The 72089-nt window shown below is 46.7% G+C and overlaps 2 non-coding genes across 2 annotated transcripts; one reads left to right on the forward strand and one right to left on the reverse strand.

Moving 5' to 3' along the window:
- Positions 1–17292: 17292 nt before the first annotated feature.
- On the reverse strand, positions 17293–17366 carry Trnat-ugu (transfer RNA threonine (anticodon UGU)). Its single transcript has one exon. It is a non-coding gene; the product is annotated as a tRNA-Thr (tRNA).
- A 34682-nt stretch (positions 17367–52048) lies between these two features.
- Trnas-cga (transfer RNA serine (anticodon CGA)) lies at positions 52049–52123 on the forward strand. The gene has a single exon. It is a non-coding gene; the product is annotated as a tRNA-Ser (tRNA).
- The last annotated feature ends 19966 nt before the right edge of the window (positions 52124–72089 follow it).

A 72089-nucleotide genomic window follows, 5' to 3' on the forward strand; every position in this document is an offset into this window, starting at 1 on the left:
GTTTCGGAGAGGCAGAGTGATGTTAATCCTGGAACCCGCCAGGTTAGCCGAGAGCGCTAACGCGCTGCTTCCTGGACTCAGGTAGGCCCGCCGGCCACGGATCGAATCTGCTCGACGGATTAACGACGAGAGCCGGTGTGCCGGCCGGCCTGGATGTGGTTTTTAGGCGGTTTTCCACATCCCACTAGGTAAATACCGGGCTGGTCCCCACGTTCCGCCTCAGTTACACGACTCGCAGACATTTGAAACACGTTCGCACTATTTCATGATTTGCACTAGATGCAGACAGCTGGGGTACACTGATTCTGTCCCGGGGGGTACAGGGTGGCGGCAGGAAGGGCATCCGGCCATCCCTTCAAATTAACCAAGCCAAATGTGATTGTAATTGCGGGATAGAGGCGCAAGCGAAAGAAAGTGATGTTAATCCTGGGTCATGGTGTGGGGATGCATTGAATATATGTAGGGGCTGGTAGTGACTGAGGGAACTCTGAAGTCACAACAGTATGACATGGACATAATGCATCCTCATGTGTTCCCACTCATGAGACAGTATCATGATGCCATTTTCCAGCAGGAAGTGGTCGTCCACATGTGGAACGTTTGTCTTTGTACTGTATGAACTGTCTGCGTGATGCCGAGATACTCCCGTCTGTCTCTCATAAAACATGTGGGGGACCAGTTGGACGATTAACTCTGTCGCGATGCAAGTATCCTGAAGATTATGAACCCATTACAACAGTTCTGGGTCAGCTTATTTCAGTGGAGATTACAACAACTTTATGACAAGCTTCCTGATATTCAGAGCAGAGGCGATGCAACGTCATAGGAATAAACAGGCTCAAGTTCTTTGTAAATTTCACTCGATTATGTAATCACTGGAATAACGTGACATACACTGGAGTGAAAAATATCACGCGATACCTCGTAATATCGTGTCAGACCTCATTTCGACCGGCGTTTTACACCAATGCTATGGACACAACTAGTTGTTGGAAGTCCTCTGCAGAAATATTGAGCCATACTGTCTATACAGCTGTCCAAAATTGTGAAAGGTTGCCGCTGGAAGATTTTGTGCACGAACTGTTCAAATGGTTCAAATGGCTCTGAGCACTATGGGACTTAACTACTGAGGTCATCACTCCCCTAGAACTTAGAACTACTTAAACCTAACTAACCTAAGGACATCACACACATCCATGCTCGTGGCAGGACTCGAACCTGCGACCATAGTGGACGCACGGTTCCAGACTGTAGCGCCTAGAACCGCTCGGCCATAGCGGCCGACGCACGAACTGTCCTTTCTATCATGTCCCATAGATGTTCGATGAGATTCATGTCGGGCGATCTGGTTGGTAAAATCATTCGCTGGAACTGTACACGATGTTCTTCAGACCAGTCATGAACAACTGTGCTCCGGTGCCATGGCACACTGTCATCAATACGAGGTACATTCAAGTTCTAAGGCCTCCGATTTTTTTTCTCCGGACTGGAAAGAGATAGAAACATGCGAATTGTTTTAAAATGAGGCCGCGTTCATTGTCAATACGTTCCAGAGATGGCAGCACCGTACGGCAGATGGAATTTTACCGCCAGCGGCGAGAATGACAACTGTTTTAAATACTTAAAATGGCGACGTTTTCTTTACTTGAACAGCGTGCAATCATTCGTTTTCTGAATTTGCGTGCAGTGAAACCGATTGAAATTCATCGACAGTTGAAGGAGACATGTGGTGATGGAGTTATGGACGTGTCGAAAGTGCGTTTGTGGGTGCGACAGTTTAATGAAGGCAGAACATCGTGTAACAACAAACCGAAACAACCTCGGGCTCGCACAAGCCGGTCTGACGAAATGATCGAGAAAGTGGAGAGAATTGTTTTTGGGGGTCGCCGAATGACTGTTGAACAGATCGCCTCCAGAGTTGACATTTCTGCACGTGCCCGTCGACCTGGGACCGGACCGCAGCGACGCACGGATGCACGCCAAGACCGTAGGATCCTACGCAGTGCCGTAGGGGACCGCACCGCCACTTCCCAGCAAATTAGGGACACTGTTGCTCCTGGGGTATCGGCGAGGACCATTCGCAACCGTCTCCATGAGGCTGGGCTACGGTCCCGCACACCGTTAGGCCGTCTTCCGCTCACGCCCCAACATCGTGCAGCCCGCCTCCAGTGGTGTCGCGACAGGCGTGAATGGAGGGACGAATGGAGATGTGTCGTCTTCAGCGATGAGAGTCGCTTCTGCCTTGGTGCCAATGATGGTCGTATGCGTGTTTGGCGCCGTGCAGGTGAGCGCCACAATCAGGACTGCATACGACCGAGGCACACAGGGCCAACACCCGGCATCATGGTGTGGGGACCGATCTCCTACACTGGCCGTACACCACTGGTGATCGTCGAGGGGACACTGAATAGTGCACGGTACATCCAAACCGTCATCGAACCCATCGTTCTACCATTCCTAGACCGGCAAGGGAACTTGCTGTTCCAACAGGACAATGCACGTCCGCATGTATCCCGTGCCACCCAACGTGCTCTAGAAGGTGTAAGTCAACTACCCTGGCCAGCAAGATCTCCGGATCTGTCCCCCATTGAGCATGTTTGGGACTGGATGAAGCGTCGTCTCACGCGGTCTGCACGTCCAGCACGAACGCTGGTCCAACTGAGACGCCAGGTGGAAATGGCATGGCAAGCCGTTCCACAGGACTACATCCAGCATCTCTACGATCGTCTCCATGGGAGAATAGCAGCCTGCATTGCTGCGAAAGGTGGATATACACTGTACTAGTGCCGACATTGTGCATGCTCTGTTGCCTGTGTCTATGTGCCTGTGGTTCTGTCAGTGTGATCATGTGATGTATCTGACCCCAGGAATGTGTCAATAAAGTTTCCCCTTCCTGGGACAATGAATTCACGGTGTTCTTATTTCAATTTCCAGGAGTGTACAAAAGCAAAAGAATTGGACGCGCCAACACGGCTAGCGCCGTGGTGTCGGCCACGACTACGGTCAGAGAGAGTCGCGGCCGGCCCGCCTGCTGTTACACGATGCCGCCAGCCTGCAGACCTCCCCTGAATACACCTACTGGACCGGAAATAGAGGGGAGCGCCGGGGTAGTCGAGAGCCGGTCAAAAAATGCCGGACTCCGCTGGCGGCGAGAGCACAGAGCAGAAGGGGAGTGACAGCCGGGGCTGGGAGCTGGAAGCTGCCTCTGGCTCTGCTCCTGCCTGCAGGCGGCGGCCCAATCTCCAGCGGCCACTGGCCGGGAAAATTGGATGCGACCGGTGGCCGCGTGTGGGGGCTGGAGGGGGGGGGGGGGGAACCCCCGAACTCCGGCTTGTTTTAGACGCAGCGTGGCCGCTCGGACGCTCCAGGTGACTCCAGTCTGGCGACGACGGTGCTCTCGCAAGTGCGTCCCAAACTCAGGTGACAGGTCGGACTGAACTTCGGGTACGTTTCCTATTAAAACTAAGTGCTTTGAGGGAACATGCATAGTGCCTCGCACACGGATACACCGGAGAGCCGGTGTCAGCAGTCAGAAGACACTCGTGTCTGTCAAACTAACAAGTCTGAAAACGTACGCATCACCCGTAAAAAGACAGGAACAGAAATATCGTACACTATTTTGTGCGATTATTTTTCATACTTCTGAGTTGACTGAGGTGTAAATGGTTCAAATGGCTCTGAGCACTATGGGACTTAACATCTGATCTCATCAGTCCCCTAGAACTTAGAACTCCTTAAACCTAACTAACCTAAGGACATCACACACATCCATGCAAGAGGCAGATTCGAACCTGCGACCGTAGCAGCAGCGCGGTTCCGGACTGAAGCGCCTAGAACCGCTCGGCCACCGCCACTGAGGTGTAGAAGGAAAAATTTTAGGTAAGTTTGAAATCCAGCCAATCACTATTAAAAAAACATTTCATTATAGGATTCCACAGGAACATCAACAGAAATGGTGATCTACTTTCTCCAGAGGTCTTATTACGTTCTTTTTTTTTTTTTTCCTCAGAAGAGTGTCAACAGTGACAAGTTTTGAGTACCACCTACACTTCTATCGTTGCGAAAACACAGCACACTTTATAAAGTCCCACATCACTAAAATGATTAAGCAGCTGAAACTACGACGAAATTCTGAAACAGTATATTATTAAACTGGTAACAGAGGACAAGGTAGTTCAATGACTAAGGCGAAGGAACTCCTTCTCACTATGAAGATAAACATGTAATATCTTCGCCAACGTTGTTGTAAAACCCACAGCAGTTTTCGTTTCATCGGATATCCATGATCCTTAAAAAACTGCATTACGAGTATTCCACTAAAAAAATCTGTAGTTACTTGTATAGCGTGGTACATAAAGAACTTTGCGTATTAACCACAAAGTAGTCTCCTTCTTGTGTGATGTCATTTGTGAAAAAGTCGTTTAAATATCTCGAACCGTTGATGAGATGCAAGGGATATTATCAACATTTCAGACTTGCTCCATTGCTCGAGCGCCGAAGCAGAACTGAGAGCAGTACGGACAATCTACTTTCCCTCGGGTGAAGATATAAGAGATGATAAAGAGGCTTCCGTCTGGGATCGTTGCTGCAGCGTATACAGGGTAACAATAACTTCTGAACTGTTCAGTTACGACGTTCAAACTGCACTGCTAGCCGCGGGGTATGATGGGAAATAGTACGCGCATGCATAGTTTGGTTTAGCGACGAAGGCCACTTTCATTTGGATGGTTCAAATGGCTCTGAGCACTATGGGACTTGACATCTGAGGTCATCAGTCCCCTAGAACTTAGAACTACTTAAACCTAAGCAACCTAAGGACATCACACACATCCATGCCCGAGGCAGGATTCGAACCTGCGACCGTAGCGGTCGCGCGATTCGAGACTGAAGCGCCTAGAACCGCCCGGCCGCAGCGGCCGGCTGATTATAAGGGCTCCTGTTTCCAACCTCCGACTGGTCACGGAATTAAATACAATGTACAAATCCGGTGAATCTTACCGCAGATGGTTCCACGCAGTGTCTCTAGTACGCCCATCTATCGTGTCACTTCGCACTTTTCAGTTCTGAGCGTACAGTGACCACGTGAAGATGTCTAAAATACAGGGTCGCCCACTAGATGTGAGGTGCCTGCTGAGAGGTTTCGCCTGATTTATTGCAGCCCACATAACGTAACTGTCACACATTTCCTTATTCGTGACAGTTCTCGCCCGCACCCTGCAGGGGCAACGAAGACGATCCTGCAGCTTTTTCGACGGAAGTGGTTAGATAGCCCACCATGAGCCCACACTTGGCTCCCCTGAATTTCATCCTTTAACTCTCGTGAACCGCTGACTATAAGAACAGCATTTTGACACAGACAACGTTGAGAATTGGCGGAAATCACACGTGGTCGTTTTCTATGACGAGGGTACTGGGAAGCTGGTACCACGCTGCGAGACTTGTTTACGTAGAAGAGTAGCTGGAAGCTGTAGCTAATTGTTGCAAATAAAATATTTCTGATTTTCACTGTGGCTTCCATATCGCGACCGATCGGACCATACTTTCCGAACGGCCCTCGTCTATTGAAAATAACAGCGCCCCTATCTTGACGTAGTCACTGGAACAATTCTCCGAAAGCATGCGATGGTTTATTATCTTCAGTACGCGCAGAACCGATCATAGGGAAACCTTCACACACCGTGAAACGGTAGTCGAACAGAGGAAGAGAAAGTCAGACACGAGGAAAAGCACGGAACGCTCCCATGAGCGCGTCGTGGCAGCTGGGACCTCGTCGCCGTGAGACGGGATTTGGCTTGAGCGGAGACCCGACCACGGCCGCTGATGCACTCCCGTGTCTACAGACTGCACGGCGTGGCGTCCCTCCTCTACCAAACGCAATTTCCGCCTCTCGTCCCGCAGGCTCCCCTACTCAGAGCGGTGCCTCGTCGGCTGTAATTAGCAGACGCCACGTCTTCTGCAATCTTGTCTCGCCTCGCGCAGTCGGCGATCCCCTCTAGCAGTTTGCCTTCAAGCCGATACGAGTACGTAGACTCTAGGAAATGCGTTCCACCGCAGTAATAACAGTGGCTGCCCAAGTCCCAGTAACAAGCGAGCGCGAAAGCGCGCCACGATAATACAGGGCGAGAGTAAACTAGTTCCCTGATTTAAAAAAAAAATATTTCTATGGAACTGTCGTACGTAAAGCTATACGGTCTGTAGCAAATGATAGCTTAACTCAGGGGCGGGCAGGAATCCTGCACGTGTGCGGTGCACTTGCACGCGTGCAGTTAACAGGTGTTCTGCGTGCACACAGGGGCAAGCTGGCCACCCGCTTCTCTCCCCTCCCCTTCTGTCCGCTCCTTCCTCTGCAATGCGTTTTGTTTCCCAGCTTGCTTTATTGAATGTAGGAATAAGATTAGTAGCAGTAGTGCTTGAAAGATATCGTGGTTTGAAAGAGTACCTATTACCTAAGATACGTTTTATTTAATTATCACAGGTGGACTGGAACAAAATTTCTACATACAGACAAACGCAAGCAGTTACTTAAATTTTCATCACTGATGTTTGCTCTTAACCGACACTTACTAATTCAGCAAATGGTTTTCGAGCTCTCGCTATATTAAGCTCGTACCGCTGGGCTATTATTGTTGTCATCCTGAAAAATTGAAAACGGTGATCCATAAAATGTTAAATCAGTTACATGAGAGACATGAGGAAAGAAAGTCGCAGATCTCTCGTGACCACAGCAACTACGACAGATTCATCTAGTATCGTCAGATCGCTCTTCTTAAGCTCAGTCAATTTCCCCATCCGCTCAGAATCCGACAATAAATTGTACTCGTCCTTGTGAAATTTGTTATAATGGCCTTCAATACTAAACTTCCGCTGACCAGCGAGAATACTGCCACATATTAAACATTTTGAATTTTCACGTTTTTGCACAAAGAAAAAATGATTCTCCCATTACTTTTTAAAAGACAGCAAATCTCCACTTCTCCGTTTCCTTGTTTCACTCTGCATTTTCCGGTTCTTGAAATACAACGTTGACTACGTAGTGGTCGCTACGCATCAACGTCCGCAGCTTAGCCTGGCACTACACTGCCGCAACCTGCCGGCTGTCGCCACTTCCCCAGTCAACGATTGCACGCGAGCAGCACACGTGCAGCGCTGTGCGCTCATGAGCCGCGTGCAACGTTTGCCCGCCCCTGCCTTAACTCATAACGTACACTGACGGAAAAATCCCAACAGCAAAAATATACGAGGGTGAGTCAAATGAAAACCTTAAATATTTTTTTAAATATTATTTATTGTGCAGAAGTATAATCTCCCCCACGCTCAATGGAAGTCCTCCAGCGCCTACAAAGTGCATAAATTCTTTTAGGAAAAAATCCTTTTGGTAGTCCGCGCAACCACTGATGCAACGCATGGCGTACCTCTTCATCAGAACGGAACTTCTTTCCTCCCAATGCGTCTTTGAGTGGTTCAAACATATGGAAATCACTTGGGGCAAGGTCTGGTGAGTATGTTGGATGAGGAAGACACTCAAAATGCTGGTCTGTTATTGTTGCAACTGTTGTACGGGCAGTGTGGGGCCTTGCATTGTCATGTTGCAAAAGGACATCTGCTGACAGCAATCCACGTCGCTTTCATTTGATTGCAGGCCGAAGATGATTTTTTAGGAGATCTGTGTATGATGCACTGGTGACAGTCGTCTCTCTGGGCATGTAATGCTCCAAAATGACGCCTTTTTCGTCCCAAAAGAGAGTCAGCATAACCTTCCCTGCTGATTGTTCTGTTCGAAACTTGTTTGGTTTTGGTGGTGAGGAATGGCGCTATTCCTCGCTCGCTCTCTTCGTTTCCGGTTGGTGGAGGTGAACCCAGGTTTCGTCCGCAGTAACGATTCTTGCAAGGAAGCCATCACCTTCTCGTTCAAATCGCCGAAGAAGTTCTTCACAACCATCAACACGTCGTTCTCTCATTTCAGGAGTCAGCTGCCGTGGCACCCATCTTTCAGACACTTTTATGAAACTGGAGCACATCATGCACGATGTTGTGTGCTGACCCATGACTAATCTGCAAACGTGCTGCAATGTCATTCAGTGTCACTTTGCGATTTTCCTTCACTATGGCTTCAACTGCTGCAATGTTCTGTGGAATCACAACTCGTTGAGCCTGACCTGAACGAGGAGCATCTTCCACTGAAGTCACACCATTTGTGAACTTCCTACTCTATTCCTAGACTTGCTGCTGTGACAAACATGCATCATCGCACTGAACCTTCATTCGTCAATGAATTTCAATAGGTTTCACACCTTCACTACGCAAAAACCGAATAACAGAACGCTGTTCTTCCCTGGTGCAAGTCGCAAGTGGGGCGGCCATCTTTATACCGATACTGCGACGGTATGTGTGCATCTGCACTAAGCTGCCACCTACAGGCCATTCTGCACGCTGTTTGTAGCACGCTTACCAACTTACAGGAAAACGGCGCGAAATTTCGATTTGTTACTACAAATTTAAAGTATTCATTTGACGCTCGTAATTAATGTAGAGTAATGAAATTTAGAGAATACATTTGTCTAGGTAATATCTTGAAGCGTAAGCGCGAGATAAGACACTGAAAATTGAAATGTAGGTAAATTAACAAATAGCGCAGCCGCCAGAATGTTGGATGCAAGCATGTAATCGTGCATGCATTGTGTAGTACAGGTGCCCGATGTCTGTTTGTATGATGGAGTTCCATACTTGTTGTACTTGGTCGCTAAATACCGGGACGTTAATGTCGCTTGTGGCTCACAATAGAGTTACCTTCCGATGATGTCCCGTATGTTCTCGGTTGAAGAGAGATCTGGTGATCTAGCAGGTCAAGGTAATATTTCTACACGTTGGGTTACAACAGCGGTATGTGGGAGAGCGCTATCCTGTTGGAAAACAACCCCTGGAATGCTTTCATGAATAGGAACGCAACAGACTGTCGTACGGATTTGCAACCAGGGTGTGTGGGATAACCACGAGAGAGGTCCTGCTGTCGTACGAAATCGCAGCCTAGACCATAAATCTAGACATACGCCCAGTGTGTCTAGGTCACAGTCGGGTTCGTTGCAGGAGCTCACCTGGCCTCCTTCCAACCAACACACAGCCATCAGTGGCAACTAGGCGGAATAAGCTTCCACCAGAAAACACAACCTACTTCCACCCTGCCTTCCAATGAGCTCGCACTTGACACCACAGACGTCGAAAATAGCAGTGGTTTGGCGTTAGTGGAATGCACGCTACACAGTGTCTGGCTCGAAGGTGTCCTTGAAATTACCGATTTTTAACCGATCTTTGTAGCACTGTGAGGCCAACTGTTACTCAAATTGCTGCTGCCGAGGCAGTCAGATGCGCCAAAGCCATACGCCGATCACGACGCTCTCCCCTCTCGGTAGACCACGTGGCCGTCCGGAGCCCGGTCTTCTTGCGACCGTACATTCCTGTGACCACCACTCCGTTCGCCCCAATAGCTGAACGGTCAGCGCGTTGGATTCCCACGCCCGGGGGCCCGGGTTCGATTCCCAGCTGAGGTGGGAGATTTTCTATGGGTCTATGGAGACAGTCCAACATCATGGCCATTACATTCACCAGGCATAACTGCTCTTTACCTATCTTTGTGGGGTATGTTAACGATAGAGTGTTCAGTTCGGTAGTTTCTGATGTGAAAACTCCTACTGCACGAATATGAGATGCTCTAGAGACGGTGACGTAAGCCATGTTGACAATTGCGTGGAGAGAGACTGAGAACTTCCTAGACCTTCTACGGGCAACAAACTGAGAACATATGGATGTGCATTCAAAAAAAGCTTCATCAGTTAAGCTACCATCTACAACCAGCCGCCTAACGGTATCTGGCATAATTCTTTAGAAATACATTTTTGTAATCATGAAAAGACGTTATGCTAACGTGTGTGTGTGTGTGTGTGTGTGTGTGTGTGTGTGTGTGTGTGTGTGTCTACGTACCACCACTTTCCCTCCGTGTCTATATCAGACGTAGACTCTGGATGACAGTAGAGACACGAGTGGCAGGTCGCGATTCGAAACTTATTAATTAACTGTCCAGCAGCTGCAATATTCCGAAGAGTGAATTATCTACCACAAATATTTCTTAACCATCACACCTTAATAGCTTCAGTACAAATACGGTGGAATATAATTTGACAGTTATGATAGGCTCACTAACATATTTGCATAGATACATATCCTTGTGGGAACGATGGGAGGGAGAGTAAGACTCAAACATTGACACTTTTTTTAAAAAAAGTAAACTGAAATAATTGAAAATGAACCCGTCTGATATATTAGTTAGTTTTGATGTGGTGGCTTTATTTACAAAGGTTCCCCTTCCAGAATCTCTACAACTTATTGAAAGAAGTTTTGACAAAGAGATTTCAGCTTTATTTAAACATGTTCTGACTTCCACATATTTCTTATTTAACAACGAATTTTTTGAACAGACGGACGGAGTCGCCATGGGTAGACCCTTATTCCCTCTGGTGGCCAATTTATTTATGGAGGACTTCGAGGAGAAGGCGCTTGAATCTGCTGACTTGAAACCCACGGTATTCTGGAGGTATGTTGATGACACCTTTGTAGTTTGGCCCCATGGTGAAGACAATTTGCAAAACTTCTTAAGACATCTGAACTCCCTCCACGATCAAATAAAGTTCACAGTGGAAATTGAAAAGGAGGGATGGCTTCCATTCTTGGATGTTTTGGTTCGGCGCAGAGAGGATGGCACTTTGGGACATGAAGTGTATAGCAAGCCGACGCACACCGATCTGTATTTACGTGCAAATAGCTGCCACCACCCTGCCCAGACAATGAGTGTTCTCCGAACTTTGACTCACAGAACGCATATTATTTCTGACGAAAGCAGTCTGCAAGATGAACTTTCCCACTTACAAAGAGTGTTTGAAAACAATGGGTACTCTCCACAACAAATACAGAGGGCACTGAAAATGAAACCGAAAGAGGCCACAAAGAAAGCAGAAGAAGATGAAGAAACCTTTAAATCGATGGCCTTCCTGCCATATGTGGGTAGCCTCTCATCAAAAATAGGACGCATTCTTGGCAGACACAAAGTAAAAGTGATTTTTCGTCCTCCACCTAAGACAGCTGCACTCGTGGGCTCCGTCAAAGATGATTTGCTGCTCCGAAAATCTGGAGTTTACAAAATTCCATGTGAATGTGGCCTCTCTTACATGGGACAAACAACTCGTACTGTCCAAGAAAGATGTACAGAACACCAGAGGTACACACGACTTTTACAACCTAACAAGTCGGCAGTGGCAGAGCACTGCATTGATAATGGTCACATTATGTTGTTTGACAACGTCGAAATTTTGGCACCTACATCATCCTTTTGGGATCGATAGTAAAGGAGGCAACTGAAATTCGCTTGACGACGAACTTAATTAATAGAGATAGTGGTTTCAATCTTGATACATCTTGGAATCCGGCACTTGCTGTAATAAACTCGCAAAGACGTCGTCACAGTGCAGCTCACAATGATATATCGATATGCCAACAAAGATCAACTGCGGAGTCATAGATACAACTCGCGCATTATGCACGTCTCTGCCGCCGACCAACGTCTCTGGCGCATTTGCATCTGTGGTCGCATGCGCAGTCGCGCGGTAAAACAGTATAAAGGGACGAAGCGAGTACTGGAGCGGACACCCTACATCTCCTTTCCCAAGGTGGCTTCCATCAACTCCCCCTCCCGGACGATGCCCTCTCTCCCTTCATTTATCCCTCCTCTCAACTCTGATCCTCACTCCCCCTCCTTTCCTCTGTCCATTCCCTGGGCTCCCTCTTCCCCCCCTTCCGTCCTGTTTTCTCCCCACTAAACCTCTCCCTACCTTCCTTCTCCCCCCCCTCCCCCAAGTCCTTTTGTATTTCCCTCCTCTGCTTACCCCACTCCCTGTCGCGTCTGCCCCCCACCCCTCTTATGGGTCCTCATCCTCCATCAGCTCGTTTCCCGGTTCCCCCCTTCGCTTTTACTCTCCTTTCCCCCCTTTTTTGTTTTCCCATCATCTGTCCAGTTTCCCCCCCCCCCCCCCCCACCTGCTCTCGACTGTGGAATGCCACATTTGCCAACTTTTTATTGCAGTGTTCCAGTGACTATTCAGTGTTGTTCGTCTTTCTCGTGTTGCGAACAGAAACCATGCTGTCGCTAGGTGTGAATTTTATGTCTTTTGCGAACAGAATCCAGACTGTCGCCGTGTTTTTTAATTGTCTGTCTATTGTTTTACCTGTCTGCTTCGTATGTATTTTATTAGCATCATCATCCCTCTGTTCTTTGTTTTAAGTGCCACGATTTCTTTTCGCCATGTTACTCTTTAAGTCTCCGATTTTATCGCCTGTTTTTTATTATTTATTCTCTTGCTCTTTCTCACAAAGTCTGTAGGCTGAAGAGCGGCATACTAAGCTGCTGCCAGCCCGCCCCCTTCGGGGGGAATTGAAATTCAATAAAGAAAAAAAAAAAAAAACTGGAGCGGCAGTCTTGCGGCTCACTCTGAAGATGGCTGAACGTTATATTAGAAGAAGAAGGAGATTTCTTGCGGCTGCACACCCGAAACTTAATGGAACAACACATATCAGTGACCGGAACACGTCCCCAAATTTTTAGTTTACGTATGAGATGCTGAATAAGGCCTGCGTTAGTCAAGCGGCAAACGTCAATAGACGAGTGCAATAAATTTATCCAAATCGCTGCTGCTGTCGCAGCGACAGCAACACACTTCGGAAATCAGTTCATTCGGTTGCCTATGCGAAAACACGAACTAATTCGAAAGACAACAAGAATCAGTTGATTTGTGTACAAGTTGTGACATGCCTGCCCCTTACTAGCGTGTTCCGAAATTACGTCAAGACGCGTGCTAGAAATATAAACCTTGAGAGAAGCCCTGTCCACGGGTATGTGTCATCTTGAGGTGTGTCTTGAAGTTTTTGCGTAATTGCCTGAGTTAGCTGTGAATAACCCTGCACTAAATTCTTGGCTGCTCGTCATAAGACAGTGCTCCCGCAGAGGCAGGCTGACAAACGACTCGCTGCTTTACTCACTCCTGGCACACACCGCAGTGGCTGAGTGGCCGTAAGTAAGTACGCCGAGAGGCTGGCCGGAGCGCTGACGGCAGGGAATTACCGCCACGGAGGGCCACATTAGGACGAAAGGCCACCGGAGTCGGGAAATAGCACGCCGCGCCCTGTCGGCGGCGGAAACTTGGCGAGAACCACTTTCCTGCTCGCAGCACTGCAGAGGAACGCGGTGAGCAGTGAATACTCCCACACCGAATCTTCATTTTACCTTCACTTTGAGTTCGCGAGGAAACTTGGACCAGTCGTGTGGCACGTTACGACCCATCTCTGTGTTATGGCCGGTGGCTCCGCGTCCGATCTTCTACGTGTCTGTGACGCTGCTCTCATAAAGAGCACACAAAATCGCGTATTGTCCATGCTGTAGAAAAGATGTAAAATGCCAACTGACAATAGCAGTAAAAGTGTAAAGCTTCCCGGCAGATTAAAATTGTGTGCTGGACCGAGGCTCGAACTCGGGACCTTTGCCTTTCGTGGGCAAGCGCTGTACCAGCTGAGGTACTCAAGAACGACGCACAGCCCCTCCTCACAGCTTTACTTCCGGCAATACCTCACGAATTAGTGAAGGTTTACCGAACTTCATGCACAATCACCTGTTCAAATCTTTTTTCATTATGGTTGTACGTTGTTGACTGCCATACTTGAAATTGAACTTCTCTTTTACAAATGGATGTTGTGGTCCTCATTCCAAAGATTTGTTTGACGCAGCTCTTTACCCTGTGCAAGCCTCTTGGCCTATGGGTAACTGCTGTAAGCTACATGAATTTGAAACGCATTGCTATATTCACGTCTTGGTCTTTATAGCTTTCACCGCCTCTCCCCCTCCGCCCCCCCACCCTACACAAAAACCCATCCCTCTCCACTACTTAAAGACATATCCTACACTGAAGCGCCAAAGGAACTGATATAGGCATGCGTATTCAAATACGGAGATATGTAAACAGGCAGAATACGGCTCTGCGGTCGGCAACGTATACATAAGACAACACTTGTCTGGCGCAGTTGTTAGGTCGGCTACGGCTGCTACAAATGTCAGCGTGCAAACCATTCAACGAAATATCATCGATATGAGTTTTCGGAACCGAAGGCCTACACGTGTACCCTTGATGACTGCATGACACAAAGCTTTACGCCTCTCCTTGGCCCGTCATCACCTACATTGGACTGTTGATGACTGGAAACATGTCACCTGGTCGGACGAGTCTCGTTTCAAATTGTATCGACAGGATGGACGTGTACCGCTATTCTCATGAATCCATGGACCCTGTACGTCAGCAGGGAACGGTCCATGCCGGTGGGGGGGCGTCTGCAGCTGGAGTGATATGGGACCCCTGATACGTCTAGATACAACTGTGACAGGTGACACGTACATAAGCACCCTGTCTGATCACCTGCATCCATTCATGTCCATTGTGGATACTGACGAACTTGGGTAATTCCAGCAGGACAATGCGACACCTCACAAGTCCAGAATTGCTACAGAGTGGATCCAGGAACAATCTTCTGAGTTTAAACACTTCCGCTGGCCCCAAACTCCCCAGACATGAACGTTATTGAGCATATCTGGGATGCCTTGCAACGTGCTGTTCAGACGAGATCTCCATCCCCTCGTACTCTTAACGGATTTAAGGCCAGCCCTGCAGGATTCATGGTGTCAGTTCCCTCCAGCACTACTTAAGACACCAGTCGAGACCATGCCACGTCGGGTTGTGGCACTTCTGCGTGCTCGCGGGACCCCTACGCGATATTAGGCAAGTGTACCAGCTTCTTTGGCTCTTCAGTGTATCAATCGATCTCTTCTTTTAGTCAAGTAATACCATTTATTTCTTTTTTCTGCTTTTCGATCTACCCATTCTTCTGTAGCACCACATCGCTAAATCTTATTCTCCCTTTTTGTTTGAACAGGATCATCTACATTTCACTTTTCGTAGAAGTCTGAACTCATCAAAGACATCTTCATAAGAGGTTTCGTAACAATTAACTTACATTCAATGTTAATAATTTTTTTTCTTTTTCATCAGTGTTCTTTTGCAATTGTCAGCTTGCATTTTATATCCCCTCTACCTCGACCATCAGTAGCTATATTGCTGCCAAATAGCAAAGTAAATCTACTTATTTCAGTATATAATTTCCTAAATTAGTTCCCTCAGCATCGTCACATTTAATTCGACTAGAATCCATCATATTTGTTTTATTTTTGCTGATAACCTCTTTTCAAGGTAGTGCCGTTCAGCTTCTCTTCCAAGTACACTCCTGGAAATTGAAATAAGAACACCGTGAATTCATTATCCCAGGAAGGGGAAACTTTATTGACACATTCCTGGGGTCAGATACATCACATGATCACACTGACAGAACCACAGGCACATAGACACAGGCAACAGAGCATGCACAATGTCGGCACTAGTACAGTGTATATCCACCTTTCGCAGCAATGCAGGCTGCTATTCTCCCATGGAGACGATCGTAGAGATGCTGGATGTAGTCCTGTGGAACGGCTTGCCATGCCATTTCCACCTGGCGCCTCAGTTGGACCAGCGTTCGTGCTGGACGTGCAGACCGCGTGAGACGACGCTTCATCCAGTCCCAAACATGCTCAATGGGGGACAGATCCGGAGATCTTGCTGGCCAGGGTAGTTGACTTACACCTTCTAGAGCACGTTGGGTGGCACGGAATACATGCGGACGTGCATTGTCCTGTTGGAACAGCAAGTTCCCTTGCCGGTCTAGGAATGGTAGAACGATGGGTTCGATGACGGTTTGGATGTACCGTGCACTATTCAGTGTCCCCTCGACGATCACCAGTGGTGTACGGCCAGTGTAGGAGATCGCTCCCCACACCATGATGCCGGGTGTTGGCCCTGTGTGCCTCGGTCGTATGCAGTCCCGATTGTGGCGCTCACCTGCACGACGCCAAACACGCATACGACCATCATTGGCACCAAGGCAGAAGCGACTCTCATCGCTGAAGACGACACGTCTCCATTCATCCCTCCATTCACGCCTGTCGCGACACCACTGGAGGCGGGCTGCACGATGTTGGGGCGTGAGCGGAAGACGGCCTAACGGTGTGCGGGACCGTAGCCCAGCTTCATGGAGACGGTTGCGAATGGTCCTCGCCGATACCCCAGGAGCAACAGTGTCCCTAATTTGCTGGGAAGTGGCGGTGCGGTCCCCTACGGCACTGCGTAGGATCCAACGGTCTTGGCGTGCATCCGTGCGTCGCTGCGGTCCGGTCCCAGGTCGACGGGCACGTGCACCTTCCGCCGACCACTGGCGACAACATCGATGTACTGTGGAGACCTCACGCCCCACGTGTTGAGCAATTCGGCGGTACGTCCACCAGGCCTCCCGCATGCCCACTATACGCCCTCGCTCAAAGTCCGTCAACTGCACATACGGTTCACGTCCACGCTGTCGCGGCATGCTACCAGTGTTAAAGACTGCGATGGAGCTCCGTATGCCACGGCAAACTGGCTGACATTGACGGCGGCGGTGCACAAATGCTGCGCAGCTAGCGCCATTCGACGGCCAACACCGCGATTCCTGGTGTGTCCGCTGTGCCGTGCGTGTGATCATTGCTTGTACAGCCCTCTCGCAGTTTCCGGAGCAAGTATGGTGGGTCTGACACACCGGTGTCAATCTGTTCTTTTTTCCATTTCCAGGAGTGTATGTTCCCTCCTCTGACGGAACCACATTATTAGAATTAATATTACATATCAATACACCAACTATTCTTCTTTTTCCGCTGATAATCCAGACAGGCCCTATTGCCTGTCCCGGACTCACCATCTCTTCCGCAACCGTCCTACACTCCTCCTTCCAGGCAGGGTTCTCTTCCAACTGACTGTCGACGGATTCATTCACGTGACATTCGCAATCCAATTCTGATTTGTTGAATTTTTTTCCATTTAACAGCTGTACCCTAGTCCTTTCCTTATTTCTCAGTTTCTTATTTTATCTTCTCTTGACACGCACTTCATGCACTTCATAAACTTTCATTTGGTTTTCTCTTCCATTAATGTTAAATTACTGTTGTTCTTACGGTGCGAAACAAATTTTCTAATTTGCGTCTTTCTCTGCTCCACAAGTTATGTCAAGCTCTATCTAGCAATGAAATGAACACCCTTAGCTGCTTACAGGGGTTGACATACGTCAACGGGGACAGATGAAAATGTGTGCCTCGACCGGGACTCGAACCCGGGATCTCCTGCTTACATGGCAGACGCTCTATCCATCTGAGCCACCGAGGACACAGAGGATATCGCGACTGCAGGGATTTTACCTCTGGCACACCTCCCGCGAAACCCACATTCTCAACGTATTGTCCCTTACTACATTCGTAGTGCCCCCGACCATTATACTCATTACTCGCGGAGCGTTACCGATTCCGGTAAGAGTTCGGGCACTGTTTGTGCATTCGCACAGAAGAAGAAGATGGTCAAGTGGCCGGTGAGCCTTATATATATATAAGTCCCGGTCGGGGCACACATTTTCATCTGTCCCCGTTGACGTATGTCAACGCCTGTAAGCAGCTAAGGGTGTTCATTTCATTGTAATTTCATTCTAACGAACTGCTTGGTCGCCTATGGTATCTGTTTTGTCGGACATGTCCGAAAGAACAGATACCATCTTAGTAAAATAAATTCTATCTAGAATGAGATTATCACTCTGCAGCGGAGTGTGGGCTGATATGAAACTTCCTGGCAGATTAAAACCGTGCACCGGACCGAGACTCGAACTCGGGAGCTACTGTCTTTCGCGGGCAAGTGCTCTACCATCTGAGCTACCCAAGCACGACTCACGCCCCGTCCTCACAGCCCGAGTACGAGTCTCGGTCCGGCGCACAGTTTTAATCTGCCAGGAAGTTTCAGACTCTAGCTATTGGAAATGGACCAGTTGTTCTTATTACTCACAACTATTTGTAAATTGTCTTCACTATCGATGGTCGTTGCCAAAAACATCGTATTGAGAAATTTATCTACTCTAATTCTAATAGCTTGAGATATTCTGCAATTCATCCATTCCCTGGTCAGGCCGTCGACGTATATGTCGAACAGTGTTGGTGACGTACTGCAGCCTTGCCTCACTCCCTGGTTCATCTCTATTTCTGGTGTCAGCTCTTCGTCTCTACACTTTACAGTCACATTAATGCGACTGCCTGTCAAAAGCTTGAATAAGAAAGTCAGTGAAGTTCTGGATGTGGAGCCATGCCGACTCCAGAACCGTGACCAGCTGTTTCTCGGTTTACGATTCATGGCGTGAGCAACCCGATCGCGGTGTTTACAAAGATTCTCGGTTGGGTTTTAATCCGAGGTGTTTGGTGGCAGGAGTGTATGGTAAACTCAACCTGGTGCTCTTTCTTTCTTTCTTTTGCTACTGCCTTTATCCCGCATTGTGCGCAGGGTCGGCAGGGTTAAGTACGGAATTGAAATGGTTTATTTTAAGGGGTGGCCGGATGCCCTTCCTGCAGCCACCCCATACCCCCTGGGACGGAAGTAGTGTACCCCAGCTGTCTGCATCTAGTGTAGATCGTGAAATAGTGTGAATGTGTTTCAAATGTCTGCGAGTCGTGGAACTGAAGCGGGACGTGGGGACCAGCTCAGTATTCACCTAGCAGGATGTGGAAAACCACCTAAAAACCACATCCAGGCTGGCCGGCACACCGGCCGTCGCCGTTAATCCGCCGGGCGGATTCGATCCGGGGCCAGCGCGCCTACCCGAGCCCAGGAAGCAGCGCGGGTCAAACGCAACCTGGTGCTCTCCGAACTGTGAACTGTGTGGCACATTGTATTGTCGTGGTGGTAGATGCCATTGTGCTGAGGAAATTCAAATCAAATGTAGTTGTCGACATGGCCCCCAACGATAAACACATACTTGTGTCGATCGATTGTGCCTTCCAGAATGACGAGATCATTCAGGGGGTATCCTCCGGCCTTGACACTTCCGACATTCGCTGCAGGTTGTTCAAATGTTCCACACCGTACAGCAACCCGTCGCCACTCAGTGGACGCCCAGTTGTAATACCGGCGTGCCGATTCCAACTTTCGTCGCCGATGAACAGCATGCAGCATACTTTCATCTACCAAGCACCTGCTGCGGAGGCACATACACAGCGACGTTTGCTGAAGGGTCGCTGAGGAGATACAGTCGATTACGGCTTTGTTCATCTAGGCGGTCAGTTCAAAATGGTTCAAATGGCTCTGAGCACTATAGGACTTAACATCTGAGGTCATCAGTCCCCTAGACTTAGAACTACTTAAACCTAACTAACCTAAGGACATCACACACATCCATGCCGGAGGAAGGATTCGAACCTGCGACCGTAGCAGCAGCGCGGTTCCGGACTGAAGCGCCTAGAACCGCTCGGCCACAATGGCCGGCTAGGCGGTCAGTTGCTCAATAATTGCACGTCTATTCGTCCACCGTCATCTCCGCAGCCGTCGTGCACCCTTGTAATCTATGGCCTGTGGTGTACCACAGTTGCCTCGGTGACGGTTTTGGGTAAGAACACTTTGCCATTCACAATGTACTTTAACCACGACGGCATGCGAACAGATTACAAACATACCCGTTTCGGAAATGCTTCCATCCTTGGCCCGAAAGTCAATGATCGTACCCGTTTGGACGTCAGATAAATCCTCCGTTTCCTCATTATGACATCAACTGCACAGTTTTCCGCGTCCGCTCGACACGCTTTATATGCCCTCCGCTACTAGCGCTGTCACCTGATGCCTATGAGTTGTTATTGCAAGCTGACGCTGAACATAGGCGATAGTCATATTAATAAGACTGAACCGTGTATTTTGCTGTTTTTATACAAACTTTGGCGTACTTTTCTCCAATATTGACCAGACCTCTTTTCGATGGATCTGGTCAAATGCTACTCATTTCCCCAACCGTGGAAAGTCCAGACGGATACGGGGTTTCTCGGACAGCCTGTATAAGTGTCGCAGACACAAAGGTAATTGCTGCAGCAAGTATTCCGTATTTCTGGATTTTCGGAAGGCTTTTGACACTGTACCACACAAGCGGCTTGCAGTGAAATTGTGTGCTTATGGAATATCGTCTCAGTTATGTGACTGGATTTGTGATTTCCTGTCAGAGAGGTCACAGTTCGTAGTAATTGACGGAAAGTCATCGAGTAAAACAGAAGTGATTTCTGGCGTTCCCAAAATGTACTGTTATAGGCCCTTTGCTGTTCCTTATCAATACAAACGATTTGGGAGACAATCTGAGCAGCCTTCTTAGGTTGTTTGCAGATGACGCTATCGTTTATCGACTAATAAATTCAACAGAAGATCAAAACAAATTGCAAAACGATTTAGAAAAGATATTTGAATGGTGCGAAAATTGGCAGTAGGCCCTCAATAACTAAAAGTGTGAGGTCATCCACATGAGTGCTAAAAGGAATTCGTTAAACTTCGGTTACACGATAAATCAGTCTATACTAAAAACCGTAAATTCAACTAAATACCTAGGTATTACAATTACGAACAACTTAAATTGGAAGGAACACATAGAAAATGTAGTGGGAAAGGCTAAAGAAACACTGCGTTTTATTGGCAGGACATTTTGAAAATGTAACAGACCTACGAAGGGACTGTCTAAACTACGCTTGCCCGTCCTCCTTTAGAATACTGCTGCGCGGTGTGGGTTCCTTACCAGATAGGACTGACGGAGTATATCGAAAAAGTTCAAAGAAGGGCAGCACGTTTTGTATTATCACGAAATATGGGAGAGAGTGTCACAGAAGCTGGACATCATTAAAAGAAAGGCGTTTTTCGGAATCTTCTCACGAAATTCCAATCACCAACTTTCTCCTCCGAATGCGAAAATATTTTGCTGACGCCGACCTACATAGAGAGAAACGATCACCATGATTTATTTATTTTTCGAGACCAGGACATAAAATAATTACCAAAACTAATAAGTATTGATTCACATAACAAATTTGCAAATTAAATATGTACAGTAGTATTTATGACACAGTTTCAGTACTATATACAAACAAGCAGCAGATATACAAGCACCAAGAGGATTATATTTATTGACGGGTCCAGTATTGGGCGGTTATCACAGCAGTTTCGCTGGCTGCAGCAAGATCACAGATAGTGCATGCAGCCGGTAGGTTCCTGCAGACTAGGAAATGTTGTTCGTCCTGTACGTCACCGCACTGACAAGTTTCCTCCTCATTACTGAAGCCCCACTTCCTGAGGTCGGCTTTGCACCTTCACACCCCAACTCGCAGTCTGTTCAGTCTTCCACGTCACGTACGGCAGGTGTGAACCTTCGGCTATTTCCTCCTTGACCGTTATGTGATTGTCTTCAGCTAGGGAGTTTCGCCAAAGCTCCTCTCTGCGAGTTTTGGGAGATGAACGAATTGCCATAGTTTTCTGTAGGAAGCTTTTTCTTGACCTCAGTCTAGGCTGTTGAGGGTCATGTCCGAACAAAGGATGTCTAGGGTCTATTTCTTGCTTTTTCTTCTCCACTTCTGTTGCAGCTTGCTTTCGAATGCGTTGCGGTGCTATACCCATAATTTGGTACAGCTTATTGACAGGAGTAGGTCGTAAACAGCCTGTGACAATGCGTCCTGTCTAGTTCAGGGCTATATCTACATGTTTAGCATTTGCAGAGTTTTGCCAGACGGGTGCTCCGTATTCTACGGCGGAGAAAAATAGTGCCAGGGCAGATGTTCTAAGCACTTTTGGCTGGGCACCCCAGGTGGTTCCTGTAAGTTTGCGGATGATGTTGTTCCACGCTTTTACTTTAAGGCTCGTTTCTTCACAGTGGGCTTTGAATGTGAGGGAACGGTCCATCTTCACCCCAAGGTATTTAGGAGTTTCGCAGTGGAGTACTTGTTCTCCTCTTCAGTTTCCTTTTGGCTTCCCTATTTCTATTTGGGATGCACAGACTTGGGTCGTTCCAGGGTTCGGTTTCAGTTGGCTTTCACAGTAATAATTGGCCAAATTTTCAAGAGCTGTTGTCAGTTTCACGTCTACTTCCTCAAAGGTCTCACCTTGGGCAGCGAGTGCTGTATCATCAGCGTATATGAATGCCTTAGTTGAAGAATTAATTGGCTGGTTATTTGCGTAGATATTATATAACAGCGGAGACAGCACATTTCCCTGAGGGAGACCATTTTTCTGCATTCTCCATAGACTCTTCTTGTCTTGGAGAGAGACGACATATCTCCTGTTTTGCAGCATACACTGAAGGACCTGAGTTAGTCGGTAATCCTTTCTAGCTAAGTTTACTTTTCTAAGCACCGTTTTGTGGTTAACAGTATCATACGCCGCTGTGAGGTCGACGAAAGCCACACCTGTTATTTCGCCCTTCTCATACCCATCCCCAATATGCTGAGTCAAATTAAGGATATGTCCACAGCAAGACCTTCCCGGTCGGAAGCCGGACTGTTCTTTTATGAGTATTTTATCAATATACTCTGATATTCGATTTAGGATCAGCCTTTCCAGTACCTTGTACAAATGACAAAGGAATGAAATCGGACGGAAACTTTTTGGGTCTGTTGGTTTTTTCAAAAAAATGTTAAAATGTGTGTGAAATCTTATGGAACTTAACTGCTAAGGTCATCAGTCCCTAAGCTTCCACACCACTTAATCTAAATCATCCTAAGGACAAACACACACACCCATGCCCAAGGGAGGACTCGAACCTTCGCAGGGACCAGCCGGGTGTTTTCCCAGGCTTTAAAAGTGCTATTACCTTGGCTTTACGCCAGATCTTGGGGATTTGCAATTTTAAAATGCAGGTGTTCATAAGGTTTAATATCCACTGTTTTTTGGCAGGTCCAAACTTTTTGATTTGTTCCGTCCTAGACGAAATACGGACGGAACAAATCAAAAAGTTTGGACCTGCCACAAAACAGTGGATATTAAACCATATGAACACCTGCATTTCAAAATTAAAAATGAGGGAAATCAGAGCCCGTACGGAGATATATACGTGTTCGTTCTTTCCGCGCGCTATACGAGATTGGAATAATAGAGAATTGTGAAGGTGGTTCGATAAACCGTCTGCCAGGCACTTAAATGAGATTTGCAGAGTGTTGTGGGTTGGCAGGAGAGCCAACACCGTAATATTAGAGGAATCCGAAAGGCACGCGTTTTAGCTCACGCAAGCTGGCGTGAGGTCTGGAACAGGACAAGGAAATTAGACTTTAGAAAAAAAGGACGTAGCTGGTGGAATACTTAACTTTAATCCATTAATGATGAACATCGCTCTTGACGGTACATTATTCATAATCTCAATAGTAACTGGTAATGGCGCCTTGCTAGGTCGTAGCAAATGACGTAGCTGAAGGCTATGCTAACTATCGTCTCGGCAAATGAGAGCGTATTTTGTCAGTGAACCATCGCTAGAAAAGTAGGTTGTACTACTGGGGCGAGTGCTAGGATGTCTCTCTAGACTAGACCTGCCGTGTGGCGGCGCTCGGTCTGCAATCACTGACAGTAGCGACACGCGGGTCCGACGTATACTAACGGACTGTGGCCGATTTAAAGGCTACCACCTAGCGAGTGTGGTGTCTGGCGGTGACACCACACAGAGTATCCATGTAGATGCAGATGTAGAGTGCAGCGCCAGTAAGAGCGAGGGTCCGACGTTTCTTCCGCCTTCCGGGCGCCGCCTCTGGTGCGAGTGGCGTGCGGGCTGCAGAACTCCCTGGAGCGGACAGCGGCGTCCCCGCTGCCGACAGGCGGCCCGGCCTGGTGCTGGCGAGGTATTCGCGGCACGAACGGAACGGCGCGTCAATCGATGAGGCCCGCGCCGTGATTGGCCCGACGGCTGTGTGGATCTTCCGAGAACGGCGCTGCGCCGCCGGCAGACAACCACGCTGACAGCCACACTATATATAGACTGCATATCTTTCCGCACGCGCCTGGTCGGGCAACGAGAAAACTTTCTACCAGAGAAACATTGACGCTTTGTTTGGTTGACGGCCAGAGCGAATGCCGTGACATGTAAAGCATTGTCAAATGATTTGGCGTGCTGTTCCATTCCTTTTCGTCGCGTTCCGTTCAGTTAAGCGTGAATCGACTTTTAAACGAGTTGTACTCGAACGACTTTCTGCCCAAAATCGACTTCTTGTTTGGGGCGTGCCTTGCGTGCTTGCTCGTAAAAGCAGCTAACCACGTCGGGAGTGAACCAGTGACGTCAATCATCTGTTGACTCTTTTTTTTTTTTTTGTTTTTAGGGCGCAAAACTGCTATGGTCATTAGCGCCCGATCTGTGACTTAGGAAGCAGTAAGAAACCGAAAACGGAAACCTGCAGCAATGGGAACGGAAGTCATAAAATAGGAGAAACTAAAAGCAGAAGGAAGGCTTAAAAATCCACTACAGAAGGGGGTTCGTTGTCCCAAAAAAAACTTCAAATGACTGACTGCCGAATGTGGAGTTCTACAAGGTGTTACAAAAAGGTACGGCCAAACTTTCAGGAAACATTCCTCACACACAAATAAAGAAAAGATGTTATGTGGACATGTGTCCGGAAACGCTTAATTTCCATGTTAGAGCTCATTTTAGCTTTTTCTTCCACCTACGCTCAATGGAGCACGTTATCATGATTTCATACGGGATACTTTACCTGTGCTGCTAGAACATGTGCCTTTACAAGTACGATACAACATGTGGTTCATGCACGATGGAGCTCCTGCACATTTCAGTCGAAGTGTTCGTACGCTTCTCAACAACAGATTCGGTGACCGATGGATTGGTAGAGGCGGACCAATTCCATGGCCTCCACGCACTCCTGACCTCAACCCTCTTGACTTTCATTTATGGGGGCATTTGAAAGCTCTTGTCTACGCAACCCCGGTACCAAATGTAGAGACTCTTCGTGCTCGTATTGTGGACGGCTGTGACACAATACGCCATTCTCCAGGGTTGCATCAGCGCATCAGGGATTCCATGCGACGGAGGGTGCATGCATGTATCCTCGCTAACGGAGGACATTTTGAACATTTCCTGTAACAAAGTGTTTGAAGTCACGCTGGTACGTTCTGTTGCTGTGTGTTTCCATTCCATGATTAATGTGATATAAAGAGAAGTGATAAAATGAGCTCTAACATGGAAAGTAAGCGTTTCCGGACACATGTCCATATAACATATTTTCTCTCTTTGTGTGTGAGGAATGTTTCCTGAAAGTTTGGCCGTATCTTTTTGTTACACCCTGTATAATCTCGAGAGCGTTACCAAGTATGCAGAAACAGAGGACTGTGGCGTCGCCTGTTGACAACCAAAGTTGACCTATTTTCGTCGAGCTCTCGCTTACTATAGTACTGCATTTTGTGCTTTTTTGTCTTTTTAATTTTTATGGTGGCGTTTGTTTCGTTTTGTGACACACTGCAAAGGTTACAACAAGTTTTGGCATTTCTCCTCCTAGTGTTCTCCAACAAGAGAGAAAATACATGAAACCGAAAAGATATTTACAGGTTTTACAACACCTGGACAAAGACAAAGACTACTCTATGCATAAATAAGAATGTAAATACATAGGGGTTATTAGGATTTGCATAGTAAAAAAAGTCAGCTCCATTTGATGAGTTAAAAATTTTCGATGGTTTTTAGCACTGAGGAAATAGCAAAGATAAAGTAAAATTACGCTATTTACGAGGGAGGGTTTTTAAATGGGGGCCTTTTTTTAAGAAAAATAACCAAAACTTTTATTTACAAATCATATCTGTTTCTACGTTTTACATCAATCTCTTTATTTTTCTCCGTAGGTGTACTGTTTGTTTAGACACTTGTCATATCTTAAAACTAAGTTTTGAAATCCCTCTTCAAAGTAGTTTGCGCATGCTCTGACAGCCAAGATGAGGTTTCAGCTACCAAAAAAAAGAAGGCGGAAATCGCTCAGGGCTGCACAGTGGGTGATCTAAGACTTCTCATCTGAAAGAGTCAGTTACCGAGGCCGCGCGGAGCGGCCGTGCGGTTTAAGACGCCATGTCACGAATTGCGCGGCCCCTCCCGCCGCAGGTTCGAGTTCTCCCTCGGGCATGGGTGTGTGTGCTGTTCCCAGCATAAGTCAGTTGAAGTTAGTTTATGTAGTGCGTAAGTTCGGGGACCAATGATCTCAGCAGTTCGGTCCCTTAGGAATTCACACACATTTGAACATTTTTTAGTTGCCGAGTCTGGATAGCAGTGTGAGGCCTTGAGTTATCTTGATGATCTAGCGCTGTGATAGCGTTTGTTTGGGTTTGACCTTGACAGGAGAGGTAGAGTGCCGCCGTTCTACTGAATGTTGCCTGGATTCAGGGGTGAAATGGGATACCCGTCCTTCATCTCCTGTGACGACTCAATTCAATACGTCATCCCTTTCTTCGTCATAACCACTCAAGAAGGTGAAGGCACTGGCCAATCTCTTTCATTTTGGGTACCCATCGAGAGAATAATTTCCTGAAGTTTATGTTTTCACACACAATTTTTATACAATACAGACCAAGACACTTGAGAAAATTCCACTCACAGAGCGGTTATCGTGAATATTCTCTCTTCATGCATTTTTGTGCCTGTTGCAGACCCAAATCTTCTGTGATCACAGATGGTCGACCTTAGCGTTCTTCGTCATGAACGTTTTCACATATCTTACAGGCAGTGGGCGATTCTACAACCTCGAACATTTTAAAAATGCACAGATCGGCGTACTAGTTAACTACATAGCTACAACTGACACCTGCTTATTTGAAAATGACGTGGGAAGTAGCGCGCATACTTGTTGTGGCGAGCTCACCATTCTAAATATTGTTTTATATGTTTGTAGGCAAAAATTTTCTCGAGTAAATATAAGTCGAAATTTTGAAATGTTTGGACGACACTTTCTCTGTTCTTTCAGTACTCAATTTGCCATGCGAGATTGTTCAAAAACACAGAATATGAGTTTCGTTCTGGTCATTGCCACTGCTTGTTCCTACGCTCTGTTACTGCAAGGGTTGACTGAAAAGTAATGCCTCCACCTTAGTAACTCTTCAACAGTTGGCAGCATTGGTGTGCGGCAGGTACTGGCTTGTTCCATAGCCTCCTCTCTTCAGCTCCAGCTGGAGGGAAGCCTTAGCATTGAACGGTTGTGTTGTTACAGTGTCAAGTATGGAACCCTGCGCAGACGGTCGGTCAATGCGATTGAAGCAACATGCAGTCATTGAATTCTTGACAGCAGAAGTTGTCACCCCAAAGGAGATTCATCAGAGGATGAAAGCAGTTTAAGGTGATTGTGTTGATGTGAGTATTGTGCGTCGTTGGGCGAGTAAGTTTAAAGATGTTGAGGCGGGAACATCTGCCCTGCTTGACAAACAGAGTGTTAAGACGTCCTGTGACAGCAATCACCGAGTTTCACAAGCAAAATGTTGACAGATTTATCGTCGTATCACTCAGGGAGAAATTGCAAGCACAATCGGCATTTCACAAGAACGTCTAGATCACATTATTGCTTTGCTTGGCTATCGGAATATCTGTGCACGATGGGTACTCCGGATAGTGACTCCTGAGATCAAAGCGCAACACCGTACGGCATTCTCCATACAGTCCAGATTTAGCACCGTCTGACTTCCATCTGTTCCCGATAATGAAAGACGAAATGCGAGGACATCATTATGCTTCTGATGAAGACGTTGAGAGAACTGCAAGACTGTGGTTGCGGAAACAGAGTGTCGACTTCTTCCGAAACGGCTTGAGAAAACTTGTTCTTCGTTGGCAGAAATGTATCCGATTGGCTGGTGATTATGTGGAAAAGTGAATATTGGTAATTAAAGATCGCATTCTCCGGATTGTTTCTGCGTCTGATTTATTAAAATATTCATATCCAAACCCAATTAACGAAGGTGGAGGCGTTACTATTCATTCAACCCTCGTATATTTAGAATTTTTCGTAGAAATGATTGTCCCTCGTAACAATATTTTCGCCATTCAGGAGCCAAATTTCACAGCAGACGCAATTTTAGCGCTTACGTGTAAACAAATACGGCCAGTCGCCAAAGGCAAGACTCAGTACAGGAATAATCCGGCAAAAACGCTGCAGTAAGCTCATCTGCCACGACTCCTCGACTGAGACAAGAACTTGGCTCGAATAAAAGGCGCTTTACTCTCATTGCGCTCCAGAGTTCGCCGCCATGGCACTTAAGCGTTCCCCCTACCGCTCATCTTTGCTGCCGATGTCCGTCCGTTATCAACGTGCATGGAATCAGGTGAATGGTTCCACGATGGCGTAAAACGCAACCTCGAGAGGGGGGAAAAGATATGAAAGATAGATGAGTTAAACGAATTCTTCGTCTGTGTGGCCATGGTGTCCGTAGTTGCTTTATAATTCTTGAGGGTTTTTTTTCTGTCCTTGCAGCTACAAAAAAGGCATGATTTTTTTCACCAAACGCGTTTCGCTTTATTGAAGTAAAACATTATCAGTGGTCGGTAATTCAGTTATTTACATTTTGATTTGGTTTTAGATCGAAAAACAGTTCGTTAAGAATAAGTTCCTTTGTACTTACGGTGATGTTTTGTTGATTTCTCGCTTACATCGGGAAATGCCGTCTGCTAGCACATTGTTGTTTTTATGCGTTAGACACTGATAATTTTGGTCTAATTTTTAGTTGTTCTGCAGCACATCGTTTTTTTCCTGCGTTAGTCACTGATAATTTTGGTCTAATTTTCATTTGTTCTGCAGAAAAGCTAAAAACCAGATCAAAATTATCAGTGTCTAACGCAGAAAAACAACGATGTGCTAGCAGACGGCATTTCCCGAGCGAAACGCATCTGGTGAAAAAAATCACGCATTTTTGTAGTTCCAACGACAGGGCAAAAATACCCTCAAGTTATACGAAATTTGTTCAGAAAGTAACCTGGAATTTCATAACTTCGCGTATTTCATTTGCCCGAATTGCGCAAGATTTTCGTCGGTGAGTTGCTAAACAGATGACAAAATTAGCTGTACAGTATTAGGCATAAGGTATATTAACTCTGTTGCCATGTCTCATAAAGTGTATGTGTATTTTGCCTACATCGACGACTATTTATTTTGCATCAAAATGGATCAATATACTGCAACACTGTCCAGTCAAAAGCATGAGTAGCCGCCTTTTGCAATGCAAGACGTGCAGGTAGAGAGTCCATGAGATTCTGGAAGGCATCAAAAGGGATGTGAAGCCACGCCGACACCAGTGCCGTGGAAAGTTGTGTTAGGTTTCTCGGTTGAGGATCCATAGAGCGAACATCCCGATCGAGGTGGTCCCACAGCTTCCAGATTGGCTTTAAATCCGAGGAGTACGTTAAATTGAACCACGCACATATACTGCGATCTATGTGACACGTTGCATTGTTCTGCTGTTAGATGCCATCCTGCCGAGGAAAAACAAACAGCATGGACGGATGGACATGGTCCCCAGGGACAGATGCATACTGGTGCTGATCCAGTGTACTTTCCGGAATGACGAGATCACGCAAGGAATGCCACGAAAACATTCCCCAGACCGTAACGCTCTGGAAATTATAAGGTGTTTGCTTTCAACCTTTTCACGCCGTACATGCCAACACAGTCATGTCTAATGGAGCACAGAATGTGATAAATTTGAAAAGTCGTCACTCAGTCGGCGTCCGGTTTCGGTACTGGCGTGCAAATTCCAAGCTTCGTCGCCGAAGAACAGCAGTCAGCATGGGTGCACGAACCAGGAGTTTCACACGGAGGTCCATACACACAACGTTCGTTGAACACTCCTTGAGGAGCGACTGTTGGTAGTTCCTTGGCTCATTTGAGGGCCAGTCTCTCAACAGTTGCAGGTCTAATCGCCTGTATACATCTCTGCAACCGTGGTCTATGGCCCGTGGTGCAACACAGTTGACACTTTGGAGAGCGCCATTTTGCCATGTCCTGTGTACTTTAACCACGTTGGCACGCGAACAGTTTACAAACTTAGCCGTTTCGGAAATGCTTCCACTCTTGGTCCGAAAGCAAATGATCATTCTCTTTAGGGCGTCAGATATATCGCCCCGTCTCCGCATTACCACGATACGGTTTATATATCCTTCACTGCCGTCTGTGAGTGGCTATTTCACATTGAAAGTTGAAATGAAAAATAGGCGGAGATCACGTTAATGAGGGTAATTTTCGGGACGCTGTCTCCCTGCCTGTGAATTCTGAATGGGGTAACATATATAAATGCTTTTACATTCACAACTCAAAAAATTGCTCTAAGCACTATGGAACTTAACACCTGAGGTCATCAATCCCCTAGACTTAGAACTACTTAAACCTAACTAACATATGGACATCACACACTTCCAAGCCCGAGACAGGATGCGAACCTGCGACCGTAGCAGCAGCGCGGTTCCGAACTGAAGCGCCTAGAACCTCTCGGCCAACATTCACAGCGATCGCTAGTATTCTCGTAATATGCTTAGCGCAGGTTATTTATGTCGCGGTTCATTATGTGGAGGCTAGATTCGTTATTGTAAACTCTTTGTGTCGGTAGTTGCTTCACGTTTGCCACGCAGGTGTCCAGGAAATCGATACACCATCCTTGTCTTCCTGAGAGTTTAAAGGTGTTGTATGTAGAAACTTTTCTGGACAAAATTTACCTAACATATCGGCCTAGTCTTTGTTCCACGCCTCCGCCCATGCGATTGCTCCAGGCAATGTCATTTAAGAGAGACATATACTTTCCTTAAAATGTTTTCTTAGTTAAGGTATAAGAATTAACATGAAAAGGTTTTGATTCACTTTGTCCCGTGCATCCGTAGTTCCTTTCACTGGTTGAAATGTTACATCGTATAAGCGTACCACACGCATTGCATAGTACCGTGCCGGCCGTTGTGACCGAGCGGTTCTAGGCTCTTCAGTCCAGAACCGCGCGAGTGCTACGGTCGCAGGTTCGAATCCTGCCTCGGGTATGGATGTGTATGATGTCCTTAGGTTAGTTAGGTTTAGGTAGTTCTCAGTTCTAGGGGACTGATGACCTCAGATGTTAAGTCCCATAGTGCTTAGAGCCATTCGAGCATAGCACCGTGATTTATTTCTGGTGCTGTTGCAGAACAGAACAGCTCTTCAATTGCGCAGGTAATGCTTTGTTCTAGGTCCATGACGAGCAGTTCTTTGGTGTGTTTTAGGGCTATACTAATTTCTACATACTTTTCAAGTAGAATCAGTAACTGCACGAGGTTTTAACGTACGACATTTCGCATTGCAAAGTCTTGAAAGGCAAGTTGTAAAGTATTCCACAAATGATAAATTCTCATGATAAAACCACGAATTATTGAAGGCAAGGAAGAGATTGAAAATTTCGGTTTTCAGTTTAACATAAAGTTTCACATAATAACTATTTAGTCACTAAGTTACACACTCCCATTAGATTTAGAAGGTTACGCATAAGATTAGGGGCTCTAATGCCGACCGTGCTCCTCATTTCGTCTCCCTAGGAATTTCCTATTGATAACTGCGTGCGCTTGCGTGACCTCATACGACTACGTTTTTGAGAGAGTCTGTTGTGTGCAGCACGTTTGGTTTCTGTTTACGAGGGAATTCACTTTTTACACTGACGTTAGTGCAGCAGTCAGGTTAACATTCAGCTACTCCCCAGTGTGAGCACTGATTCGTGTTTAAATGTTCAAATATTGGGACGTATTTCAGTCGTGTATTGTAGATTTTGGTGCGTAATCGCTAGACTAAAGGGGTTGCGTACGTTACTGTAGCAGCCATTATAATAAACCTAGAGAGGTTCGTAATTTCGTCCCCCTTGCAGTTCCTATTTTGACCCTGGGTAGAAAATTGGAACTGTTACTAAAATTTGATTTTATTCGCTGTTTATAAGGGCTATTTCACTTTTTTCAGATGCGAAAACGCAAGTGGAGAGAAATGAATTGGTTACGCGAAATGCTTAGTTTGATATCACGAAACATGCTCTTCATCTACACAGAATACCAATTCACATGTGACACATGCTTAAAAGGCAAAATTAACTTGAAAATATTGTTCATTATGGACATAAAGTGACTTAAAATAGTGTTTGGCATTGTTAGAATGGAAAAATACGTTTAAATTAATTATGCTTGTGAGAATTTTTATGCGGGTCGAAATTAGGAACACTTTTTTGTGTTTCTGCTTTTGCAGAAGAATGATAAATGAGATATTGACAATTTAAATGTAACGTGCCTAAAAGTGGAGAATAAAGTAAGGTATACAGAGTATATATCAATTTTTAGTCTTTTCCATAATATTTCAGGCCCCCCTATCGTATAAGTTACAGAGATAACATTGAAGGAATAACTAAAATTCTTTCGAAAAACGAAAATTTCCTTATTTTTGAGAAAACTCCGTACACAACATTGATTCCAATGTCGTTCAAAAATGGCTCTGAGCACTATGGGACTTAACTTCTGAGGTCATCAGTCCCCTAGAACTTAGAACTACTTACACCTAACTAACCTAAAGACATCACACACATCCATGCCCGAGGCAGGATTCGAACCTGCGACCGTAGTGGTCGCGCGGTTCCAGACTGTAGCGTCTAGAACCGCTCGACTCCAATGTCGTCGTGAGCCGGCCTGTTTATTGTATTTCGCTCAAGACGGTAACTGTAAAGTAATTTGAATTTATATAGACTTTCCACATCGTAGATACAATGAAGCAGAAACCATGGAACCGTTTACAGCACACCGTACTCTCAACTACAACGGCAGTGAAGGCCTTGGCGCCGTGGCACGACGGAGCGGCAGCAGTCGGCAGTCGCAGCTGAAGAGTCGACTGCTGCCAGCGCCGACTGACAACAATCGATTAGCGGAGTCGGCCAGCCGGACGCTGATTGGGCGGGCAGACAGGCGCCGCGGCCGTAATTCGCCGCTCGGCTGTGCACGCTGAAGCGGAAGGGCCGTGTCGACTGTCTGGGCGTCCGCTAGTGCGGCCTGTGTCGCTCTGGGGTTCTGCCCGCCCCCTCCCCACCATCCCGCCAGATGTTATTCCTGATGCAGGCCGATCTCTGATGCTACTTTCACTGCCTATTGTGAGCCCCTAAAGGTGGTACCATTTGTCGTAGCCGGTACCAAGCGGTTGACTTCGAGACAACTGTAAGCGTTTCCTATTTCATCGCACGCATTTTATTTTTTCGCCATCCGTGCATGAATTGAGTTTGGCTGTAATAAAACTTATATTTCTTGTTGCGACCTTCATAATTATATGGTTATATACGAGGGATGGAGCAAAGACGGATGTAATGGCCAGGCCGGGTAAAATGGCCACTATATTTTATTCTCTTGCAGACTGCTGCAGCCAAGTGGCGAACATCTATACAGTATTACAAATAACTACCCTGGAACCCAAGCAACTGTGGCCAGAACCCTTTGCAGATTGCCTGTCTTGTGGCTTCCAGGGTGAACAAAAATTTCTGTTCCAATATTTCGCGTAATTATTGACAGAATTTAAAAATTTAAAATGCTGTCATACGAAGTGCAGCGGAAAGGTAATGAGACTGACAACACAGCGAGCGATCTGGCAAAGCAGTGTTAGTTTAGACTGAAGAACCAAAGAAACTGGTACGCCTGCCAAATATCGTGTAGGGTCCCCGCGAGCACACGTAAGTGACCAACACATGACGTGGACTCTACTAATGTCTGAAATACTGCTGGAGGGAACTGACCCCACGAATCCTGCAGTGCTGTCCATAAATCTGTAAGAGTACGAGGGGGTGGAGAACTCTTTTGAACAGCATGTTGCAAGGCATTCCAGATATGCTCAATAATGTTCATGTCCGGGGAGTTTGGTGACCAGCGGAAGTGTTTAAACTCAGAAGAGTGTTACTGGAGCTACTCTGTAGCAATACTGGACGTGTGGGGTGTCCCATTGCTGGTGGTGGTGGTGGTGGTGGTGGTGGTGGTGGTGGTAAGTGCCTCTGGCACCATATTGCTGAGGTCACGGATCCCTAAGCTTACACACTACTTAATCTAACTTAAACTAACTTACGCTAAGGACAACACACACGCCCATGCCCGAAGGAGGACTCGAACCTCCAACGGGGGGAGCGGCGCGAACCGTGGCTGGGCCCCTAGACCGCGCGGCTACCCCGTGCGGCGGTGTCCTATTGTTCTGAAGGAATTGCCCAAGTCCATCGGAATGTACAATGGACATGAATGGATGCAAGTGATCAGACAGGATGCTTACGTGCCTTTCACCTGTCATAGGCGAATACCGGTATTTAGAACAACATCTGTGGTATCACCGCCAGACACCACACTTGTTAGGTTGTAGCCTTTAAATCGTCCGCGGTCCGTTAGTATACGACGGACCCGCGTGTCGCCACTATCAGTGATTGCAGACCGAGCGCCGCCACACGGCAGGTCTAGAGGCACTTCCTAGCACTCGCCCCAGTTGTACAGCCGACTTTGCTAGCGATGGTTCACTGACAACTTACGCTCTCATTTGCCGAGACGATAGTTAGCATAGCCTTCAGCTACGTCATTTGCTATGACCTAGCAAGGCGCCATTACCAGTTACTATTGATGCTGTAAAACATGTACCGTCAAGAGCGATGTTCACCAATTATGGATTAAAGTTAAGTATTCCAGAAGATACGTACGTTTTTTGCTAGTCTCAATTCCTTGTCCTGTTCCAGACCTCACGCCAGCCTGCGTGAGTTTAAACATGTGCCTTTCGGCTTCCTCATAGTGGGTTGGCTGTCTTGCCAATCCACAACAACATCAACCCATTAAGTTTTGCATTAAGTGTGAGGAACCCTCGAGTGTGACCTTTGAAAAGTTGAACCAGGCTTATGGCGAACATTCCTTATCGACAGCACAAGATTTCCGCTGGTTTAAATCACTTTTGGAATGCCAGGATCACGTTGACGATGATCCTCGCCCGGGTAGACTGTGGACATCTAAAACCGACGAAAACATCGAGCACGTGCCTGCTCTTGTGAGGTCAGACCAAAGTTTAACAATAAAGATGATGGATGACCTGTTATGGTATCTTTAAAATTAGTTGCGACTTCTGACAGTTCAGTACGGAGAGAGTGGACGGATGACTAGTAAACATCGTGAGCTGAGCGAGTCAGCAGGTGACTATAGTTCCAGGTCTACCTGGCATGAAATGCAAGTCACGCAAGGCGGCCAATCTGCCATCTTTCTCGAACTATTTTAAAGAAACTACTCACTAATGAACTCTGGTTCTCGCACATCTTATAGCTTATTCGTCAGCTTCATGATGAACTGCCTGTCATTCCGTTAATGGTCATAGTTATTGTGATATTTCGATATTCGCTAAACTACTGCTAGAAATTCTTGAAGTTTGTCGTGGAAAATAGGGGCCGCTATGGATTTGTGTTTGGTGCGTCTTAGGTCATATGCTGCTGCGTATAAAATGTAGGTAACATATTGAATTATTCTGTAAACTGGAGAGGTATCGCTATCTGTCTCCAGTCCCGAGAAAATGGAATGTATGTAAACCGCTCCATCTCAAACTCACGAGCCAGAGAAAAAGCCATAAATCCCTCATATATCATAATTGGTTCGAGATACAGAAAGAAAATGTTGGCTACTGATAGCACACAACAAAAAAATGGTTCAAATGGCTCTGAGCACTATGAGACTTAACATCTATGGTCATCAGTCCCCTAGAACTTAGAATTACTTAAACCTAACTAAGCTAAGGACATCACACAACACCCAGTCATCACGAGGCAAAGAAAATCCCTGACCCCGCCGGGAATCGAACCCGGGCGTGGGAAGCGAGAACGCTACCGCACGACCACAGCTGCGGACAAGCACACAACGCGGAGAGTATTTTGTCATATGATGAATATGCGAAACTTCCATATCCACCGTGATATTCAAGTAACTACAAATTATTTTGGTAAAGTAATGTCATTTTTAAAGGCCATCGATTACTGGTGAAATGAGAACTGCTGAGGGTTTTGAAACAATATAATTGAAGTGACACGTTTAATTTAATTCTGAAAATAGTCTTTTTCTATGAACTGTTGATCTCCTTGCCTTCAGTTGCTAGTACAATACTATAGTGATTCAGGCATTTTTCGCAGTTTCAACTGCATTAGAATATTAGTGAGATGTATATTTGTAAACGCTGCTGCGTTCTGGCGAAAAAAGCAGGTTTTAACACGGCAACAAGAGAAATTTCGTATTACTACATAGCTCTTCATTAATCCATGTCTCTTCAACTGTCTTCTTGGTATGGCTGACAACTCGAGGCCTGCCCTGTGGTTTAACATTTGGAATGGTTTCTACTGTCAACATGTCAACCTCATTGGGCGTACACTTCATGCTGTTTCTTCTCATATTAGTTTTCACCTAGGACAATAGGTTCTCAGCCGGATTTAAATGATCGAGATACGGAGGAAACCTGATTTAAAGCCGGCCGGGGTGGCCGAGCGATTCTAGTCGCTACAGTCTGGAACCGCGCGACCGCTACGGTCGCAGGTTCGAATCCTGCCTCGGGCATGGATGTGAGTGATGTCCTTAGGTTAGTTAGATTTAAGTAGTTCTAAGTTCTAGGGGACTGATGACCACAGCAGTTAAGTCCCATAGTGCTCAGAGCCATTTGAACCATTTTTGAACGTGGACGCATCTAATGCGAGACACGACATGGTACTGTTTATTCACGGCATGGCAACAGAGGTACTTTACCAACCGTACTGCCGGCTCACCATTGGTTTTACTTCGGCAACGGTGTCGCGTCCCCTCTGGTGAGTCAAAAGTTACAGTCGTGTTGTCACAGGTGATGAATCATGAACTTTTTTGGGCGATCCTGAGAGAAAGCAGGAAAGTGAGGAGCGGCACACTGAGACATCCCGTCGACCGGGAAAAGCGCGAATGAACGGATCAAAAATAATAAGAAGCTGGTTTGCTTTTTTAACAGCAGTGGTACAGTGCATGAAGAATTTGTTTCTCCGGGACAAACTGTCAACCAAGTGTTTTACAAAGACGACCTTGAAAGTCTCAGGAAAAGGGCGAATCGAGTGATGTCTGACATTGCAGACAAGTGGATGCTGCAACATGACAACGTCCCATATCACGACGGCCACTTCCATCACGGAATTTCTTACCTCAAAAGGCATTCCTCTTGTTCCACAGCCCCCCTATTCACCTGTTCTAAGTCCTTACGACTTTTTTCTTTTCCCGAAGTTGCAAAATGTCTAAAAAGTCTTTATTTTGGGACTCTGGAGAACGTTCAAAAGAATGTGACCGACGTATGAAAGGTCCTATCAGTTGAAGCCTTTAAGCGCTGCAACCAAGACTGGGAAAACGACTGCCGAAGGGAACTACTCTGAAGGGGACAATATTGTTGTCTGAAAAAAAAATGGTAGATTAAAGAAAATCAGTCTCATAATTTTTCTCACACACCTCTTAGTCTACTCATTAAGAGTATCTTACATCAAAAGTTTAACTCAATGAGGTAAGTATTACGCACGTAACTGTGTGTTTGTCTCTGACAGCGCCCAAATGTCCGGAATTTATTGGTTCAAATGCGTTTGAAGCTCACTTTTGTACGTTTGTCTCGAATAACTCGAAAATCGTGGCCTCCACAGAAAACGCATCCCAGTACAAAATTTAACTAAATTAAATTTCTTAGAAACAAATCCTGTTCGTTTCTTCTGTGGGACTAACAGTTTGCGCGAAGCGAGGGAGAGAATATGAAAATCTCGCTCATGGTTTTTGAAGGCCACATATAACATTGCGGACTGCATAAAACGACATCAGTAGGGGCAACTGAATCACACTGTCTGTTGAAATTAAATGTACGTGCACCTCTGTCTACCACCGTATGCCGAGAAACTTCATGTCGATACGTCGACGGTTCACGAAATAAATTGTTCGCATATTTTAAGAGATTCCACCTGTATTTTAGCTGAAGGTGCGGTGCTCCAGTAGTACCACATACGCTGACAGCCGTCGAAATATTCGCACAGAGTTTTATAGAATGACGTGGAATGTCAACGAGAAGAATTTATGGAAAGTCAAGCGGGCTGCAGAAGCCTACGAAGTTACAAACGACGTAATAAAAAGACTAAACCGAGCTTTCCAATAGCCGAGAAGAGGACACGCTACGTATGAGCGGCATACCGGCGGCAGCCATTAAACCCCACGTGGAAGGACGCACTGCTACATGGCAGGAACACACAACGCAGCCGTTCGGACAGATGGAATCCGACGGGTGCCAGCTAAGCCGGCCCAAATTACTGTAGCGCCGGGAAAACACACGCCGCGATACATTTGCGATAAAGCCATTTTTTTCCTTGCGATGGACAACAAACAAACAGAACGGTCAAAACACAAAACGAGGAGGAAGATGCGGCGAAAAATTTCATCGCGATACGGATAGGCATCGGACGATTCGAATAATGCGGGCGAGCGAGCGGCGTAATCGCTTTTTGCGGCAGCACTAATAACACTGGCGTCGACGGCGGCGTTATTAGTGTAATGCCGGGCTTAGCCGGACCGCCTAATTCCGGCTGGCGCCCCCGCACGCTTAATAATGCACCGCGGAGAGTGGGGGTGGCGAGGGAGGAGGCAGAGTAGATTTGGGTGTCTGGCGTCGGAAACAGGCAGATCCGTCGCGTCTGAATGCAGGACTGTAGAAGGCGTTCCTCTAGTACTGGACATGCCGTAGAAATCATCAGCTCAGAATCTCGCTGCACTATAAATGGTCGTCTTTGTAGCCAGTCACATCACAGAAGATCCGACAATGGTACCCTGGAAACGCGAATCGCTGAAAATGCCAAATGTTCAAATGGTTCAAATGGCTCTGAGCACTATGGGGCTTAACATCTGAGGTCATCAGTCCCCTAGACTTCGAACTACTGATGATGATGAGCGTTTGGCGTCATTGGCCGGGAGGCCCCTCGCGGGGCAGGTCCGGCCGCCTTGGCGCAGGTCTTATTACATTCGGCGCCACATTGGGCGACCTGCACGCCGGATGGGGATGAAATGATGATGAACACAACACAACACCCAGTCCCTGAGCGGAGAAAATCTCCGACCCAGCCGGGAATTGAACCCGGGCCCGGAGGACGGCAATCCGTCACGCTGACCACTCAGCTACTGGGGCGGACTTCGAACTACTTAAACCTAACTAACCCAAGGACATCACACACATCCATGCCCGAGGCAGGATTCGAACCTGCGACCGTAGTAACTGCGCGATTCCGGACTGAAGCGCGTAGAACCGCTCGGCCACAGCGGCCGGCGCACCGAAGGCCAAATGAAGCATATCGTTCTGAGTTTGTGCAAGGTCATTCGTAACCCGAAGGTGGGTCTCCGATGTTTTGGATGTGTTATAATGAACTGGGTTCGCGCTCTGAGGTGACAACAAACATGAACCAACCGGTCTACTTAAACGTTCTGAATGATCAAGTGTTGCGTTCCACTCAACATTTGCGTGATTAGCATGCTACTGTTATCCCTGTTTTTCAAGACGACAGCGGGCTGGAAGAAAGAGCGACTGATTTTCTGAACAGTCCCCCATCCTATTACACCTTGACTGGCTTACAGTATTACCTGACTTGAGCACCATAAAAAAGCCGTGGAACATATCGGAACAGCGTGTAAATCGCCGACATCAGTATCCCTGCAATTCGGGGAATTTTTGGCCTTCGGTGCACTGATCGACTTGCGTCATATGTGAATATAGACAAAGAAAGTGATTCGTTAGACCGCATTACGTTCTGCCAGTCACTTACTGTCCATGTTCGATGATTTCTAGCCGACAGTAGATGCCCATCTTGCCTCTTGCGAGGTGACCAGCTCCACATGTTCATTGGGTACAATTCCCATCGCAGTGTTCTCTCGCTAACAGCTTGGGCTTGAGCCTCATTCTCTGCCTATGGCAGTTCCTGTGGGGTTTGGAAGCGATTTTGGTTCACAAGCCGTGAAACGCGTCTGTGGTCCTCTGTCAGAATCACTTTCCGATCGCAGTTCTGACGTCTTGGCCACGTTTCTTACACCACTGCTTGTAGACTCATTGCATGGTCCACAGCGAAACAGCAACAAATTAAGATACGGCCATGAGCACGGGGAAACATAATTCCCCTTTTCGCCACGCTGTCACGTCCTCACTTTTGTAAACCCTTGTCGCAAGTTTTGTAAAGGCCTCTCGCTACTGTTGTGAGAGGCCGGGTTTGAGAGTTCGTGAAACGGCTTCTGGTGCAGTACACCGGTAAGACAGTTTCTCCCTGCCACTATTACACAGCTAGGTCCCAGGGTCAGGTATCAGGGTAGGAGAACGAAGGTTCTACAGCACCCCAACAAATTAGTAACAAAGGAACACAAATCAATTAAAAGGTTTGCCGCGCGGGATTAACCGAGCGGTCTAGTTGCTGCAGTCATGGACTGTGCGGCTGGTCCCGGCGGAGGTTCGAGTCCTCACTCGGGCATCGGTGTGTGTGTTTGTCCTTAGGATAATTTAGGTTAAATAGTGTCTAAGCTTAGGTACTGATGACCTTAGCAGTTAAATCCCGTAAGATTTCACACGCATTTGAACATTTTTTAAATTAAAAGGTTTACTTTTCTTTGTGACTTGTTGAGTAGTGAAATGGTTCAAATGGCTCTGAGAAGTATGGGACTCAACATCTGTGGTCATCAGTCCCCAAGAACTTAGAACTACTCAAACCTAACGAACCTAAGGACATCACGCACATCCATGCCCGAGACAGGATTGGAACCCGCGACCGTAGTGAATAGTGACGTCTGCAACACTGCTTGCAATATAACACAAAAAAGGCCCTCAGCGGCTAAGTGCAAATAATCGTACGTAGACTTCACAGTACATAGGAAATGCAATTTTACGACAGCTCTCTGTTCACTTCTAAGAGTTCACTAAACGACGTACCCTGTCTAAGTCAGCCCTGGGCGATGATATGTAACCAAATGGGCGAGAGCTGCTCTTCTACCTTCCGAGCAGGCTTCTGTCCGGTCGCTGGCGGATTGAAGTCGCTCGGCAACTGGCCGAGTCGAGTCCTCAACACCGTCCGTGGCGCTGGTGAAACTCGCACAAGTGGCGAGTCTCTATGACACTGGCACCAGCTCGCATCTTTGTGCCTGTGATGCTTTTGCCCTGGCTGTGACTTGTTCGGATGACGCAGCACTTACATTTACCCATATTTACGTACAGTGTCCACTTGAAACATAAATGACTCACCGATCGCTGCTGCCTTATCTCACGTAAAGGCTTAACGAGTCGTCTGTGACTGCTCACTGGCGTGAGTAATTTTTTGTCTGGGGAGTTGATGACCTCGCCGTATACCTCAACAACTCAGAAGACGAATTACCGCCCGACGCTCCGCTTTGTCAATGACCTGTGCTATTTACACTACTGGCCATTAAAATTGCTACACCAAGAAGAAATGCAGATGATAAACGGGTATTCATTGGACAAATATATTATACTAGAACTGACATATGATTACACTTTCAAGCAATTTGGGTGCATAGATCCTGAGAAACAAGTACCCAGAACAACCACCTCTGGCCGTAATGACGGCCTTGATACGCCTGGGCATTGAGTCAAACAGAGTTTGGATGGCGTGTACAAGTACGGCTGCCTATGCAGTTTCAACACGATACCACAGTTCATCAAGAGTAGTGACTGGCGTATTGTGAAGAACCAGTTGCTCGGCCACCATTGACCAGACGTTTTCAATTGGTGCGAGATCTGTAGAATGTGCTGGCCAGGGCAGCAGTCGAACATTTTCTGTATCCAGAAAGGCCCATACAGGACCTGCAACATGAGATCGGGTATTATCCTGCTGAAATGTAGGGTTTCGCAGGAAGCGAATGAAGGGTAGAGCCACGGGTCGTAACACATCTGAAATGTCCACTGTTCAAAGTGCCGTCAATGCGAACAAGAGGTGACCGAGATGAGTAACCAATGGCACCCCATACCATCACGCCGGATGATAAGGCAGTATGGCGATGACGAATACACGCTTCCAATGTGCGTTCATCGCGATGTCAGCAAACACGGATGCGACCATCATGATGTTGTAAACAGAACCTGGATTCATCCGAAAAACTGACGTTTTGCCATTCGTGCACCCAGGGTCGTCGTTGAGTACACCATCGCAGGTGCTCCTGTCTGCGACGCAGCCATGGTCTCCAAGCTGATAGTCCATGCTGCTGCAAACGTCGTCGAAATGTTCGTGCCGATGGTTGTTGTCTTGCAAACGTCCCCATCTGTTGACTCAGGGATCGAGACGTGTCTGCACGATCCGTTACAGCCATGTGGATAAGATGCCTGTCATCTCGACTGCTAGTGATACGAGGACGTTGTGATCAAGCACGGCGTTCCGTATTACCCTCCTCAACCCACCGATTCCATATTCTGCTAACAGTAATTAGATCTCGACTAACGCGAGCAGCAATGTCGCGATAGGCTACCATCCGACCTTTATCAAAGTCGGAAACGTGATGGTACGCATTTCTCCACCTTACACGAGGCATCACAACAACGTTTCACCAAGCAACGCCGGTCAAGTGCTGTTTGTATGTGAGAAATCGGATGGAAACTTTCGTAATATCAGCATGTTGTAGGTGTCGACACCGGCGCCAAACTTGTGTGAATGCTCTGAAAAGCTAATCATTTGCATATCACAGCATCTTCTTCGTGTCGGTTAAATTTCGCGTCTGTAGCACGTCGTCTTCTTCATGGTGTAGCAATTTTAATGCCCAGTAGTGTATTATGACCCCTCTAGCTTTGTGTCACGCGTGTTTTCAATGTGTAGGACTGTAGACACGTATCAGCAGACAAACAATACATTTAAAACTTTATGACTACTTTACGTACAGCCCCTATCACGGAGCGGTTCGCGATTCTCGGCCGCCATTGCGGCACTGCATACCTGGAGGACCTTCACAGCCACGACGGTTCCTCTGGAAGTCACTAAAACATCCGCCAGCGACGGCGACTTACTCCGCTCTGTGCGCGGGCCAAGAGCATGTCGTGACGCCGACCAACCGGCGCTGGAAGCGCTCTGTGCGTGAGCCGCCGCGTTAAATCGGGACAAAGCAATCAGGCTGCTCGGAGTGTCAGCCGAGTGGACGGGGCGTTTGTTTCCCCCGCTCACTAAAAGCCATCCGTTTGCCGCGACCTGAAGCGCCCGGCACGAGTTTCAAAGCGAACGGCGGCACTTTCGCAATGGGCCTCCCGCACGTGGAGCTCTTGCGACGGCGTCGTGCTTGGCCGCGGGGGAAACGCAAATATTATGCTGAAACGGTTTCTCCTCTGCACGAGAAAGAGTGGGACGTGGCGTGGCTGTCGTCGCAGCCAGAGCTGTAGTGATTCACTATTCCGAACATCTGCCTGTGAGTCATTGTCTCTACTCATTTCCAGTATTTACCAAAGTAGCGTCACATGCAATAGCTGTTTATTCTACACTACCGTGATCACTTTGAATTTGTGTGCGTCTGCACATGCGCGCTTGTGTGTGTGTGTGTGTGTGTGTGTGTGTGTGTGTGTGTGTGTTCGGATTTATGGCACTCAACAGAGTTATTACAGCCCTACCAACAGCCCTACCAAAAATAACAGCCTTTTTGTGATGGAGAAGCTGTTTGCCTTTGGCACCACGCCGGCCGGGGTGGCCGTGCGGTTCTAGGCGCTACAGTCTGGAGCCGAGCGACCGCTACGGTCGCAGTAGGTTCGAATCCTGCCTCGGGCATGGATGTGTGTGATGTCCTTAGGTTAGTTAGGTTTAATTAGTTCTAAGTTATAAGCCACTGATGACCTCAGAAGTTAAGTCGCATAGTGCTCAGAGCCATTTGAACCATTTGAACCTTTGGCACCTCAAAGCCAGTTGCAAAACATCTTCCACATTTCCGGTTGCTATTGTACTATCAACGGCTGCAAGAGAACAAGATGTACAGGGACACGCTGCAGCATAATATCAATGTATATCTTGAGCCAAAGCATTACACTCAACTCACACAGGAAGACCCAATTCAGCCTGTTGGGGTTCAGGGAAGGTGTCAAAAATCTAATGGCTCTGAGCACTATGGGACTTAACATCTGAGGTCATCAATCCCCTAGAACTTAGAACTACTTAAACCTAAGCAACCTAAGGACATCACACACATCCATGCCCGAGGCAGCATTCGAACCTGCGACCGTAGCGGTCGCGCAGTTCCAGACTGAAGCGCCTAGAACCGCTCGGCCACAACGGCCGGCGGAAGGTATCGCAGTAAGGAAAGTTTACAAGGTGGCCAGAAACAGTCTGAAATCTTTTAAGGGTGTTGCAGAACGAAGCGCCTAGAACCGCTCGGCCACAACGGCCGGCGGAGGTATCGCAGTAAGGAAAGTTTACAAGGTGGCCAGAAACAGTCTGAAATCTTTTAAGGGTGTTGCAGAGTACGTAATGCTGAGAAATAACTATTGAGGAAGAAATTCGATATGTTGTGCCATTTCCGAGTTAATTAGCATTGAAGTTACCCAAACAGGCCATTGCGAGTGCAAATTCAAGTGGCCTGCCGGAGGAAATATCGCCGAACGTGTCCTTCATTTGGTTTCCTAAAGCCGAATAAGAGAGCGATATATAAAAGTGGAGGCGGGACGGTCGTAATCACCGAAGCCGAGCCAAAGACTGAGCAAATTCGTGCGCTATCATCTATGCTATGAGACCAACTGACATTAATTGTATCTGGCGTGCCGCTTGAATTTGCGCTCGCAACGGCCAGTTCGGCTGACTTTAATGCTGACTAACTCTGAAAAATCCCAGCGTATCGAATATATCGAATTTTTCCTTAACATTTATTTCTCAGCGCAACGAATCCTGCAACAAACTTACAAGATTTTCTGACTGTTTCTGACCACTCTGAGTAGTAGCAGATGTGGATCCATCGTCTTCGTTACGTCAAAAAACCGCGTGCTTTGCATATTTGCGCACAGATATGGATAAAAAAATCACGTGCCACGTATTTTTGGGCATCCCACGGTCGCGAACGGTCATCACCTTGTAAAGTTTGCTAGAAATCGTGCTATATATCTGTATGGTGCGAAAAGTGGCAACTTACCCTGAATAAAGAAAAGTGTGAAGTTATTCACATGAGTACTAAAAGAAAACAGTTAAATTTCGATTACGCGATAAGTCACACAAATCCGAAGGCTGTAAATTCAGATAAATACTTAGGGATTACAATTACAAATAACCTATATTGGAACGATCACATAGGTAATGTTGTGGGTAGAGCAAACCAAAGACTGCGATTCATTGGCAGAACATTAGAAGGTGCAACAGGTCTACTAAAGAGACTGCTTACACCACGCTTGTCCGCACAATTCTGCAGTATTGCTGTGCGGTGTGGGATCCGCATCAGGTGGGACTGACGGATGACATCGAAAAAGTACAAAGAAGGGCAGCTCGTTTTGTATTGTCGCGAAATAGGGGAGATAGTGTCACAGACATAATACGTGAATTGGAGTGGCAATCATTAAAACAAAGGCGTTTTATGTTGCGACTGGATCTTCTCATTACATTTCAACCACCAGTTTTCACCTCTGATCGCGAAAACATTTTGTTGGCACCCATCTATACACGGGGAAATGATCATCACGATAAAATAATATAAATCAGGGCTCGCACAGGAAAATTTAAGTGCTCGTTTTTTCCGCGTGCCGTTCGAGAGTGGAACGGTAAGGAGACAGCTTGAAGGTGGTTCATTGAACCCTTTGCCAGGCACTTTAAGGTGCATAGCAGAGTAATCACGTAGATGTAGATGTATAAACACTTGTTCAAAAATGTTCAAATGGCTCTAAGCACTATGGGACTTAACATCTGAGGTCATCAGTCCCCTAGACTTAGAGCTACTTAAACCTAACCTAAGGACATCACACACATCCATGCACGAGGCAGGATTCGAACCTGCGACCGTAGCAGCAGCGCGGTTCCGGACTGAAGTATACACTTGTGAACAAGTGTATACAGTGCGTTATGTATGTAAACATTACAAGATGATGACCGTTGGCGACCGCGGTATGCCCAAAAATACGTGGATTTGATTTTTTATCCATATGTGTTACTGTAGATGCACTTGAAAATGTACAGTGCCCGAAATTAGTACTGTGAATAAAATAATTTAGAATATAAGCCTTCTTTAAATGTATTAAGGCAGCGACGCAAACATAGAAAAAATTGATTTATTTTGTATTCAAATACTTTTATTTGTTTCTTGTGAACTCAGGTGTCAATGTCTTTTTATTTCGGTTTAATGTGAAGACCGTGAGCGACGCTCCGTTCCGAAGTTGCGGCAGCCAAAGATACCGAGCCGGCCGCCAGCAAGCGGCAGCCGGCGAGAGCGTCCCGCTGTTCGGTGTTGCAGATCTCGGGCTCTACTGCGCTCATTAAAATTAATTTGTAATAAAAGAATAATTTAAAGATCACCTGTTAGCATGAGTGACATAAAAGTTGATATCTTAGATGCTGCGAAAGAACTCAAGGCAAGTCTTCCAGTCCATACAGCATACCAATCAGGTTCCTTTCAGAGTATGCAGACACAATAGCGCCTTTCTTAGCAATCATATACAACCGCTCACTTGACGGAAGGTCTGTTCCCAAAGACTGGAAAGTAGCACAGATCACACCAATATTCAAGAAAGGAAATAGGAGTAACCTAGTGAATTACAGACGCATATCACTGACCTCAATTTGCAGTAGGATTTTGGAGCATATACTGTACTCGAACGTTATGAATCACCTTGAAGAAAATGACTTATTGATACATAACCAACAGGGATTCAGAAAATATCGTTCTTGTGCAATACATCTGGCTCTTTATTTCCATGAAGTAATGAGTGCTGTCGAAAAGGGGTATCAGATCGATTCCATATTCCTAGATTTCTGGAAGGCTCTTGATACCGTTCTTCACATGCAACTATTAATCAAATTGCGTGCATATGGAGTATCATCTGAATTGTGTGACTGTATTCGTGATTTCCTCTCAGAGAGGTCACAGTTCGTAGCAATACACGGTAAATCATCGAGCAGAACAGAAGGGATATCTGGCGTTCCGCAAGGTAGTGTCATAGGCCCTCTGCTGTTCCTGATTTACGTAAATGATCTAGGTGATAATCTAAGCATCCCCCTCAGACTGTTAGCAGGTGACTCTGTAATTTACCGTCTAGTAAAATCATCAGACGATCAATTCCAATTACAAAATGATCTAGAGAGAATTTCTGTATGGTGCGAAAAGTGGCAATTGGCACTAAACCAAGAAAAGCGCGAGGTCATCCACATGGGTACTAAAAGAAATCCGATAAATCTTGGGCACACGATAAATCGCACAAATCTAAGGGCTGTCAATTCGACTAAATACCTAGGAATTACAATTACGAGCAGCTTAAATTGGAAATACCACATAGATAATATTGTGGGGAAGGCGAAACAAAGACTGCGCTTTGTTGGCAGAACACTTAGAAGATGCGACAAACCCACTAAAAAGACAGCCTACCTCACATTTGTCCGTCCTCTGCTGGAATATTGCTGCGAGGTGTGGGATCCTTACCAGGTAGGATTGACGGAGGACATCGAAAAAGTGCATAGATTCCATATAGGGGTGAGGGTGTCACTGATATGATACGCGAGTTGGGGTGGCAGTCACTGAAACAAAGGCGGTCTTCTTTGCGGCGAGATCTATTTAAGAAATTTCAATCACCAACTTTCTCTTCAGAATGAGAGAATATTTTGTTGACACCCACCTACGTGTCGAGAAATGAGCATCATAATAAAATAAGAGAAATCAGAGCTCTAACGTAAAGATTTAGGTGTTCCTTTTTCACAGGCGCCATTCGAGAGTGGAATGGTAGAGAAGTAGTATAAAAATGGTTCGATGAACCCTCTGCCAGGCACTTACGAGTGAATTGCAGAGTAACCATGTAGATGTAGATGTAGATGTATCATCATTTTGTAGTTGAAACTCTTCTCTTGTCCGCGTTTGCTCCCTAATGCTTCCCAATGCTCCCAATGCTCTTATACTGTACGCGTCGTTTATGAAGGGAGTCACCACATCTAAGGTGGTGAAGTAAGGGATGAAAAGTTTTACGAAAGTATGTCGCTATTAAGGCAATTTCGAAGTTAGATCTCCGAAAATTGGTATTCTGTTTATCGATTAAAAATAAAGATATTCGTGTTTCACCGTTTTGGGAAACTCAAGCACTTAGAGGAGGAAATAGTGGCCGTAAAATTTTATATATATATATATATATATATATATATATATATATATATATATATATATAGCTATTAAGCCAATTTTCAAGCTAGAGCTACGAAAATTGGTGTTTGGTTTCTCATTCAGAAATGAAGAAATACGTCTTACAGCATTTTTGGAAATTCAGAAACGAAAGGAGTAAAAAACGGGTGAAAGATTTTTTAAAAATAAATCATTATTAAAATATTACTAAAGCATTTTGAAAGTTACTTGTATGAAAATAGGTATTATATTTCTCGATTAGAAATAAAAGAATACGTTTCACTATTTTTGGAAATTCAACCCCTTAGGGGGTAAAATACGAGATGAATTTGTTTTTAAAATATGTCATTATGAATGCAATTTTGAAGCTAAACCTAAGGAAATATATAATGGCTTATTGGTTAGAAAGAAAAAAATATGGATTTCAGTGTTATTGGAAAATCGACCAATTAGAGGTTGAAATAAGGGACGAAAGTTTTTATGGAAATATTTCATTATTTTTTCATTTTTTCATTTTTGAAGCTGAACCTCTGATAATTTGTAATTAGATTCTCGATTCAAAAGTACACGTCTCACTGTTTCTGGAGATTCAATCCCCTAAGGAATGAAATAGGAGGTGAAAAGATTTATGAAAATATTTCATAGTGAAAACGTTTTTTAAAGCTACATCTATAAAAACTGGTATTTGCCTTTTCGGTTAGAAATGTAAGCATACGTGTTTCACTATTTTTCGAGATTCAATCCCTAAGGATAGAAACTTGAAGTTTGGAGATGGTTTGGACCTTATACTATAGGTATCTTTTAAGAAGGGACAGTTCGAAATTCCATTCGTAAGAGGTTGAAATAGGGGATGAACTGGTTTTTAACATATGTCGCTATTAAGGCAAATTTGAAGGTAACACTACGAATATCGGTATTTAGTTTCTCAGTCATAAATAAAAAAGTACGTGTTTCAGCATTTTTGGGAATTCAGCCACTAAGGGAGTAAAATAGTAACTGAAAGTCTTTTTTTAAATAAATCATTATTAAAGGTCTACCAAAGCATTTTTAATCTATCTCTATGAAAATTAATATTTGACGTCTCGGTTGGAAATAAAAAAATACGTGTCACTTTTTTTCGAAATTCAAGCCCTAAGGAGGTGAAACAGGGGGCGAATATTTTTAAGAAAATACTTCGTTATATTAAAACGCTTTCAATGCTAAATCTATGAAAACTAATATTTGACTCTTAGGTGACATAAACAGAAATATGGCTTCGTGGATGAAAGTTTTTGTGAAAATATCAGCACAAGAATTCAAAAGACAGGACTAACAAATTCTCCGACTCTAGCTACAGGAATCGCTTTTAGTCAGATGTACAATCAGAAAGACCATGTTTCTATGGCCTTAGTTATGATGAAAACTTTAGGTGTTGCAGTTTATGAACAACATAAAAGTTTGATTAACGAAAAAAAATATCTGTGGAGACCAGAGAGCATACGTAAGTGAAGCAGCGAGCGCTAAGCTCGTATGTAGCAAGGAAATTTGGTTTTCCCTTGAGCAAACACAATCTTTCTTGTTTTATCATTAAAACAAGTTTCGGGGAAGTTTCTCCATTTACAGTGGGTTTATTTATTCTCTGTTCATTCTTTACATCTGCCGATGTAGCAGAGAAAAAGTGGAATGGATCAGTGTGTTAGCTATAAGAAAGCAAAGTAAATGGAACGTACACTGAAGCGCCAAAGACTCTGGTATAGGCATGCGTATTCAAATACAGAGATATGTAAACAGGCAGTATACGGCGCTTATACTCGAATAACACAAAAAATGTCTGGCATATTTGTTAGATCGGTTACTGCTGCTACGATGGCAGGTTAACAAGATTTAAGTGATTTTGAACATGGTGTTATAGCCGGCCCACGAGCGATGAGCCACAGCATCTCCGAGGTAGCGATGAAGCGGGGATTTTCCCGTACGACCATTTCATAAGTGTACCGTGAATATCAGGAATCCAGTAAAACATCAAGTCGCCCGACATCGCTGCGGCCGGAAAAAAATGCCGGCCGGAGTGGCCGGGCTGTTCTAGGCGCTTGAGTCTGGGGAACCGGGCTACCGCTACGGTCGCAGGTTCGAATCCTGCCTCGGGCATGGATGTGTGTGATGTCCTTAGGTCAGTTAGGTTTAATTAGTTCTAAGTTCTAGGCGACTGATGACCTCAGAAGTAAAGTCGCGTAGTGCTCAGAGCCATTTGAACCATTTTTGGAAGAAGGTCCTGCAAGAACTGGACCAACAATAAAGAGAATCGTTAAATGTGACAGAAGTGCGACCCTCCCACAAATTGCTGCAGATTTTTATGCTGGGCCATCAACAAGTGTCAGCGTGCGAACTATTCAACGAAACACCATCGATATAGGCTCTGGAGCCGAAGACCCACTCGTGTACCCTTGATGACTACACGACACAAAGGTTTTTGCGTCACCTTGGCCCGTCCGCTCACCTTGGACTGCTGATGACTGGAAACATGTTGCCTGGTCAGACGAGTCTCGTTTCAAATTGTATAGAGCGGATGGACGTATACGGGTATGGAGACAACCTCATGAATCCATGGACCTTGAATGTCAGCGGGGCACTGCTCGAGCTGGTGGAGGCTCTGTAATGGTGTGGAGAGTGTGCAGTTTGAGTGGTATGGGACGTCTAGATACGACTCTGATAGGTGACACGTACGTAAGCATTCTGTCCGATCAGCTGCATTGTGCATTTCGACGAACTTGAACAATTCTAGCAGGACAATGCGACAACCCATACGTCCAGAACTGGTACAGAGTGGCTCCACGAACACTTGCGCTGGTCACCAAACTCCCCAGACATGAACATTACTGAACATACCTGGGATGCCTTGCAACGTGGCGTTCAGAAGAGATCTCACTCCCTCGTACTCTAACGGATATATGTACAGCCCTGCAGTATTTATGGTGTCAGTTCCCTCTAGCACTACTTCAGACATTAGCCGAGACCGTGCCCCGTCGTGTTGCGGCACTTCTGCGTGGTCGCGGGGGCCCTACAGACGATATTAGGCAGGTGTACCACTTTGTTTGGCTCTTCAGTGTATAAAAGAGCTGATTAAAGCAGACATCTCCCAAGATCGCTAGGTCGATCAGTGAAAAGATGATGGGAGAACTTGTCGACTAGATCGTAACGGGTTAAGAGACCTAATACTCGGACGGAAGATGATAATGTCGATGGAAGGGAGAACTTATCAGAAGTAAAACTTCCTGGCAGATTAAAACTGTGCGCCCAACCGAGACTCGAACTCGGGACCTTTGCCTTTCGCGGGCAAGTGCTCTACCATCTGAGCTACCGAAGCACGACTCACGCCCGGTACGCACAGCTTTACTTCTGCCAGTACCTCGTCTCCTACCTTCCAAACTTTACAGAAGCTCTCCTGCGAACCTTGCAGAACTAGCACTCCTGAAAGAAAGGATATTGCGGAGACATGGCTTAGCCACAGCCTGGGGGATGTTTCCAGAATGAGATTTTCACTCTGCAGCGGAGTGTGCGCTGATATGAAACTTCCTGGCAGATTAAAACTGTGTGCCCGCCCGAGACTCGAACTCGGGACCTTTGCCTTTCGCGGGCAAGTGCTCTACCATCTGAGCTACCGAAGCACGACTCACGCCCGGTACTCACAGCTTTACTTCTGCCAGGAGAGCTTCTGTAAAGTTTGGAAGGTAGGAGACGAGGTACTGGCAGAAGTAAAGCTGTGAGTACCGGGCGTGAGTCGTGCTTCGGTAGCTCAGTTGGTAGAGCGCTTGCCCGCGAAAGGCAAAGGTCCCGAGTTCGAGTCTCGGTCGGGCACACAGTTTTAATCTGCCAGGAAGTTTCATACCAGCGCACACTCCGCTGCACAGTGAAAATCTCATTCTGGAGTTATCAGAAGTAGTCTCTCAGCACTCCCTGAGTCTCCTGACTTTTCCAGTACATTCGGTCCCTCCGAATTCCAGATTTCCAGACAAGCCGCGACCCTGTATGGCGCTGGTGGTGAATAGATCGGCGGGGCGGCACGGCGTGTTAATGAGAGGCGTGGCCCGCTGCAGCAGAACAGAATTCCCTGTCGCGTCCGCCCTTATCGGAGCAGCTGCACAGAAAGCCGCACACTTTTTTAATGACGTTAGAGCCGGCGCGCTCCCCCACGGCCGCGGCGCCCCCGAGCAGAGCTTTTAATCCAGCCCGCCGCCCTCCCCTCTGCAGGCCACGGAGACGCTAATTGTTAAGGGGTGGCTGGCGGGGGAAAGCAGAATTGGTAATGTCTTGATAAGCGCCCAGGCGGGACGCGGTGCGGCGGAACTGTGGCGGACGCAGCAGCGGCCGCTGAAAGGACCGCGCAGCGGCGTGGCTGGCCCCACAAAGGACGTCTGAGGATCGTCTTAGCTGCGTTAACGAGCGGTGCGCGGCTAAGTGGCGGCTGTGATTCTTTCCCTGCTTTGCTGGTTGCCTGCCTGCTGGAGGTGAACGTCCTCTCGACCGAATCATCGGCAGAGGCGTTTCACTGCAAACCAAACTACTGCAAAAACAAACGTCGACTTTAATAGTGAACTGGCTAAATTTCCGCTCACCTATCTCAGATACTCACACTACACTAAAGGTATCGAGTTAATACAACCCATCCTTAAAAGTCCATATACGAGGTGCGGCTAGAAAAAAACCGGACTGATGCTGGGAAAAAACATTTATTTACAATTATTTACAATTTCATGTTATCTCCTTCAATGTACTCTCCTCCTCGGTCTCTACACCGCTCCATACGAATTTTCCAGTGTTCATAGCAATGCTGCAGATCATTTTCGGTAAGTCCATACATTACTTCCGTCGCTTTTTCTTTTACTGCTTCAACAGTCTCAAATCTAGTTCCTTTCAAAGCTGACTTGACTTTAGGGAAAAGAAAAAAGTCACAGGGGGCCAAATCAGGTGAGTAGGGTGGATGATCTAAGATGGGAATGTTGTGTTTTGCCAAAAACGTCTTCACTGACAACGCACTGTGAGCTGGGGCACTGTCTTGGTGAAGGATGCATGACTTTTTTCTCCACAAATCGTTCCGTTTTCTCCGTACTCGCTCACGTAGGGTAGCCAGGACGCTAATGTAGTAATGCTGATTCACTGTTTGTCCCTCTGGTACCCAATCAATGTGCACAATCCCTTTGATGTAAAAAAAAAAAAACAATCATCATTGCCTTGAATTTCGATTTTGACATTCGTGCATTTTTTTTGTCGTGGAGAACCAGGAGTTTTCCAATGCATCGATTGGCGTTTAGTTTCGGGATCGTAAGTAAAAAACCACGATTCATCGCAAGTAATAACATTTTGTAAGAAGGTGGGATCACTTTCAATGTTTTCCAGGATGTCAGAACAAATCATTCTTCAGCGTTCCTTCTGTTCAATTGTGAGACACTTTGGAACCATTTTTTAACACACTTTGTTCATGTTGAAACTTTCATGAAGAATCTGCCTAACACTTTCCTTGTCAACTCCTGTTAACTCAGACACTGCTCTGATTGTTAAACGGCGATCTTGTCGAACAAGTTTACCGATTTTTTTTTCAATGTTTGCATCAGTTTTTGCTGACAATGGTCTGCCAGTGCGAGTGTCATCACTGGTGTCTTCGCGGCCATCTTTAAATCGTTTAAACCACTCAAACACTTGTGTTCGCGATAAACAATCATCGCCGTACACTTGTTGTAACATTACAACGTTTCACTTGCAGATTTTCCTAGTTTGAAACAAAATTTGATGTTAACACGCTGTTCTTTCTGTACACTCAACATTTTCCGACGCACAGACAAAACGTCAACTACTTAAAACAGACGCCACGGGCAGACTGAGTGCAGGAGGCAGATGAAACTCGAGCAGTAGGCGGAGCGAGAGTCACGTGACAGGCCACGCGACTTTCAGCCTTATTGCATTCGTTTTATTGTTTCACCAGTACTAGTCCGGTTTTTTTCTAGCCACACCTCGTAAGTTCACACGACAAAACATGAGGCGTGATCAAGTAATAATTAATAAGCTTATATGGAATTTGATTTAATCTCATTCAAAGAACAGTCCTTGGGTTAATGCACGCATTGCAACGCTAAATCCATGACTGGAAGCATTTATGGAAGGCTTCTTATGGAAGGGCGTTCAAATGCTCTGTTGTGGCACTTTCCTTTAAGCACGATTTTAGTTTTTGGAAGAAGAGGGAATCGCATGGTGCTAAAACTGGCGAGTAAGGCTAATGTCGACAGACAGGAACACTTTTCCCGGCCAAAAATTCCCAAATCAAAAGCGAGATGTGGTACGGCGCGTTGTCGTCATGTAGAAGCAAGATGTTGTTGTCGTGGTCTTCATTCCAGGGACTGGTTTGATGCAGCTCTCCATGCTACTCTATCCTGTGCAAGCTTCTTCATCTCCCAATACCTACCTCCACCTACATCCTTCTGAATCTGCTTAGTGTATTCATCTCTTGGTCTCCCTCTACGATTTTTACCCTCCGCGCTGCCCTCGAATACTAAATTGGTGATCCCTTCATGCCTCAGAACATGTCCTACCAATCGATCCGTTCTTCTAGTCAAGTTGTGCCACAAACTCCTCTTCTCCCCAGTCCTATTCAGTACCTTGTCACTAGTTATGTGATCTACCCATCTAATCTTCAGCATTCTTCTGTAGCACCATATTTCGAAAGCTTCTATTCTCTTCTTGTCTAAACTGTTTATCGTCCACGTTTCACTTCCATACATGGCTACACTCCATACAAATACTATCAGAAACGACTTCCTGACACTTAAATATATTCTCGATGTTAACAAATTTTTCTTCTTCAAACGCTTTCCTTGACATTGCCCGTCTACATTTTATATCCTCTCTACTTCGACCATCATCCATTACTACTTTAAGCGTCTCATTTCCTATCTAATTCCTGCAGCATCACCCTTCACTGCTTCCTCAATATACAGATTGAATAACATCGGGGATAGGCTACAACCCTGTCTCACTTCCTTCCCAACCACTGCTTCCCTTTCATGCCCCTCGACTCTTGTAACTGCCATCTGGTTTCTGTACAAAATACCGCCCGCACTGGCGGAATGTTACGTGATACCACGTACTTATACGTTTGTGACTATTACAGCGCCATCTACCACAAAGCGAATATGTAATCATAAAAATATTTAAAAAGAAAAAGTTGATATCCGTTTGACCTATGGCAGCGCCATCTAGCGGGCCAACCATAGCGCCATCTGGTTTCCCCCTTCAAGCTAGACGAGTTTCGTCCTTTGTAGTTTTTTCGTTTGACGCTTATTTCATGAGATATTTGGCCCCGTCACTATCAATGGACCACCCTGTATATCAACGAGCAGTAACATCTCTACTGTTTAATTCTTTTGATATCGATCTTAAGCGTTATCCCCAACAATCCAAATAGCAGCACGAGTGAACTGGTTTCATGAAGTGTTTATCATATTTTCTTTCCTCCATGCAATGCAGTTACGAAAGTAACTGGTTGAATTATTGTGTAAAAGAGCATTGGTGGCAAGAGGTTCCCTATATCAGAACATTGACGTGTCTATCCTGCTTATTCTCTGAGAGTATCATATGTAAGGAATGTCGAGAGTACTCTTGTGCACAGAAAAATAACGGTGGTCTTAAAACTCTTCCGTGGGGAACACAGTAAGCTGCCTCTGCATCCCGCGACGCGGCACCGTTAAAGCTGGGTGGTATTCTAATGTTATGTGAGCCTCACTGCCCCTTTTTTTAACTAATTTGTCTCTGATTTTATTCTGAGAAGCTCAGTAATGTGTGTAAATACCATACATGTAAATTTGAGTCAGAAAGTACTTTGAAGTGAAGTGCAGCGCAGCTGGACAGCAACAAGCTCTTTAGCGCGCAATCCCCGCAACGATAGTAGTTAGGAATCTTTGAGTATGGACTCTAAAAGAAAAAGACAATTGATTTAATATAAAAAAAGATAACTGTTAATTTGTCTCTTGTGGAAAGAGGACGGTTTGCTAGGCCATCGCCCAGATCGTACTGTTACATTTAATAAAAATTGGTATTTTGGTGATAAAACCGAGTAAAGTATGCGTAAGAGTTGCCAAACATTTATGTATACAAATTTTCTGGAATTGAAGAATAGAAATATCTTGTTTTTGGAGAAGGAGGTGAACGTCATTGTCGTTGCCGTCTATCAATCGACAGAATTGTAAATGTACAAAGTTCACTAAAATACAGGAAAATAAATGCATTCTCTATAGTTTTCATTCAATATGTAACAACCTCTCATAATTTCTTAATTGCAGTAGTTGGATTATGTTCTTGTACAATAGTATGGTGCTGAACTGCACTGACCAATTTTGATGCAGCAGGACTTGTAGTCAGAAGGAAGTTTGTGTGTTAAGTAATCTCGGACTTGTAGTCTGAAGGAAGTTTGTATGTTAAGTAATCTCCTTTTCTCACGAAAAGCAGACTGCTGTTTGATCTTATTTACTTACAACAGTGGTCCCTTAGGTATGAAAAGCTACGAAAACTTCGGCTCAAAGCTATCCGCAGTACGGCCAAGTACCTAACAGAGTCGTATTTTAAATCTTAAAGAATAATAACTTCATCCAAATTATAATACGTCACCAACTTGTGCAGAAGCTGATCATTCGAGGAGGCAGCAAATAAAATTCGGGTACCAGTTACGACTTAAAATAACAATCTCAATCAAAAATCAATCTCTCTCTCTCTCTCTCTCTCTCTCTCTCTCTCTCTCTCTCTCCAAACACATATACAGGGTTATTACAAATGATTGAAGCGATTTCACAGCTCTACAATAACTTTATTATTTGAGATATTTTCAAAATGCTTTGCACACACATACAAAAACTCAAAAAGTTTTCTTAGGCATTCACAAATGTTCGATATGTGCCCCTTTAGTGATTCGGCAGACATCAAGCCGATAATCAAGTTCCTCCCACACTCGGCGCAGCATGTCCCCGTCAATGAGTTCGAAAGCATCGTTGATGCGAGCTCGCAGTTCTGGCACGTTTCTTGGTAGAGGAGGTTTCTTTGACATAACCCCACAGAAAGAAATCGCGTGGGGTTAAGTCGGGAGAGCGTGGAGGCCATGACATGAATTGCTGATCATGATCTGCACCACGAGCGATCCATCGGTTTTCCAATCTCCTGTTTAAGAAATGCCGAACATCATGATGGAAGTGCGGTGGAGCACCATCCTGTTGAAAGATGAAGTCGGTGCTGTCGGTCTCCAGTTGTGGCATGAGCCAATTTTCCGCGGGCTACGCGTGAAACTTGCCCGCACGCGTTCAACCGTTTCTTCGCTCACTGCAGGCCGACCCGTTGATTTCCCCCTACAGAGGCATCCAGAGCTTTAAACTGCGCATACCATCGCCGAATGGAGTTAGCAGTTGGTGGATCTTTGTTGAACTTCGTCCTGAAGTGTGCTTGCACTGTTATGACTGACTGATGTGAGTGCATCTCAAGCACGACATACGCTTTCTCGGCTCCTGTCGCCGTTTTGTCTCACTGCGCTCTCGAGCGCTCTGGCGGCAGAAACCCGAAGTGCGGCTTCAGCCGAACAAAACTTTATGAATTTTTCTACGTATCTGTAGCGTGTCGTGACCATATGTCAATGAATGGAGCTACAGTGAATTTATGAAATCGCTTCAATCATTTGTAATAGCCCTGTATAAATATTGATATTATTAAGATAAAAGTCATTTTATAACATGTCAGAAATGTCGAGAGTACTCTTGTGCACAGAGAAATAACAGTGGTCTTAAAACTCTTCCGTGGGGAAGACAATAAGTTGCCTCTGCATCCCGCGACGCGGCACCGTTAAAACAGGGTGCTACGTTTCGCCGTCGTGCGAAAGCCATTCCAGTCCGACTAGGCACCCCGTGGGACGGTGCTTCTTGCAGAAGGCGGCGCCGGCGCCGTGAGGAAGTGCACGCCGGGGGCACAGTGGGTGCGGATGCACGCGCGCCGCCTCGCTCAGAGGACCGGAGTCCAGCGACGTGGCAACGCGGGGCGCCAGCGCAGCGCCAGCCCGGCTGTTTTTGCGCTCGCGAGGACCCAGGCCGGCGCCGGCACCTCGGCCGCCCTCACACCGCCAGCCTTTCCCCGTCCTCCGCAAATAGCCGCAAGAACTGCAGCCGGCGGACAGCGCGGAACCAGCTGTCGCCGCCTTCCCGCTCGTTAACCCTGCGACGGGATTATCGACTGCCGCACGCTACGGAGCCACGCCGCGCACTGGCGGCGGCGCTTCGTGCGCTTCCGCGCTCTGTATCTACCACACGTGCATCTACACTCTGCAGATCACCTTACGCGGTGTGGAGGAGTGTACTTTGCCTACCACTGCCACTTGGCCTCTTTCATGTTCAAGTCACGAATGGTTCGCGGGAAGAACGATTGCTGCTAAGTCTCTGTGTGGCCTCGAATCTCTCTAATTTTACTTTCAAAGTATTTTCGCGGGATAGACGAAGGAGGAAGCAATAAACTGGTTGACGTTTCTAGGAATGTACGCTCTTGGAACTTTCACAGTAAATCGTACCGTGATACAGAACACCTCTCTTGCAGCGTCGTCCAATAGAGTCTGCTGAGCATCTACACTCCTGGAAATTGAAATAAGAACACCGTGAATTCATTGTCCCAGGAAGGGGAAACTTTATTGACACATTCCTGGGGTCAGATACATCACATGATCACACTGACAGAACCACAGGCACATAGACACAGGCAACAGAGCATGCACAATGTCGGCACTAGTACAGTGTATATCCACCTTTCGCAGCAATGCAGGCTGCTATTCTCCCATGGAGACGATCATAGAGATGCTGGATGTAGTCCTGTGGAACGGCTTGCCATGCCATTTCCACCTGGCGCCTCAGCTGGACCAGCGTTCGTGCTGGACGTGCAGACCGCGTGAGACGACGCTTCATCCAGTCCCAAACATGCTCAATGGGGGACAGATCCGGAGATCTTGCTGGCCAGGGTAGTTGACTTACACCTTCTAGAGCACGTTGGGTGGCACGGGATACATGCGGACGTGCATTGTCCTGTTGGAACAGCAAGTTCCCTTGCCGGTCTAGGAATGGTAGAACGATGGGTTCGATGACGGTTTGGATGTACCGTGCACTATTCAGTGTCCCCTCGACGATCACCAGTGGTGTACGGCCAGTGTAGGAGATCGCTCCCCACACCATGGAGCCGGGTGTTGGCCCTGTGTGCCTCGGTCGTATGCAGTCTTGATTGTGGCGCTCACCTGCACGGCGCCAAACACGCATACGACCATCATTGGCACCAAGGCAGAAGCGACTCTCGTCGCTGAAGACGACACGTCTCCATTCGTCCCTCCATTCACGCCTGTCGCGACACCACTGGAGGCGGGCTGCACGATGTTGGGGCGTGAGCGGAAGACGGCCTAACGGTGTGCGAGGACCGTAGCCCAGCTTCATGGAGACGGTTGCGAATGGTCCTCGCCGATACCCCAGGAGCAACAGTGTCCCTAATTTGCTGGGAAGTGGCGGTGCGGTCCCCTACGGCACTGCGTAGGATTCTACGGTCTTGGCGTGCATACGTGCGTCGCTGCGGTCCGGTCCCAGGTCGACGGGCACGTGCACCTTCCGCCGACCACTGGCGACAACATCGATGTACTGTGGAGACCTCACTCCCCACGTGTTGAGCAATTCGGCGGTACGTCCACCCGGCCTCCCGCATGCCCACTATACGCCCTCGCTCAAAGTCCGTCAACTGCACATACGGTTCACGTCCACGCTGCCGCGGCATGCTACCAGTGTTAAAGACTGCGATGGAGCTCCGTATGCCACGGCAAACTGGCTGACACTGACGGCGGCGGTGCACAAATGCTGCGCAGCTAGCGCCATTCGACGGCCAACACCGCGGTTCCTGGTGTGTCCGCTGTGCCGTGCGTGTGATCATTGCTTGTACAGCACTCTCGCAGTGTCCGGAGCAAGTATGGTGGGTCTGACACACCAGTATCAATGTGTTCTTTTTTCCATTTCCAGGAGTGTATATGACGTATTCGATCTCACTAAAAGAACCTGTAAAGAAATGCGCTGCTCTCCTTTGGATTTTCTCTATTTCCTCGATCAGTTCTATCTGGTGTTGATCCGATATTGAAGAGCAATATGCAGATACTGGTCGAAAGAGTACTATGTAACCTATTTCATTTGTTAATAGATTTTCTTCCAGTACATATGTGGCATACAGCAAACCAGTGCGTAACAGTATAGGTTAAAAACAGTCTTGGTTGGAATTTAGTTTTTTATTTTTCAACGACGCGTTTCGCCTTATTTAGGTATCTTCAGCTATTGGCTGTGGTGCATTATGCTTACTACCTGAGCCCCCATCTTACTCTGTTACTCGCTCCTGTGAACGGGAACGCGTTATGCAGGTCTAGGTGCCTCTCGCGTCCATCTAGAAAAGATAACCTGAAGATGCCTAAATAAGGCGAAACGCGTCGTTAAAAATAAAGAAACTAAATTGCAACCAACACTATTTTTAACCAATGCTCTTAATAGATTACATTTCCTGAGGGTCCCTGCACTGAATCTGTCTGGTATCTGTCCTACCAGCGATTCCGTGCAAATGTTTCAAATGGCTCTGAGCACTATGGGACTTAACATCGGAGGTCATTAGTCCCCTAGAATTTAGGACTACTTAAACCTAACTAACCTAAGGACATCACACACATCCATGCCCCAGGCAGAATTCGAACCTGCGACGGTAGCGGTCGCGCGCTTCCAGACTGTAGCGCCTAGAACCGCTCGGCCACCGCGGCCGGCGATTCAGTGCACCAAGTTTCGATCCACTGCAAGTCTTCCAACATATCGATACTATTTTACAGCGTTGCGACTTCTCTGTATACAACACCATCATCCGGGAAAAGTTTTGTGGAACTTTCTACGTTACCCAATATGTCACTTCTATGTTCTGTGGAAAGTAATGGTCCAGTAATACTCCCTTCCAGTCTACCCGAAGTTACTCATCGACTTAAAGATTTTTTCCGTTGATAATGACAAGCTCGGTTCTCTCTGTTAGAGACTCTTCACACCAACAACACAATTGGTCTGATTCACTGATGAGCCAAAGAAACTGGTGCACCTCGGTAATATCGTGTAGGGCCACCGCGAGCACGCAGTAGTGTCGCAACACGGCGCGGTATGGATTCGACTAATGCCTGAAGTAGTGCAGAGCTGTCCATAAATTCGTAAGAGTACGAGGGGGTGGAGATCTCTTCTGAACAGCACGTGGCAAGGCATCCCAGATACGGTCAAAAATTTTCATGTCTGGGGATTTTGGTGGACATAGGAAGTTTTTAAACCCAGAAGAGTGTTCCTGGAACCACCGTGTAGCTATTCTGGACGTGTGAGGTGTCGGGTTGTCGTGCTGGAATTGCCCAAGTCCGTCGGCATGCTGGATTTGAATAGTTGCAGGTGATCAGATAGGATGCTTACAAGCATGTCATTTGTCAGAGTCGTATCTAGATTTATCACGGGTCCATAACACTCAAACTGCACACGTCCATACCATTACAGTGCCTCCACCAGCTTGAACAATGCCCTGCTGACATGCAGGGTCCATGGATTCATGAGGCTGTGTCATTACTCGTGCACGACAATCCGCTTGATACAATCTGAAACGAGACTCGTCCGACCAGCCAACATGTTTTCGGTCTTCAACAGTCCAATGTCGGTGTTGACGTGCCCAGGCGAGACGTAAAGATTTGGTCGTGGAGTCATCAAAGGAACACGGGTGAGCCTTCGGTTCCGAAAGCCCATATCGATGATGTTTCATTGAGTAGCTCGCACACTGACACTTGTTGACGGCCCAGCATTGAAATCTGCTGCAATTTGTGGAAAGGCTGCACTTCAGTCACACTAAACGATTCTCTTCAGTCGTCGTTGTCCCGTTCTTGTAGGATCTTTTTCCGGCTGCAGCGATGTCGGACATCTGATGTTTTGCCGTATTCCTGATACTCAGGTACACTCGTGAAACGGTCGTACGGAAAAATCGCCACTTCATCGCAACCTCGTAGGTGCTGTGTCCCATCGCTCGTGCGCCAGCTATAACACCACGGTCGTACTCACTTAAATCTTGATAACCTGCCATCGTAGCAGCAGGAACCGATCTAACAACTGTGCCAGACAGACACTTGTTGTCTTATATAGGCAGCCGACCGCAGCGCCGTATTCTGCCTGCCTATACTAGTTTCTTTGGCGCTTCAGTGTAGCTTACGCTCCTATTTTGTTTACAAGGGGGCAGTGCGGAAAAGTGTCGAAAGCCTTCCGAAAATCAGGAAACATGGCATCTACACTCCCGGAAATTGAAATAAGAACACCGTGAATTCATTGTCCCAGGAAGGGGAAACTTTATTGACACATTCCTGGGGTCAGATACATCACATGATCACACTGACAGAACCACAGGCACATAGACACAGGCAACAGAGCATGCACAATGTCGGCACTAGTACAGTGTATATCCACCTTTCGCAGCAATGCAGGCTGCTATTCTCCCATGGAGACGATCGTAGAGATGCTGGATGTAGTCCTGTGGAACGGCTTGCCATGCCATTTCCACCTGGCGCCTCAGTTGGGCCAGCGTTCGTGCTGGACGTGCAGACCGCGTGAGACGACGCTTCATCCAGTCCCAAACATGCTCAATGGGGGACAGATCCGGAGATCTTGCTGGCCAGGGTAGTTGACTTACACCTTCTAGAGCACGTTGGGTGGCACCGGATACATGCGGACGTGCATTGTCCTGTTGGAACAGCAAGTTCCCTTGCCGGTCTAGGAATGGTAGAACGATGGGTTCGATGACGGTTTGGATGTACCGTGCACTATTCAGTGTCCCCTCGACGATCACCAGTGGTGTACGGCCAGTGTAGGAGATCGCTCCCCACACCATGATGCCGGGTGTTGGCCCTGTGTGCCTCGGTCGTATGCAGTCCTGATTGTGGCGCTCACCTGCACGGCGCCAAACACGCATACGACCATCATTGGCACCAAGGCAGAAGCGACTCTCATCGCTGAAGACGACACGTCTCCATTCGTCCCTCCATTCACGCCTGTCGCGACACCACTGGAGGCGGGCTGCACGATGTTGGGGCGTGAGCGGAAGACGGCCTAACGGTGTGCGGGACCGTAGCCCAGCTTCATGGAGACGGTTGCGAATGGTCCTCGCCGATACCCCAGGAGCAACAGTGTCCCTAATTTGCTGGGAAGTGGCGGTGCGGTCCCCTACGGCACTGCGTAGGATCCTACGGTCTTGGCGTGCATCCGTGCGTCTCTGCGGTCCGGTCCCAGGTCGACGGGCACGTGCACCTTCCGCCGACCACTGGCGACAACATCGATGTACTGTGGAGACCTCACGCCCCACGTGTTGAGCAATTCGGCGGTACGTCCACCCGGCCTCCCGCATGCCCACTATACGCCCTCGCTCAAAGTCCGTCAACTGCACATACGGTTCACGTCCACGCTGTCGCGGCATGCTACCAGTGTTAAAGACTGCGATGGAGCTCCGTATGCCACGGCAAACTGGCTGACACTGACGGCGGCGGTGCACAAATGCTGCGCAGCTAGCGCCATTCGACGGCCAACACCGCGGTTCCTGGTGTGTCCGCTGTGCCGTGCGTGTGATCATTGCTTGTACAGCCCTCTCGCAGTGTCCGGAGCAAGTATGGTGGGTCTGACACACCAGTGTCAATGTGATCTTTTTTCCATTTCCAGGAGTGTATCTTGGCGCCGGTACCTGCTGCTTTCTGGGTCTCGTGCACAGAGTGAGCTGAATTTCACACGGCCGTTGTCTTCGGAATCCATTCCTGCAGAGTAAGTTTGACGACCCTTCTCGAAAACTGGAATCATCTGTGCTTTTTTTTTTATGGAGAACACTACCCCTCGCCAGAGACCTGCGACAAACTGCTGCTAGAAGAGGGCAAGTTCTATCGCATTTTCGATGTAGAATGGGATTTGTATCCCTCCAGGTTCACTGGACTTTCCTCTCTTGACCGGTTTGAGTTGCTATTCTATCCCATGGTCACTTATTTTGATATCGGCCAGTTTTTGTTGCGCGACTATTTAAGGGAAGAATTACAATACGGTTTTCTCCTAAGAAACAGTTTTGGATAAAGGCGTTCAATATTTCGGCCTTTTCTGTGTCAAAGCAATTGCGTTGACTACTACATTGACAATTTCTTGATGTTCCAGTATGTGTCCTATCAACCGGTGATCCCGTCTTGTAGTCAAGTTGTGCCATACATTTCTTTTTCCCCAGTTCGATTCAGCAACTCTTCATTTGCTATTTGAGGTACCTATCGTAGCACTGAGCATTCTTCCATAGCACCACGTATCAAAAGCTTCTATCTTCTTCTCGTCTGCCGCACGGTCTAGGGCGTCTTGTCACGGTTCGAGCGGCTCCTCCCGTGGGAGGATCGAGTCCTCTCTCGGGCGTGGGTGTGTGTGTGTTGTCCTTAGCGTAAGTCAAAGTTAGATTAAGTACTGTAGAAGCTTAGGGACCGATGACATCAGCAGTTTGGTCCCATAATATCTTACCACAAATTTCCAAAAATTTCTTCTTGTCTGAATGGCCTATCGTCCACATTTGACTTCCATACAAAACTCTCCAAAAAAATACTTTCACCGAGCGAGGTGGCGCAGTGGTTAGCACACTGGATTCGCATTCGGGAGGACGACGCTTCAATCCCGCGTGCGGCCATCCTGATTTAGGTTTTCCGTGATTTTCCTAAATCGCTCCAGGCAAATGCCGGGATGGTTCCTTTGAAATGGCACGGCCGACTTCCTTCCCTAATCCGATAAGACCGATGACCTCGCTGTTTGGTCTCTTCCCCCAAACAACCCAACCCCAAAAATACTCTCAGAAAAAACTTCCAAACATTATAGTTACAGCCTATTAAATGTTAACAAACTCCTAGTTTTCACAAAGACTTTTCTTGCTACGGCCAGACTGCATATTATATCTCCCCTGCTTCGACAATCTACTGCACAAGTAACAAAAACCATAACAACTTTTGGTATCTTATTTCGTAATCCAATTACCCCAGCATCACCTGATTTACTTCGAACACATCCCATTTACCTTGTCTTACATTTATTGATTTTCTTGTTATAATTTTTTTTTCAACACACTAACCATTTCATTCAGCTGCTCCTCCATGTCTTTAAATGCTACTTATATCTGACTTTTCCACTGCTGAAACAGTTATCATCAAAAATCATATACAATCTAGAATTTTCCTTTGTTCACAAAGTACAAAAAATAAGTGTCTCATTGTTTTAAGATATTTCGTCTCTCTTGTCAGAGAACACTAGGAGGAAAATTCCAGGGTCCCTTGCAAACACTGTCATGAGAGGAATGCGAGCAACAAAACTAAGATTAAAAAGACACAAAACCCGTTGCTACGTGTAGTAGGATTGTTGTGGACGACTTATCTCGTCATGCTGCGATGCTCGCCGCTTGGTGCGGCCGTGTTTAAACGTTGGCCCTGTGTTTCGCCTAAGACCTACTGATGTGTACACTGGACTGTGGACAAGATACTTCCTCATCTCAGTCAATAAAAAGATTCCAGTATTTATCAACGAGGTGTCTCTTTGCAAGCTATCATTTGAAGAAAAAAAAACACTCGTTTCGCTATCTTCAACCATTTTTGTGAATTACAATTTTTATGCCACGCAGGGTTGCCGCGCGGTCTAGGGGTTTTCGTCACGATTCCTGCGGCTACACCCGTCGGAGGTTAGAGTTCTCCCTCGGGCATGGATATGTGTGTTGTCCTTAGTGTAAGTTAGATTAAGTAGTGTGTAAGCATAGGGAACAATGACCTGGGCAGTTTGGTCCCATAAGAACTCAGCACAAATTTCCAAATTTTGAACAATTTTTATTATCACATAATTGCCAACGGACGGAAAATGGCGCGTCTTGCGCGACTGTCCATCGGATACAAAAATCAAAAAGTGAAGAACGAAATTAGATACTGTTCTGTTCTCAATTTTAAATAAAATTTTGATATCTCATCTACATTTCATACACTGCAATATACGACCTGAACTCAACCACATGCAAAGTTTACACAATGTGTATTTACTTCTGCGAACACTTAAAAATTTCATGCAATGTTTTACTCGATTTGCTGCAGCACAGCACCTATGACCAATAGCAAACAGAAATTCGGTGCTTTATTGAGCGAAGGTGTCGAGCTACAAGATGCACAAAAAACAATTTTTTTCAGCGAATAGTTTTCTTAAAATCCGATGGCAAGTATCTGATAGCGGCCGGAACACCTTCTCTCAATACAGGTACCAGTTTTTGGCAAGCCGCGCTCAGCACGGAAAGGAGAGAGCATGTCTGTAGCACCGAAAGGGTTAAGAGGACACAAAATCCATTACTATAGGTAGCAGGAGCGAGGGCAGCGAGAATGGGTTAACTTCCAATGTTAGAAGACGATGTTACAGTCCCCCGTTTCTGCACACGCTCAGTCTCCAGCGAACTCAGTATTTTAAAATTCCGCAGTCGGCATAGTCAACTGCTCATTAACGGCACCTGCCGATTCGCCGCGTCGTTGGCAGGTGATTCACGTCATGCATACCCACCACGAATACTCGAATTTTCCCAAAAATTTGCTCGGGTAAAATGGACTAAATACCAGCGATCTACTACACTACTGGGCATGAAAATTGCTACACCACGAAGATGACGTGCTACAGACGCGAAATTTAGCCGACAGGAAGAAGATGCTGCGAGATGCAAATGATTAGCTTTTCAGAGCATTCACACAAGGTTGGCGCCAGTGGCGACACCTACAACGTGCTGACATGAGGAAAGTTTCCAACCGATTTCTCATACACAAACAGCAGTTGACCGGCGTTGCTTGGTGAAACGTTGTGATGCCTCGTGTAAGGAGGAGAAATGCGTGCCATCACGTTTCCGACTTTGATAAAGGTCGGATTGTAGCCTATCGCGACTGCGGTTTATCGTGTCGCGACATTGCTTCTCGTGTTGACCGAGATTCAATGATATGGAATCGGTGGGTTCAGGAGGGTAATACGGAACGACGTGCTGGATCCCAACGGCCTCGTATCACTAGCAGTCGAGATGACAGGCATCTTATCCGCATAGCTGTAACGGATCGTGCAGCCACGTCTCGATCCCTGACTCAAGAAATGGGGACGTTACAACAACCATATGCACCAACAGTTCGACTACGTTTGCAGCAGCATGGACTATCAGCTCGGAGACCATGGCTGCGGTTACCCTTGACGCCGCATCACAGACAGGAGCGCCTGTGGTAGTGTACTCAACGACGACCCTAGGTGCCAGAATGGCAAAACGTCATTTTTTCGGATGAATCCAGGTTCTGTTCACAGCATCATGATGGTCACATCCATGTTTGGCGACATCGCGGTGAACGCACATTGGAAGCGTGTATTCGTCATCGCCATACTGGCGTATCACCCGGCCTGATGGTATGGGGTGCCATTGGTTACACGTCTCGGTCACCCCTCGTTCGCATTGACGGCACTTTGAACAGTGGACGTTACATTTCAAATGTCTTACGACCCGTGGCTCTAACCTTAATTCGATCCCTGCGAAACCCTACATTTTAGCAGGATAATGCACGACCGTATGTTGCAGGTCCTGTACGGGCCATTCTGGATACAGAAAATGTTCGACTGCTGCCCTGGCCAGCACATTCTCCAGATCTCTCACCAATTGAAAACGTCTGGTCAATGGTGGCCGAGCAACTGCAATACGCCATTCACTACTCCTGATGAACTGTGATATCGTGTTGACCCAATGCCCAGGCGTATCAAGGCAGTTATCACGGCCAGTGGTGGTTGTTCTGGATACTGATTTCTCAGGATTTATGCACCCATATTGCGTGAAAATGTAATCACGTGTCTGTTCTAGTATAATCTATTTGTCCAATGAATATCCGTTTATCATCTGCATTTGTTCTAGGTGTAGCAATTTTAATGGCCAGTAGTGTAGATTTAACATGTGTTATGCATGCACAGTTGTGCAGTGTAAGCGCTGGGGACATTTGTGGAATAAAAGAAGGAAGTTAGTTGACGTCTTAGAAGTAAGAAGCGTGTATGGGAATCGCGTGGCGTGGCGAGAGAAGCCTTTGAGTGCCCGGCTGGTGGCCGTAAGCGGCGCAGCGAAAGCAAGGCGGAACCGGTTGCGCCGGCCGCAGGTGCGAGAGCCGGGAGCGCGGAGAACATTCCGCGGCCCCGTTACGGGAACGCAGCCGGCATGAATGGGCGGACAGGTAGGCAGGCGAGCCGAGACACTCAATGGGCGCGGCACACGCCGCAGCCACTCAGAGGACGCGAAAACGCGCGCAACAGGGCAGCAGCACATAATGATACCTCTGTCTCGAAGTTGGTGTACGCTATCTGATCAAAAGTACTCGGAAGCCACTGTGTAATGCGGACTTGTCCGCTAGATTTCACGAGAGGCGGTCCCGCCAGTGCACAAGGAGGCGGTGAGCATTTTGTTGTTGCTAGACAAGCAATAACAGCAGAATGGTTCGATCAGGAGAGCTCAGTGACTTCAAACGTGGATTAGTCACTGGATATTATTTGTGGGTGTGTGTGTTGGGGCTTATGAGCTCTCCACGTCGAGGCCATCAGCGCCCTGACACACATTAAAGGGAACGAATGTGGACAGACCTAATAAAACTGAAACACGCAAGCAAAGAAAGCAGGAAAAGAAGGAAAATGATACATAAGAAAGTAGAACGTAAGGAAAGGGAAAACGTAGCAACAAGAATGCCACAGTAAATTCTCATTGGCTGGCCACTTACATACAATATGGGCGAGCTTGTCACACAGTGAGCAAATTAAAATCCTCTCCCTAAAATCTTTGTAAAAACATTTGACATGGCACAGAACTTTAACCACATTCGTCAGAGAGTTGCCTAAAAGAGATGGCAGGTCCGCTGGCAAGTCATCCGCGGTCCGCTGGTCAGAAAATAAAACGCAATCCAATAAAACGTGGCGCACAGTGACCTGGACGCCACAAGCACCACACATTGGAGGGTCCTCCCGCCGGAGCAGGAAGCCGTGCGTCATACGGCTGTGGCCTATCCGAAGCCGAGTGTGGAGAACCTCGTCCCGTCGACGGGGCTGAAAGGAAGTACACCACACACGCGTTGTGGGCTTGACTATACGGAGCTTATTGTCAGTCACTTCCAGCCACTCATCCTCCCACCGACGCATGACTCGTGAGCTCAACAGAGAGGTGAGTGCGTGCAGGGGTATAGCAAACTGAGATACTTGTGGATCGAGACACGCCTCCTCGGCTGCGAGATCTGCCCTTTCATTCCCAGCAATGCCGACATGCCCCGGAACCCAGCAGAAAGCCACCACCTTCCCCAAACGCTGTAGGTGGAGGAGGGCATCCTGGATGATCGGGACTATTTTATCTGCCTGACACAAACGTTGCAAAGAGTGAAGGGCACTTAGTGAATCGGAACAGACAAGAAATTTTGGAGAGGAAGAATGTCTCATGTGCTCAAGTTCCCGCAAGATCGCAGACAATTCTGCATCGAAAACAGTAAAAGTCTGAGACAGTCGGACCTTGAGGACACGATCCGGAAAAACAACAGAGCAACCAACGGAATCCCCTTGTTTCGACCCATCCGTAAAAACAGCTACATAGTCGTGGTGGCAGAAAATGCTACATTAAAAACGGTGGCAGGAGCGCAATCTCTCTTGTACTGCAATAAATCTAAAATCACTCCGGGCCTCTTTGGTAACCAGGGTGGCAGGCGGTTAAAACCCAGGATTTGCGGATGTACAGACTCCACACCGGGTAACAAATCCGTCAGGAACATTTCAGCCCTTCTACAACTGTCCAAGCTGACTGTTGATGTGATTGTGAAGGGGAAACGTGAAGGAAGAACCACAGCTAATATAAACGAGGCAGTCCTCATGTACTGATGGACAGGGACCATCGAGCATTGCGCGAGAGAGGGGGGGGGGGGGGGTAAGAAATCCCACAAAATGAGCAAAAAATGGCTCTAAGCATTATAGGACTTAACATCGGAGGTCATCAGTCCCCTAGACTTAGAACTACGCGGGTGAGTCAAATGAAAACCTTCAATATTTTTTAAAATATTATTTATTGTGCAGAAGTGGTACAAAGCTGTATCACTTTTCAACATAATCTCCCCCACGCTCAATGCAAGTCCTCCAGCGCTTACAAAGAGCATAAATTCAGCGCAACCACTCGTGCACCGCGTGGCGTACCTCATCAGAACGGAACTTCTTTTCTCCCAATGCGTCTTTGAGTGGTCCAAACATATGGGAATCACTTGGGGCAATGTCTGAGTATGGTGGATGAGGAATACACTCAAAATGCTGGTCTGTGATTGTTGCAACTGTTGTACGGGCAGTGTGGGGCCTTCCATTGTCATGTTGCAAAAGGACACCTGCTGACAGCAATCCAAGTCGCTTTGATTTGATTGCAGGCCGCAGATGATTTTTTAGGAGAGCTGTGTATGATGAACTGGTGACAGTGATCCCTCTAGGCATTAAATGTCCAAAATGACGACTTTCTCGTCCCAAAAGAGAGTCAGCATAACCTTCCCTGCTGATGGTTCTTTTCGAAACTTCTTTGGTTTTGGTGATGAGGAATGACGCCATTCCTTGCTCGCTCTCTTCGTTTCTGGTTGGTGGAAGTGAACCCAGGTTTCGTCCCCAGTAGCGATTCTTGCAAGGAAGCCATCACCTTCTCGTTCAAAGCGCCGAAGCAGTTTTTCACAAGCACCAACACGTCGTTCCCTCATTTCAGGAGTGTCAGCTGCCGTGGCACCCATCTTGCAGACACTTTGTGCAACTGGAGCACATCATGCACAATGTGGTGTGCTCACCCTTGACTAATCTGTAAACATGCTGTAATGTCATTCAGTGTCACACGAACAAGTGTTTCCATTCAACAGCACTTGCTAGAAAACTGACAATAATGAAACTGAGCACCACGACAGCATCCGGCGGCGCAAAACACGTGGTCGGTGGGACGTAGCAGAACAATGGTGTGACTGATCGCGTTGAGAGGCGTGGCAGCCTTACCGGTAAGCATTGTCCCGTCCGTGTGACATTTGGCGCGGGAAGCGTTACGGCACGATCTGATTTTTGCGAGCGGCCGTTGGTCCAGTGGAACCCTAACGGGAACCTCTGGAATGGCAGGTGTACAGTCTCTAGAAATTGGCACGGGAAACCGTTTAAAATTGAATCAGTTATTTTATTTTTTTTATTTTACCAGGAATAAAATAATTTGATGATTGAAAGACTGCAGTGGCGGGGTAGTTTCCATGGCGTGTAGCCAGCCATGGTTGACAAGACGCTGTTGGTAACCACACCCGACAAAATGGAAGCCACTGCCTTAAATGAAAAACTGATCTCTTTGGAGTATTTTTGTCACTTGCTGCTTATTTTTACCGACACACCACCTGACGTCTTACGGCGGGTCACTTAATTCCTCTTGGCCGCTATGACCGGCGTATGGGACCCAAGTGAATCTGAGTAGCAGTTCCAAACAGCACCCATATCCGATCATACCGTAGCCCGTGTCCCGTTACGTGGAGATGGACTTTTTCTTCATTTCTGTCTTTTGTTGTTCTTGCTTGGCCGCAGTCGATACGCCGGTTCCCGTGAGATCACCGAAGTTAAGCGATGTCGGGCGTGGTCGATAATTGGATGGGTGACCATCCGGGCCGCCAAGCGTTGTTGCCATTTTTCGGGGTGCACTCA

The sequence above is a fragment of the Schistocerca cancellata genome, chromosome 9 (genome assembly GCF_023864275.1).
Source record: "Schistocerca cancellata isolate TAMUIC-IGC-003103 chromosome 9, iqSchCanc2.1, whole genome shotgun sequence".
In the NCBI taxonomy this organism is placed as follows: domain Eukaryota; kingdom Metazoa; phylum Arthropoda; class Insecta; order Orthoptera; family Acrididae; genus Schistocerca; species Schistocerca cancellata.